A 72,089-nucleotide genomic window follows, 5' to 3' on the forward strand; every position below is an offset into this window, starting at 1 on the left:
TGTGCTGCGGTCGTAGCATCTTTCTCCCTGCTCCACGACAAAGAAGAAAAGTGAATAAGCAAGCATACGTGGACCATTGCATTGGTCAAATCACGGTCATCAATCCAAATGTGGCGAGCACGCAATGCCGGGAGATTAGCCTGCTGCCTTTCCCCGGCAGTCACTGGCGCTGTGGGCCCAGCAAGATCTCCGTATAATTTGGCACGGCTTTTAAAATGTCCGTATCGTGCCCGGGCAAACGACAAGAATAGAGGAGATTCTGAAGTGCCACCAGTCACCAGCATTACCCGACGAACAACTCAATCTGAAACTGTAATACTACTAGGACACCTCTTAAGACTTGACAGCATTATTAGCCCCAACGCCCCAATGATTTTAGTATGTACTCGTACTCTGCATTGCTACATGGAGCATATTAACCGGACGACTTTTCCGAAGGCACGGTCAACTAGCTCAGTGCCTGTGCCTCTGCTCTGTCTGGTACATTGTTCCGAACCGACACGACCAACTGTGCATGACTCCATGAGTGACCACGACCTGTTCCGTGGATCAGGACTTGATCCGGTACAAGTCGTCCGTGGCCTCGTGATTACACGATCACGTAGTCCTGAACTTTCACTTGTACTTTTTCCCAGCCCGTGTTATTTCGATTATTAGGTGATTATTTGTGTTGCGCGTGGATGAATCATCGTTCATGCGTACTTGATGATTCAGAGGATGATCACTTACTCTGGAGACGCGAGAGGCTGAAAGACGGCGAGCACGCGCCGGCGACATCCCTCTCCCCGTCCTCATCGCCGTCTTCGCCCTCGTCATCGTCGAAGGGGAAGTCCATGACGGCCACCGGGCTGAGCTGTTCCTCCTTGTCGTCCGCCTCCGCCCCCGAGCTGGACCCCCTCTTCATCGCCTGCATTACCATCGCACGGTCACCAACCATACGCGCACCGAACATTAGCTCACCATCAATCAAAGCCATTTTGCAAACGAAGCAAAGCTACGAATAGCTTGCCGAGGCAAACGACGACGATTATTTACTCGCTATGCGATGGTCCGAGCCGGAGGAGTACGGAGCTGCGGCGGCAGGTGGAGCGGCCGCGCGCACGCCCTCCCAGTCGGTCGTTTCGTGCCGTGAACTTTTTCGTAGAGGACAAAGCACGGCTAGCTGCACGGGGGTGACAGCGGAACGTGCGGCGCCGGCTTAGCGCGCGATGTTAAATATCTTGTAGATATATCTCCTAGAAGTAGTTTGAACCGTGTCTATCTGCAATATCTGCTGTATCGTATGAGGGGTCCACCAGATCCTTGCGTGTAGTTGATACGCATGTAACAAACTCCTTGTAATCCCAGCCGATTGATGGCCCTATATATACATGACGCTGCCCTGAGCAAGGGTGGCAACGCTTACACAAAGTTTTACACGCGAGAGGCTTCGTTTGACCAACCGTAGCCGGCGTGTTATTGATCGTATATCGGGGGGCATTAATCCATGTGGGCGTCGCCGCGTTCGTGCCCGCACATGCGATGGTTGCAGTGCAGACAAAGATACGACACAGCGGTAGCACGTACCAGTGGGAGCCTGGAGAGGTTGGTACTACGCGTGTGGATGGGATGGCCACTAGCGCGAGCAGCGTGCCAAATTGGCAGTGGCGGTGGCCGGACGGAACGGCACAGGGCACACCATCACTCGCCGGACAAGACAACAGGGTCGAAGGCTCGAAGCTCCTATGCATGGTGCTCGGGGACCTGGGAGCAAGAACACTCGATACTGTAGTCGAGTGGCGCGTGCAGGCTGCAGTGCACGCTGCTGACGGGAAGGGCCTTTTTACCCTGCTCGCCCAGTCACTCACGGCCACTGGTCACTCGCTCCCCGACAAGCCGCGCTCGCTGACTGTGCGTAGGCCTACCGCATTCATGCGCGCAGCTACCTTTTTCTTTTGGTTTTGGTCCACAGACCACAGCCCACGCCGGAGGGACGCTGGACCGGGCGGGCATCATCGACGTGCCGTGCAGTACGGTGCAATGTGCGAACAGGGTGGTTTGGGTGGCCGGACGGACGGCGAGCTCTACTGCTCTAGGCAGCGGAAAGCGGCATCTGATCGGCTAATGAACAGAGATTCATTTTATTCACCGAACACCTAAGCTCTAGCAGTACTTGACGGCCAGACAGCCGGTACCGCGTACTTAAGACTGTCTCGAGAAGATAGTTCTCGATCGCACCAACTTACGTATAAGCAAACCTCGAGGTCAGGGTATTTAGTACTAAGGTCTCCTCCAACGACGCTCAACTCAGCTAGCTCATGAGTATGTCACATCAGATTTTTACCCATATCATGTCTTGTTCAAGAGATAGTCAAACTATACGGGACTACTAAGAGATAGTGGTTGACTCTAACCGTTGGAGGAGGCCTAAACACATTTGCTAGGCACAAATCTCACTTGACTTGGGTAAGCGGTTTTGACCTGGGTGTTGCAATCTCGGCTCGGCCGGTCGTCTCCATCAATCGATCACCACGAATAGACTGGTGCTTGCGACTGAGGATCGAGCAAGTAACTCTGGCCGTAGTACCGTCAGTCCGTCACGTCTCACGAGCCACGCAAATTACTCTTCAACAGTGGACTAGACTACAAAGACTCAAAGAGGGTGGTGTAGCTTATGCTCGCCGTGCGTCAATGCAGTCGATTCCTTGGATACTCCCCGCACTTGTATCGGCACAGTGCGATGGATCAGCATCAATGAGCAAGCCAGGCCGTGTGTAGTTGGTTGTGGCATGAATATGTGGGGCTAATCCGCGCACGTTGATCCGGAGCATTACGCATGCAAAAATAATGGAACTAACCGAAGAAGCCAGTGGAAGGAGATGGGCCAACTGAATTAACGCCCAGTTATTGGTTGAAGCATGATGAACGCAATGACGACAAGGCAGTAGTAATTACCTGGTGCTCATCTCCGGTGGTGTCGTTCACCGCGTCGGCGGCGTCGGCGTCCATGCTGTCCGAAGCGGAGCTCGTCGTTGCCGTCGAGAAGTCGGAATCCGACTCGCAGCGCGAGCCCCTGCTCCCGGACGAGTTGTCGCTCGTCGTAGTCCCCGACGACGACGCCCCCGACTCCGAGCCGCTGCCGCTCGGCGCGGCCACGGCGCAGGCGTCGTCCTCGTCGCCTTCGTCGCGGCGCCGCCAGAACAAGCCGCCCCTGCCCAGCCGGCGCGAGAGGCTCCTGGAGAGGTGGGACAGCTTGCTCGGGCGGCGGCGTAGGGACGGCAGCGAATCGAAGTGGTGCCGCATTGTTGGCGCCGACTCGCCCAGCAGGCGGCGTGGGTAGCAGCGGAAGCCCGCGGCGCTGCACGACTCGCAGTCCAGCTCCAGGAGGTCTTTGAGCCTCAGCGGCGTCGTCCCGCCCGCACCCGCCATCGCCCGCCGCTGCTGTCACGCCGCTCGCTCGCTCACTCACTCACTGCACAACACTCCCTAGTCAGCTAAGTGTCTGATCTGAGGTTTGCTAGCCAGTGTGCGCCTCGCCACGCCCACGCCCACGCGTGCGTTGTGCCAACTGATCAGCGTGCTCTCGAATTCGCGTGATTTAAGAGCCAGCAACTGGAATGCCGGGAAGCGCGCGCGGCTGCTGGGCAGCTTCGGCCGTGCCCGTGCGGGCATAAAAAAACCGGGCGAGTTGAAGCTTGTTTTGATGCGGGGGCAGCCGGGCAGGTGCTCGTTTCGGGCGGAGCCGAGGAGAGCGGGGAGCGGCGGCGACCACCAGGGGACAGGGCGTGGGCGTGGCTCGCCGCGCGCGGTGGGTGGGACAACTTGGGAGAGTGGGGATTCGTCGCGGTGCGGCTGGCATTGGGTTATATACGCGAGAGCGAGACGCACGGGGGGATCACGACGAAACCGGCCGGCGTTTGTTTCCGTGATTGGTTCATTTGCCCCTGCCCCGCCGCACTGCACCTCCCGCAGGGTTGCTGCGCGCTGCCGATCCCGGACCCCATCCTCCGAGCATGGGCATCACGCTAGTATCAGTCTATCACAATTCACACCCACCCCGGGGTGGCTCTGTCGAATGAGGCTACCGAGCTGCGTAGGATCGGAGTACGTGAAATTGATGAGCCTTTGGACCAAGGCATCAAGTACCGCTGCACGATCGCGGTGGCTGGTGTGGTGTCTGCCTTGTACTCGACGGAACTGGCATGGGCATGGGCGCGCGCGGCGGATTCGAGAGATTCGGCGGTAGCGGTAACGCGCCGATGCGTACGTGCGGCAGCATCGCAATTCGCAACAAACAGCTCGCGTGCTGATTGGTACTTGACCCCCCAGTTAACACGTTCCAACCCATAAACTCGGCCGCGCGTTTGATCAGGAGGTTCAGGGAAACACATCTGCTGTCAAAAGAGACGAGAGCGGGTGCTGTGGTCCGTCCATGACTCATGACTGCATCAAGTTGTGTACTGGTCACGTAGCAGTGCCGTACTCCGCACCAGCAGCGATGAAAAAGCTGGTCTGGTCCGTGGGTGTGGCCTGGGTGGGGCAGCAACTAGCACAGGACGCCGTGGAGCCTCGCAGCGACACGGTCCTCGCCCGTTGACCCAGTTTAATGCGGTAACTAGCATTGTACTCTGCTATGCTGGTTTTGTTTACGTTTGCCAGGGCATTGCTACTCACATCAGTCATCACCAATTCACCATCGAAGGAGACGCACAATTAACGCATTGACCGCACGAACCTTCGGCGCGGTTTCCACGGCCGCTCCGGCGCCGTCGCGAATCCATCCGATTCGATTCGCCCAGCCCGATTCCACTCGTGTACCAGTACCACCTTGAGCTGCGCTAGCTACGGGTCAAGCGCCGCTGACTGGCACACGTAGGGGGAATCAAAACGTACTACAACTACGTCCTGCGGTCGGTTTTGTTTAGCCTTAAGATTCGAGTTCCAGCTGTGCCGTTTTTTATAATCCCGGCCTGTGTTGGCTGCTAGTCCAGCATGGCTTACCGCCTGTCTCCCCGGTGGTTTCGTCCATTCTCATTCATCATCTATCTCCTCCCAACTTCTAGATGCTGAACACGGTTAGTCTAATTCACTGGACGAATATAAGACACTTTTATTTGAAAAAAACGTGCTCGGCTCTCCGTCCATATTTCGATTTTGAATGCGCGTGTGCTTGCAGCAGGCGACCGGCCAGCTCAAACCGGACCGGCGGCACCAGGGGGACATGAGCGTTGTGGCCGTGGCGTGTGTGCACGGGCACCGGCAACAGCGACAGCGACAGCGCCGGCATGGAACCAGGGCGCTTTAAGGTCGCCACTACGCGCTGCCTCCCCGCGCGGTCCATGGCAGAAGATGGCCACGGCGGGCAAAGGGAGACGAGCAATGATCAGGCCAAGTGCTCATGCAGCACGTTTCACTGACTAGTACCTTAGCCATGCTACGTTCTAGTGCTTCTAAAGTGGAAGCGAAGATAAACCGGAAGGGAACGGGCAACGTCAATGCCAAAATTAGGGGGTGTTTGGATACCCCAAGCTAAAGTTTAGCACATGTCACATCGGATGTTTGTATATTAATTAGAAGTATTAAACATAGGCTAATTACAAAACTAATTGCACAAATGGAGCCTAATTCGCGAGACGAATCTATTAAACCTAATTAGTCCATGATTTGACAATGTAGTGCTACAGTAACCATTTGCTAATGATGGATTAATTAGGCTTAATAGATTCGTCTCGCGAAATAGCATAGGGGTTCTGCAATTAGTTTTATAATTAGCTCATGTTTAGTCCTCCTAATTAGCATCCGAACATTCGATGTAACACTGCTAAGTTTAGCACCTAGTATCCAAACACCCCTTAGAGGTACGTATTGGCATTGCGATCTTTTACGTGGTGGTTTACACTGAAGGTCTCGCTGATCATCTGTATTAGTCCTTGAATCAGTAGGCTAATATAGTCATCATCACAGTTCAATATATTAAGTAATAAAAGACGCATAAATTAATAAGAAAATCACCTATGCAGCGAAGAGAAGTGTAGGTGCCCATCCACTAACAAGTTGGTTGAAACAGCTGGAGACCTATACCTAAGTAAGGCTGAGTACACTTATAAATGGTACTCAGCAAATCATAGCGTTGAAATTACATTAAATGTAGGGTTGATCAAGGAAAGGGTATGGTTTGATTATATAAACCTCTTTGTAAGGTGAGGTGAGTTTTGAAAAGGAGGAGAAGTATGAATCACTTTTATTGAGTTGTTGGCCTTAGAGGGGGAATCTTACCTCCTCTACCAGTTCCTAAGTTTTAAGGAGCATCAGGGACCGTCAGGGTCCTTCTGGGCCAGCTTATGCCTCGTTCTAAATTAACCCTCTTAGGCCACAGCCCAGTCTCACCAAACACACCTGTAAACACACGGAACACACCTATAAACACACGATTAGTAATCAATGGGAGCTTTGACTATGTAGGCTCATGACCGTGAGCCTCGGCTATTCAGATAGATTTATGACTCTGCGCAGAGGTGTACACTTTACCCATACGTTCGATTAGTCCATACCTCAGCTTCAGGCGGTACTGACCTACGAGACCCGTACCCACTGATGTCTATCTCTATACAACATTTCCTAGCTCCATCCACAGGTACGGCTGGGGTCTAAACAGGGGCCATACTACGTCCACATTTGGACACTATCTTGGGAAATAGATGCATCATAACGTGGCATATAATCCCACAAGGTCCTCTGGATCTCAACTTTTGACCCATGTCGATCGGACCTAGGACTATATGAAAGTCCTGCTCCAATCTACATGTTGCCCACTGTGGCCCCTTGGGATGGTTTACTAGGTTCCACTGGGCGAATCAAGGCCTCACATGGATAGGCACTCCGAAGGCTGTACCTTTTTAGTTGCATGTATCACTCGAAAGACTTTCCCGTGAACCGATCCCTATATGATCGGAGTAAGCATTGGGACAGAACCCTCCATCCAGGCTGCCCCCTTGCTCCCCTGTCCTATCCTTTGGGGTTTCTAACTCTTTAATTGATTCATTTTATTTACTAAACTCACACATTTGGGGTTTTCGTAAACACACTGTATATGAAATATTCCTAAGGAATTCTATTTCTAGAATGACGCTCTACAATCGATCAAGTCGTGACCGGGGTCATTCATAGGATTTCTGGGTTAGAGCAGCTTCAAGACAAGGCAAGAAGAAAAATAGAAGTGGGTTGTTCCTATGATCTTGAAGAATATGCAAGTCAAGTTATTATCTTGGTGAATTTTAATATTTAAGAAAAATATAGAATAAAAATATGCTCAAGGGGTGGATGCTAGGACTTACCTTCATTGACATTTCCTAGGTTGACCAAGGGCTCTGCTTCTTGCCTTCTGAATCCTCAGCTTCTCATCGGAGCTTGGTCAGGCTAGCGTATCTACGTGTCTTTTGGAAGGCCGGAGCTTCTTCGGGATGCTTGGTCTCCGTCGGGTCTTGGTCGCGTTCTCGGATCACACAAGCATATAAATAAACAAACAAACAAACATTTCTAACAATCAACATCTAGCTTAAGGGAAATGAAAGAGAATAGATTACGGAGGTTTTGGGAATTATTCGATGTCTAATGAATAATCGCTGGAATTAGAGGAATAGTTCATCAATTATTTAGAAATGTATTTCTAAATAAATAATGGATTGGATGGTTGGATTCTAAAAGAATTTCTAGGAAATTACTAATGGATTTCCTATGGTTCTGGACGTGCAGTATGACAGCTAGGTTTTGTTGATATCTAGGGTTTGAATTAGGCGGCATATCGGCTAGGTTGGGTCAATATGTGTGGTTTGAATTGGGAAGCACAACGGCTAGGTTTTAGAATAGATTCTAGGAATAATTTGGGTGCTAGGTGTTAGGATATGAGGTAGACTACACTAGCGCAAAACGAAAATTTCCACCCCGTAAACCAGGAAAAATTATCGTTATAGATCACGGGATTACCACTCGACACATAGTGCGGAAGTTGTAGATACGCGTCGGGGTAGCAAAGTCGATCACACGTCGACGTAGTGCAGTCGAACACATCAACATCGAGCAGCTCCTTAGCAGCTCGTCCACGTGCAGCGACTCCCTCCTCATGCCGCAGCTCGTCAGGCTCGTCGTCGGCTCGTTGTCGGCTCGTCAGGTTCCTCGTCGGAGCTCTCGTGCGGCGGCTCATCCAAGTGCTGCAAATACAACACCTCCAAGGTATCCACATGTGGGGGGAGGAAGCATCGCAAGCCGGACTGCTAGGTCCACGAGTTGCAACAAGGCGAGGGCGTGGGAGGCGCGGCTGCTGCTGGTACGAAAAGGGATTAAACCCTAAGGCGTCCCCACCCCTCAATATATAGGGGTTCCTAACAGGCCTCTGGATCCAAGGCCCATTAGTACTCCTAAACCTGGTCCAATTCAGATCACATCCAAACTGGGCTTCTAGCCCTTTAAGTGTGTGACCCTATAGATTCATATACGTATAGACATGGCTCGAGTACTTCTACTCGACCAATAGTTAGTAGCGGCCTCTAGCAAGACATACTAACTCCTATACGCACACGAAGATCATATCAGATGAACCATCATAACATCACGTACATGCTATTCCCTTTGCCTCACGATATTAGGTCTAGATCCAAGCCGACCACTCTTTCTAGGTTAACTCTTAACCTCACGTAGCATGGTCATGCATTTCCAGATCCAATCACTCGAGGGGCCCAGAGATATCTCTCTCAAATAGAGAGGGGAGAATTCCATCTTGACTGACCATGCCTCACAGCATGCTTCTTGACAAACCTGAAAGCTACCTTTATGACTACCCAGTTACGGTGTAGCATTTGATAGCCCCTAAGTAAGTCGATCCACATCTTGAGTACATGCGACATTCTCAGGTCTAAGGACAAAGTGTACACGTTGTGTAAAGAGAGAACTACATAACTCGTGTTGGATCAGTCCTAGCACATGTCTCTACACGTGCCCACATTATTAGTTTGACATCTCCATGTCCATGACCTGTGAAACATAGTCATCAACTAATACATGTGTTAGTCTAATATTCATGTGTGTCCTCACATGAACTCCAACTAGGGACAACTTTTAGAATAACCATACAAGTAAAGAGTTTCACACACAATTCACATAATTGCAAATCAATTCAAGTAGCCTTTAATGGATATTTAAGTAACACAATATAAAACATGGATACAATGGAATATCATCATGTCTATGATTGCCTCTAGGGCATACCTCCAACACTAGGTGGTGTGAGTGGATTTCAAGGCTAGGAAACTTGCACGATGAGCTCGGCTTCAACCCGGGGCCTAGCCCTTCAGCGAGTGGAGTTTTGAAAAGTTTCTAGGGGCTTAGGTTCATGTGGGCATTGCTTGATTGCTAGGGTTAAGGGCTTGATAGCTTGAACGGCGAGCATCACTTCAACCTGACCTGGTGCTAGAGGTTAGCTATCCAGTGACAAGTGGAGCCTGGCAAGATCAAGTGGAATCCAGAGAGCTTGCACGACGAACTCACTTCGACCACTAGGGTGGAGCTCGAGCAAGATCAAGCGGATGGAAAATTGAGGCTAGAGCTTGCTCGACAGATTCACTTCGGCCACTAAGGTGGAGTGTCACACCCTGAAATTCTTGAATTTCAGGATGTGATTAAAATGAATAAATAAACAAGAATTTTCTCATAATGTTAAAATTTTCCCAACATTTATTTTTTTCTTCAAAGGAAATTTAGTATACTAAAAAATTTGGTTATTTTTCTGAATTAAATAAGGTGTTCTTTGTGTGTGCATTCATGCTGATGCATTTTGGTGTTTCATGAGTGCAAATGTTCAAAAAAATGCTTCTAGATAATGATTAGGTTCTTCTGAGAATTTTCCAAAATTTCCTGGAATTTATTCTCAATTTTCCTAGAGCTAAATCCAATTTTTGGAAGGCTCTACAATCCTTTTCATGAGCTCCAGGTATTTTATTTGGATTGATCATGTCCCAATCTATCTCTAGGAATTTTCCTAGAATTTTTTAGATTTTTAGAGTATTTTTTCGTGAGTTAAATGGTTTATCTAGAATTTTCTAGATCTATCTTTATATACGGAATAATTTTTGAAAATAATCTTTTCTTTATCATAACGGGCTGAGCCCATGGGCCCGTCCGTGTCGGCTGCTCTGGCCTATCCTAGCCAACCCGCTCCGCTAGTGGAGCCCATCTGGGCTGATGCCGCCGCTCCCCCGGCCTGCACGGCCGCGCCGCAGTCAGGCCCTCGGCGAGCGCGCTTAGGGCGGGCGCAGCCCCGCGCCCAAGCATCACTGAGCCTCTTGTGTCGCCCCTGTTGCACTGCTGCCGCCTTCGCCCTTCCTCACGCAGCGCCATGGTCCTTCGTCTGCCGGCCGAGCCGGGCGTCGCCATCGGCTAACCTTATTCGCTGGCTCCGTTGCCCGCCGGAGCAAACCGCCAGTGCCACAAGCTCCACCGAGCTACTGTGCATCCTCGCCACCCCTCATCGTCGCTGGTCCACTTCTGAAGGAGCACCTCTGCGTGAAGGCATGAGCCACCCCCTTTTTGTTCCGCTGGCAAAACTCCGACCACGTCAAGTCTCCGTCCATCCCGCCGCCGGTGAGTGTACCCTAAGCATCCCCTCGATCCCCTCCACCTCCTGTGCCGCCCGCCAGAGTCCTAGCCGCCCGCAGTGCCGGCGAGGACCGCCGATCAGAGCGTCACAAGCCAGAGGAAGAAGAAGCCCCGCCGGTTTTGCGTTTCATCCCCTAGAAGATTTGGTTATGTTTGGTCTTCTTCCTTGTGTCTTGCGTGTTTTACTGATAAGCCCCTGAATAGTTTAAATGCCTGCAGCCGAGTCCAACCTGAGCCTAAAAATTTTAAAGAGTCTGTATTTTTAAATGCTCTAAAAAGCGGGATGTTACAGATCTACCCCACTTAAGGGAATCTCATCCTCGAGATTCAAGGCCTAGAAAGAAAGGCTAGGGTTATCTTGATCCCTTCTTGACTGTTGCAACATATTTCTTGTTCTTTGGTGCTCTTTAGGAGGTCATTGTTCCATTCCTGTGCCTATTCATGTATCCAGGGTTGCATGGTGGATATCTTCCTTCTTTTATCCATTTTAATCATCAAGTTCTTGAGTTCCTTTTATCCTTTTGCATCTACCAAACGAAGGCAGTTGTGAGTGGGCCAAGAGGGGGTCGGCCGAACCGCCTCTGCCTCCTCTCATCCCCAACTGATGCGTGCGGTGGTAACGGTGTCCCTACGTCGGTTAGAGGAGATTTCCTTGAATATTCCTCCTGTAAACCGCCTCTATGGACCTATAAATAGAGGGGGTGTCCTCTCCATTCCAACACACACCATAAGTTGAATCACACTCTCCCTCTTTAGTTTCCAAGTTAGTGGAGTTAGGCTAGAGTATCTCTACTCAAGGTTCCAATTCCACTTGGAGTTAAGGGTATGGCTCTTGTATCCTCAATGCCTAGGTTGACTTTATGCTATTCAAGTTATTTATCTTCTTCATATAGTGTTATGCTTGGTTCTAATATGCATGAGTTTGTCTCATACCCTTGCTATGTTGATATGCTTGGATTATATGCTCGTATGCTAGTCATCTATCCTTACTATCGTAGTATAGGCTTATATGCTCTCATGTGCACCTTTAGACCTTGCTAGAGTATATACTTGTTGTGCATACACATCATGTATAGGCTAGTCGATCTATGCCACGACATTGGTTCAATGGCCATGTCTTTGGTGGCTTTAGCCCTGGTCACAATAGCTCGGGACAACCGTAGTGTTGTTAACAATGCAAGTGTGGTGCTTGGGTTGCTTAGCATCATTGGATATGGGTTTGTCCCACGGGTTGCTAGAGGTAGGCGGCAGGTGGTGACAGCCCTGTCCATCCTATGTAATTCCCAACGTTTAGGTACGTAGTAGAAGTTCGTAAATTAGCAGTAACTACACCGGCAGACTGGTAGGGTACTGTCTCCCCATAGTGCCTGGGTGCATAGAACTAAGCCTTGTACAATGTGTGTGTATGTTTACGCTTGTATGATCTGTGCAGTATATAGGAAGTACATATGAACCTAGAGCTAACACCTAGACCTTTCTTCCTAGCGTAGTTTTCTTGAGATGATTCTTTTGTGTGTGTCACACGACCCATCTTATCACTATCCTTACCCCTGTCTTGTGTAATATCTCTACTCATCCTATGATATACTCATATGCATACTAAACTCTTTTGACCTACCTGCCTTCCTTTTGGAAATACGATACCCTGGAATACTCTTGGGTGAAATGCTACAACGGTTTATCCGTGAGCTTGCGGATTTATTCGTGATCGTTAATTATACCAAGACTCCCGCATAGGCTAATGTTTTTTCAAGCTATTGAATTTAAAAATTATTTAGAAATTAAACTCATAGGTAATAATCAAAATTGTTTACCTACTCCTCTCTTATTTTTTCAATACTTCAACATAATACTCATATAGATGTGTACTTATCTTTATCCTACTGTAATTGATTTTTAAATATTAATTACTCTATACACTTCTTTATCCACATTCACACTTTTTTTCATTTTGTATCGCACCTCCATACATTGTGTTTAGCATAAATTAATATTTTTCATCACTTCCTCACATACAGATATAAACGGTCTATATGGTGACACTCATCACGCGTGTATACCTTAACTTAGTACATATACATTAACAATGACATAAATAGGTAGACTAGAATCATATATTAGTTTACATTTGGATATTTTTGTATGACGCATATGAAGATAATTAGATTAAGATTAAGATGATTAATTTGAGTTATTTTCAATAATGACATGCATGGGTAACTTAGATACAAATTTAGAATGGCATTTTAAGTTATGCTTCATAATGATATGCATGAGTAAATTGGATGAAGGTTATGGGGTTACTTTAGATTATTTTTTATAATGGCAGAGCTAGGTAATTTAGATATAGGTTTAGGGTTTATTTTAGAATATTTCTATAATGATAGTGGTGGGTAACTTTTTGGAAAATATAATAGACCAATGACTATGATTATTAGAGTTTATATGATTGATGTTTGTAGAATTTTTTTTAGTGTGTTTTCTGAGAACTAATGCGGAGTCTCCAATGAAAAAAAATGAGGCCACATTGCTACAAAACTATTACCTTGACCTACCTCTCATTTGTTAAATATTTGAACACAAGACTTATATAGGTACATACTTATTATCTTCATCCGATTGTGATAGATTTTAGTTAGTAATTAGTCCATAACGTTTTCATCCATATTTATAATCTTTAATTTTCACTTTGCTTCGAAGGTATGCACTTGAATTTGTTTAATTGATCCTAAGTTTGAGCTATAATTTTAACATTGAAATCTATATTCTCATCGCTTCCTCTATATCTTTATAAATGATGACACACATCATGTGTAGATACCTTAATTATTATATCATATACCAATAGTGTAAGAAATAGACAACTTAGAATCATATATTGGTATATTTTAAATTAAGGTAATTTGGATTAAAATTTAGAGTTACCTCATGTTATTTTTAATAATAGCATATGTGGGTAATTTAGATGCAAATTTAAGTAGTTATTTTAAGTTATTTTTTTAAGTATTAGTGGTAGGCAATTTAGTTGCAAATTTAGGGAGTTATTTTAAATTTTTTTTATAATGGCATAAGTGGGTAATGTTGATGAAGATTCGGAGGTTACTTTAGTTTATTTTATATAGGTAGAGGTGGGTAATTTAGATATAGATAGGGGTTAATTTAGGCTATTTTAATAATAGCATAGGTGGGTAGTTTTTTAGAAAATATAATCGATCCAATGGCTATGATGATTTGAGTCACCGATTGATGGCTAGATGTTTTGCTTTTTTTGAGAATTTCTAGGATTTCTCTCTTTTTCTAGAGTGCCCACCTAGGATTCTAGGTGGCTTCACGTGGAGGCTTCAAAAGGAGCCTCCAATTAATAATAGTAAGATCCTTTGCTACTTCCACCACATGAGCGATATAGACGACCACCGAGTTGCAAGGATGACGGTGACAGGGCTCCCTTTCTTCAAATCGAGTGACATCGACATGTTGTTTGCAAGGGTCATTGTCGATCGGTGCTACACTTCACATACTAGTAAACTGAGTTTTTTTTTTCGCAATATTGCTTGTAGGAAGGTTTATCCTCTTTGTTAGCATTTTCCACTCATAAACTTTGCTTAAAGAGTTTTAGTTGATATTGTGTGTTTTCTAACCCTCCATTTGGGAGGATTCGACTCTCTTTTGTAGGTTTGATTTCTAGCCTTTGCTCATAGTAACCAACTTTTTTTCATCAAAGTAAATTATTTCCTCATTTAGTTACTCTATGTGTTATTTAAAATTAAAGTCACACATGAAATTTGGCAGATAAATTACCACTTAGGATTAATATTTTCATGTGTTATTTAAAAAGGGGTGTCGTCTTTAGCAAAATACAACCTTGCTAAGAGAAATTGGAATGGTAGCAAATACTACAATTTTTTAGTTCATGGACTCAAACCATTAACCATCCTTTCTTCGAACATTGTTATGCCAAGTTTTTATAGTGTGCTTTACATTTGTGTTTGATATTGTTTCTCCTTCAAATACAACAACTTATTTAACTAATGAGTGAAACAGGGAGGAAAAAAACCAAATCTTAACTTGTTGACGGGTAGAAACCTTTATTTTTGAGCAATTTGGCTCACAAGGAATGATGTTGTTTTTGATAAATGCCAACCAAAAAGCTTTTTTGCAGGTGCTGTTCAGGAGAACATATTGGCTCCATGTTTTGGTTTAGTTGTTGCAAAGACGACCGAGACTTGCTAATCAAGGCATGTTTGTACACCGAAGACAGCGACACTACATATTTTTGCTTCATATGGATGGTTGTTTAGTTTGCGGATTTGCTTTTGAGACGATTATTTAGTTTCATGAACTTCTCTTTAAGAGTGTGTAGTAGTGAGCTACTACATGTAATGAGTGTGGATTTATTCCTTCTCTTTTAGAGGAGGTTGAAGCTAGAATATTCTTCCATTACTAAAAAATGTTACTCTATGCATTTTCATTATAAATGCATGTTGCTTTATATAGTTCCCTAGTACAACCAAGATCTTGTTCTCTCATGTTTACTTTTTTTTTGAACTACAGTTCCCAGTATGAGACCTTCATTGGAGGCTAGGGTGTGGATGGGGGTTCGAGCCCCCACCGGCTCTACCCCACTCTTGGGACTTTACCACCAGGCCACGTGCCTGCCCGCCTCATGTTTACATTGTGCTCACGTTGTGGCATCACTCTTGGGAATTTTTATATCATCGAATGTTTCGCATCATCGCATGAGTTATCTAGTTTGCAAAGTCTGAATCGTTTCATACTTTCATTTCTACACCTTCATTTAATAAAGTACTTAACTTTGTCACTCTCGCACATGAGTTTGAATGGCTTATACTTTGTATGGAACCATGGAATATCTATTTCAGCTTTGACTTCAATTGTGCTTGCTTCAATTATATTTTAAATTTGAGGGACTCGCCATCTACTTTAGCTTTGACTTCAACTTTTCTATGTTGACTATATTGGCCTTGAGGGGCTCACCATCTACTTTGGCTTTGACTTCAACTTTGCTTCCATTGACTATGTTTGACTCGAGGAGATCACCTTTTGTAGGCCCCACTCCAGGAATCCTTATTTTTTTTATTTATTCGCAGAAAAGAAGTTTGATGGATACCATCTTGGAGGGCTGAGGACCGTGCAATTATCTAGGGCTTAGAATAGGCTAGCCTTTAGCTGATATGGCCATTCTACAAGAATGAACCACGTTAGAGTTTTGGAGCCTGGCATCACAAGATTGAAGTTATGATCTCGACAGTCATCTAGGTGTAATGTACAATAATGCATAGTAATGTGATTAATGAGTTTGATTCATTAACGATCTATATGCCTCTTTTATAATATCCGATGTTACGATCATGCTTATTCCCACTCATATGAATCAATGTAGATTGCTTAGAATGTTCTTGTAGTCATGTTGACTAAATTGTATACCTGATCTATCATAGCAGTTAGATGTGTACCTTGTATGCATGCTCTTAGAATCTCTCGCATAGAACGATAGGTTCGTGACAGAATTTGAACCTAGTAGGGCAGTCAATACTCGAGTTTTAGACCGAGGTGGAGATTTGAAGATACTTTAAATGGGAACCATGCTTAGCTTGCTATCTTCTTACAGAACTAAAACATATGTATAGTTTAGGCTTGCTTAACTTTTGCTAATATATGTTATCAGTTTATATTTATATATGTTTATAGTAATCTTGCAGCTCGAATCATGCTTACCAAGGAAGAATACTCGTAGGAAAAAAGTTACATTGATCCATGCACTTCCAGTGTAGCATTTGGTCTTGGTCTTGTTAAGCGGCATCAAAAAGCTTTCCTGACAATGTTGTTGAGGAACTACTTGTATATTTTTCATCTATCATGTATAGTTCTTGTATTTGTTGCTTCCACTAACAAAGGATGGACTTTCTCTCTCCAATAACAAAAAAATTCTCCTTTTGTGATTATTAAAAAAGAGAAAAGAATAACTTCAAAAATAAAGCAAGTTGACCAAGTTGTTGACAACAATAACATCAATGGTGAAAGCTGAGGACCCGCTAATCAACACTTCATCAAACAACCTTTTTCAAGTTGACTTTTAGTATCTTTATCCCAGTCTACTTGTTGGTGAGGTTTTGTCTGAGGTGATACATTGGAAAGCTTCTATAGGTCATTTCACACCTTTATATTCAAGCAAAATCAGCTACAAACTTGAAGCTGTTAAATTTGTGCATTTTCCTTTATCAACTTGCTGTGTACTTTGACCCTACCTGTATCGAGAATCCAACATGATACCAGATTATCTAAAACATTAATTCCATCGCAAGTCTGTTTTTTCATAAAATGCCTAGTCACCCCATCTAAGCCGCATAAAGATCTTTTCAATTGATATAAGAGCCTAATCTTCATATTAGAGCTTAGTCTCATGGAGAATTGAGATGTTGACCTCCTGGGGATTAAGAAGAGATGAGGATCAAAGAAGAGAAAAGAAGCAAGAAGAGAGGAAGAAATAGGGGGGGGGGAGGAAGGAGGAAGAGTATAATAACAACTTTTTTTTTATTATGATTGTCTACACTTCTTCCACCTCCCACTTCATCCAAGTGCCTATAGGATGAAAAGAACCATACTTTGATGATACCCACTATTTCAAGTGGCGATACTCGATGGGGATGCATTTAATTGGGCTCAATTTGGCCCTTTGGAAGATTGTTTGTGTAGGTGTGGATCTTCCTGGTGATGATATGCCACTTATATGATATCAAGAGCAAATCATTTTTCAATATGCTCAAGCTATGCATGGGAGGGCACTTACATGAATAAAAAATGTTATGACCCATGCATGGGAGGCAACCTTCTGAAGGAATCCAAACACATTTTCAATCTCTGTGTACAATCTCTCCCATTCAATTCTAAGTTGAGATTGGTATATGGGTTCTTCTTTTGAGGCACACCTACATACCATTGTATGTTATGGGAACCATCTCTAAACTAACCCACAGAAGAATGAAAACTACAAATTTTAGTCCAAACCTTCAACAAAGAGAAGTTAGCGTGGTACTCATTGACTTTTCCCTTGCCTACCGTCATGCCAGCCATTGCCCCATGCACTAGGAATATGTCAGCCTACCCCACCAGCGTATGGGTGTTTTGAAGCCAAAGTCAAATTGATGTCATATTTGGATCCATTATCTCTAATAGTTTGCTGGCTATTGGATAATAGCTTCTTTATTAGCTGACTAACTATTAGTTGGAGGCTAGTTGTCCACCAACTAATAGGTGGTTAGAATGTTGGTTGTGGGTGGTAGTTGTGTATTATCTAAAATTAGCTCAATTGAGGCATCTAATGAGATTAACCATTAGCTCATTGGCTGGCTAATAATTAATTAGCTATGCTTTTAGCTAGCCCATTTGCATTATTCACTCCCACAAATTTTGGCAACTAACCGCTAGATATGGATCCAAATATGTCCCAAGTGAATTCCTTGCCATCACCTCTCTTCTCTTTAGACTCACCGACCAATGATTATTGTACAATCCTAAAGGCCTTTCTACACTCTAAAAGGCAGCCAATGAGGCAAGGGGCTTCTCACTTTTAAGTTTTGTTTGGTTCTCTTCTATATACATTGTCAAACTATTATCACAATATCCCTAATTCACATGAGAACTCTTGGGCACAACTCTCGCAAGAACACATGTAGAACATACTTATATGTATGCAATAAAATGAAGTTTCTAGTTTTATTCATTTTCAACTCATGAAGTTTCTAGTTAAAACATTTTTTGTATATTAGTTGAATACTCGTGCTTTGCAACCCGCGTCGATATTATTACGAGATAAAATAGTAGCATGTCCTGGTATGTTCTAGGGATTACAATATATATCAAAAAGTTATATACCATAGTGACATTGCCATATTAATTGCAACTTTAATTTTTATTTTACATATTAAAATAACTATTGTATGACACAAAGACATAGAAATAACACCTTTTAAATGTAATAATCACAACGAATAATCCTTTTTTGCTTTATGTGCCTAAAATTTTAAAATTATAAAACAAAGAAAATTTTAATCCAATCAATAGAAGATTTAGCGCGGCCTTGGAAATCCTCAATGTATAAGGTATTGGAGCTGCGGCCCGCCAGAGGATCTTGAGCAGGCAATACAAACGATTGATTTGCCCCAAGATAGACAAAGAACATGCTGATGTTCACCGCAGATAGCAAGGCATAAATGCATGAATTTATGTACCCTGAACAAGCAAGCGACCACACCAAATACTTGTGTGAAATGTAATTTTCCCTCACAAATGAAAAGATGTTGTTCATTCAACTCCCAAGGAAATACAATTAAACCATCCGATGTGAGTATTGAAGGTGGGTGGAGCTCAACCAACTCAACTGGAGAGTCTAGGCACCTTCCGGACTTATCAATAATGATGATGAAATACATGCTTGCCCCTACCTGGAAGACACCAAGCAATAGGACCATCGACGTCAGAGTAGTATCACCAAATCCTAGTGTTGGCAACCAGCATGGCTCAGCATCTGTTCTCCAAAGGTAATAATTACCATCTACTCGGAGTATTGTCTCCTCACTCTCAACCATACTCATAAAGAAAAATATTTGCGATGTAAGTGGTTCTAATAATATATCCTTTGGCATCGCTCCTGGTGGGTGGGTGGTGACATATGTTTGAGTCATGGATAAATTAGCCATGGTCTTCTCTTTATCTTTCTCGCGAAACAGTACAAGACTTCTATAACCGTGGGATGATGGTTAATTACCTATCAACTCTACGAGGTTCAAAAAATAAATTTCTGAAGTATCTCTTGAAGAGTTCAACCAAATTAATGAATTTGACCTTAGATTTGTAAATTTTTATGGATATGGAGTTGATGGAATTTGGCTGTTTGGCAAGGAGTTAGTGGACTGAAGACCTATCAAACATACCCTCAACGATGACTTGAATAGTTAGTGCACTAGTACGATTAGCCAGAGCCTCCTCAACTGTTTTTTATTCACATATATGGGGACCGACAACCTGATACAAGTAAGGGTCGAATTCCCATTAGGGGTGAAAGTGGAGAAGGCTTTGTTGAAAGCCCGCTGGATGGCAAAAATTGAGCCCGCATAGCAAATTGATGTTATGTGGGCCAACCAATGGGGCCTAGTGGCATGCAAGCTCGAAAAAAGAAAGAATGAAGGGGATCGGGAAATCTACGCCTGATTTCGCACTCAACCATTTGTTAGACAAAAAATAGACGCTTCTGCGCAGCTTCCATGATCACTGAAGTCTCAAACAGCAATTACCATTGCTTCGGTTCGATTGGCTAGAGCTTGCCATGACCGTTGAGGATCTATCAAACGGAGTCATTCCATCTAAGATGCACAGCATAACAAACCACTCTGTATTAGTGATTTCTAATGCACCCATCTCTAAAGGATGGCACACTTTTGGCCAAGCCAAGAAGCAATGACCACCGAAAACCTTATCTGCTCCTTACCAGAGAAAAACTCTACATCCTTTATCAATGCAGTCAATTGGAGATAGCACAACCACAATAATGATTGTATGAATGGAAATTACAAACTCATGGCTTAATCTTCCAAAGTACAAACTCATGTCTTCTTCTCATGTTATAATTACAAACTCATGGCTTAATCTTCAAAAATACATCTAAATTAGCTTCACGCTAACTGCTTACTGCTCCTTAAGAAAAGAGGCCTTCTGGGGAAAACTACTAAATTGAACACCATCTATATACGTTATCCAATGGACTTTCTTTTCCTAGTTGTAGAGAAACAGAAGGTGTAATATGGCTCCAGTGCAATAGCCAACAATTTTTTATGAGAAGCAACATCAAAAATTAATTTATCCAAGTTTAATCAACGAAGAATTCATGAAAAATTGGATAAAATAGCCAGCAACTCTTTCCGCGCGAACCAAGATATATCAGCTAAGGTAAGACACTCTAGTCCCAAAAGCCCCAACGTTTATTAGCTTTGTAATGATTAACAACGTCCTTGTTATGGGGCAGAGCAACCCGCACAACGGAGAGAAATTCTTACATTGTTGTGGCAGCCTCATCTGGAAATGGCATCACAAAAATCTCGAGGCTCTTAGTTTATGATATGCAAACAGGGCTGGCCGAAGTGGCCCCTAAAATCTTCAATATCATCAGCAAGCAATATGGAGGACTGATTGGCCCCAAGATATAGAGAGCACTTGCCAATGCTCGACATCATGGATTTCTGCACCACAAACAATGAACATGTGAGCACCAACACCCTCTGGTGCATCTCGTGAGTCAAATATTTCTTTGAAATACAGCTTCTTATCACAAACAAAAAGGTGCTGCCCGTTCAGCTCCCAAGAGCAGACCAATGAACCATCTGATAGGCAAATTGGAGGGGCTGGAGCTCTGTTAGCTCGTTCGGAGAGTGTAAGCATCTTCCGGACTCATCAATAATGATGATAGAGCCCTGCTCGAAAGACACTAGCTAATATTGCCATCAATCTCATAGGAATGCCGCACAATACTGAGGTTGGCGACCACCATGGACCACCATCCATCCTCCAAGGATAATCATCGCAATCCACTTAGAGCAGACTCGCCATCAGTCATACTTATCAGAACAGCGATGGATAAGGGGCTCTAAGAATATAGCTTTGAGCTGATGCTTCTAAGAATGTCTAAAAACACTTCAACATGGTATACATGTTCTTCCATATTTTTGCTGTACAAGATGAGTATACCATCAAAGAATACCAGGATAAATACTCTTGAAAATGCAGCAACTGCATTTGTCAATCCAAAAGTTATGAAGAAGGTAATAAAGATGCCCAAGATGAGTTCTAAAGGCAGTCTTCAACGTATTAGTGACCTTGATTTCATATCAATCTTGGTATTTTTTTTGCTCCAAATAACTCGTTAAGCAAGTCTTCAATCACCAGAATTGAAAATTTATTTTTTATGGTGAGGTAGTTCAGCTCTCTGTAATCTACTCATATGCGCCAGCTACCATCTTTCTTTCCGACCAACAGTGCAGGAGAAGAGAATGGACTACAGCTGGGTCTCATCATGTGGTGATCCAATTTTTTTTACCAGTTTTCCAAGGCAGTCTTCTTATAATGAGGACTACAGTATGGTCGGATACTTGGTGGTAGCTTTAGATATCTTATCACATTTCCTTGCAGGAGGAAGGGAGGCTACTTCCTCAAAAACATTCTCATACTACTGCATTAAGGGTACTAGTTCAGGAAGTACACTGAAAATCTCAGAAGATATTGAAGAAGAATATGATTGTTGACAGAACAAAATAAATCCCAGAACTAGCTTTAGGGAATGTTTGGATCCCATGGCTAATAGGTGAAAGTGCTAAAGTTTAGCATTCTCTTGCATTAGCCCATCCAAATAGGAGGGCTAATGGGAGGGTTAAATTTTAGCACACCTCAAAAAAGGGTGCAAAAGCATTAGCTGGTGGCAGTAGCGGACAAAGGATTTCCAAATTGGGTGTACATAATAAACTGAACAATTACACGCCATAGAAAAAATTTAAACATGAAAGCAAAACGGTAGAGAGCAAATAGCCCCTTAATCCATACAGCATCACATACTATTCCTTCTCGACAAATGTAATCAGATAATCATTCAAGTATTGATCTTCATACTATTTCTAAGCTTATTCTTCACAAAGTTTATTGCTGAAAATTCTCTTTGAACGTTTGCAGTTGCAACCGGCAGCAGTAGCATAGTTCGAGAAGCTTGTAGACATGAGTGTATGACATCCCTCTTTGTTTCAACAAACAATAACAAAAGCTCGGAAATGTTCTTAACTTTGCTAAACCTCTCATCCCTACACACATCAGTGATGAAGTTATCAAGTTAGCCAGATAAGACGCTTCAACTCCCATAACTGAATGACTGAGATGTGTTTGACAAACATCAACTGGAGCAAATTAATCCATTGCTAATTTGCACTTCACGAACTTTCTGTTGTGGTGAATTTCCTACAACTATCGCTAGCACACACAGCTTAGCCTGCCCAGTGCACGCTATGGCCTCCCCAGTAGTCGGCACCTGCGGTAGTCGCACGCACACCTCATGGTGCAACTGCGCAAGACAACCCCACGCCCAATGTGGGCTCTGCGCATTTGTGCTTGCCTTGGCTGGCTCGTGGAGCCGCCGCAAAATTGCCAATAGCTGAACTTATCTCAGACTGAGGAATGGAGGAAAAGAACGCTAGGGATGACCAACGTGGCGATGAAGGCAGACGGCTTCGTGCAAATTGCACGTGCGACCATGCGTGTGCTTAGTTGGAGCAGGTAGGCGGCACCTAGCACTCTAGCAGGCTGGCCCAACATGAGAGTGAGATCGAGAGAGGTGGTGAGAGCGTTTGGAGTGGACTGTTCTGTTTATTTTGGCTCAAATGTACACAGATTGACTGAATATGAGTATATGTATATGCATACTCACTATAATTTTTTTGTCAAAATTATTGGGTGTACATCTGTACACCCATGTCCACATACTGGGTTCGCCCCTAGCTGGTGGGGAGGAGCTAATGGGTGCTAATGGCTTGCGAAAAGATTAAGATGGGAGGCGAGTGATAATGGGTAAAATTGGCATTTCATGAACTTTTCATGAACTTTAGTTCTTTCCATTAGCCATGTCTCCAAACTGGAGTGCTAACTTTAGCTAGTCTAAACTTTAACACTTGCTAAACTTTAGCTATAGTCCATCCAAACGTAATCTTAGCACTATTGTAATGGCTGTGTCATGGCACAAACTTGCTTGGGAATAGTGTAATCTGAAAATGTGGCTACTTTTCCATCCTTCGTAATGCCAAGTGTTCGAAATAAACAAGTTAGGATATGATCAAACTTACCAAGATGCTTTCAGAAACAAGTTAAATGTTCTAGGGAAAAGGTGGGAGGCTGCCTCAGCCACCAGCAACATAGGCAGGTGCACACTTGTACTCAGCCACCTGAGCAATTGTGGTCACCTTTGACCGGCAGTGAGGCGCATGGAGGTCTGACAGGAATGGGTATATATGGTGATTCATTCTATGCTTCCAAAAAATGAAGGATTATACCTGAAGAGATTCATGCTCTGAAAATGTATATACAGTACTTTACAATAAAATTTCACAAATACTAATACCCTAAGTATTAGAAATTAAGAAAATACAAATACGAGGCATGTGGGACTTCTACGTCTACTTTTCTAGAGTCTATATTACATTTTGGTAGAAAATATCATCCGCGTAGCTAAAGGGTAGTCATGATTTATTGCAATTACTAGATGTAGTATAACTAATTACTAAATTAAAACTACCATCTGTACAAATAGAAAGAAAGATGACCAAGCAACTACAAACATGAAGGCAGTCAGGAGAAAGCACTTTCTATTCTGGCATGGAAATTCATATCCAATTCCTACAAGAGACAATATTGACAGCAGTTGGAGCTGAAGCCAGAGGGAAAGAGTTGGGAACTAATACATAAGAATATGAGGTGAGCAAATGAAATAATAACTAATATGAGGGATTATTCTTAAAATTTAAAATGATCCTTTTCAAGACTAACTTCAGAGAAGAAAAGAATTAGCATTACATTTAGCACCTACCTCTTTAGTGAGACAAGTTAGTATGCTTTATCGGATTACTACTTTATTTTCACCACGATTGGCATTACAAGTAGCTGCAGAAGTACAATAAGCTACTTCATAAGCAACACCATTTTTGGTAAAGCCTCGAGAAATTAAAACAGCACAAGACTTAAGTTGGCTGACCTCTTTCTTGAGGAGGTATGTGCTTCCCTCCCAGGCTGCATTTCCTAAATCCGATCCTAATCGGTATATTTTGCAGCTTCTACACCTTCCTGGAAAGGATAAAAAATGAAACACAAATTACACAAAAATAATCACTGTGCAGTACAATATTAATGTTGCACAGAGGGGAAAAAAATTAACCGACTAAGGAAATTTGCAGAAGTGACTAACATCACCAGGAACTTTTACAGAAGTAAGCCTACAGACACCAACCTCATGGATTGTTTCTGACTTTCAGAAAAATAATAAAAGTAAATGGTTTACAGTAACATAAAGGAAATCCACTTTTCATTTCTCACAATTTGGGGGATCTTTTCTATGTACATGTACTTCCAAGCCAACTCGTTTACCAGGAATGAAACATGCCACGAAAGAAAATTCCTGTACTCTACAAGGTTACAATAGGATTTTCAAAAGGAAATTCCTTACACTGAGCAGTAGTTTATTGTAATACTAGCTACAAACTGACACCCAAATCATCGAATTATTGCATCTAAATTAGCTTCAGCCTTAACTGCCGCTTCTAAAAATTGGCCTTTTGGGGCAAAACCAGGAAACCGGCCACCATGTATTTGCAGGGTCCTCCTTATGCTCTGTAGGAAACGGGAATTCCTCTAAAACATCCGACTCCAAATTGAACACAAATACCCAGTCCTTTATTTGGACATTAAGAAAGTGCACTGCATAGTATATGCAGTTTCGCTTGATTGCAGGGAACTCCTGTGGAGAGAGGGCAAATGCATCACCCCGCCCCAGGAAGAGCGAGTAACCACCAAGGTCCTCCAGTCTCTCACCAAATTCCAGGGGCGGCTGACCCGGGTCAAAGTTGGCTTGTAGACTTCAGCAAACGATGGGTGACCATTGTTGAACAGCACGACGAGCAGGAGCTCGTCGTTGCAGCTCACAAAATGTGCCGCACGCGTGCCATGCAGCTTCTTGCCGCACCTGCGGTTGCACAGCATGTTAAGCAGAGAGACAGCGTGCATGCTTTGGAGGAGCATCGGCGGAGAATTCGTCCCGAGGTTGAGGCCGTAGATGGCCAACCTCTTCGAGTAGTCCATGCAGTACATTTTGCCTCCGAGAAAAGCAACGCTGTGGAGTCTCTCACTGGTGTATACCCCTGTCGGCCGCCGCGCTCCACGCGCGGTCCCCGGGCCGCCAGAACAAGATGTCACGGTGAAACTCGCTCCTGACCTGAGTCGCGACGGCCAGCCAGCTTGACGACGACGAGGCGAGCGGTTCAGCGGAGATGAAGACCTGGACGACGCAGGCCAGGGGCGGGAGCGGGATCTCGGCGCCGGAGCGGGGCTCCCACAGCACGAGCCGCGTGGGGGACCGCTCGTCGTCGGCCAGGGCTAGCCAACCGCGCGGCGTGCCGCAGCAGTACGGGAGGCCCGGCGGGGTGGCGAGTTGGACGCGCTTCAGGCCGGCGGGAAGCCAGAGGGAGCAGTCGCCGAGCGGGCCAACCCTTATCGGCTTCGCGCGGGTGGCCACGACCCATGGGCGAAAGGGCGCGACGGGGACGGAGGTGCAGGCGCGCGCCAGTGGTGACACACCTGGCGGACGTGGAGAACGTCGTCTGCTGAGGTTAGGCGGCTAGAAACTAGCCGGAGGAAATCAGCGGGGAGGGAGGACCAGCCGCCGCCGGCCATCGCAAAGGGGAAAGGACGGCCTTTTTCCTTGTAGAGCTCGGGAAAGTGATTTGCCCCCACCGCCCGACCCTCCTACTTTTTTTAAAAAAAAAAACCCTCCTATTTTAAGACCCATTAATGCGCTTCAGTTTTTTCTTTGGACACTAATCCGAGTCTGTCAGCGCCTCAGCGGCGTTTAATGTGCTACGAAATTGCAGTAGAGTACTAGGAGAAGAGACGTCAAAGAACAAGGTCTTTTTCTGAATTGTTGCCATGGAAGTGGAACTCATGGCTTACTACGTGACACGTGTGTATCGGTGTGCCTGTGCCGTGTCAGCATCACCCATTTCACGTCCATGCTACGCAACGTACGTACAAGCACGTCGCAGAACGTACATGTTTTGCCCTCTGTCCACATCAGGTGTGATCCAACACGCACGCTCCCATTCGCCAACACAACGTCGTGGCGCGCGTCGTTTCCTCCATCTAACACCACCTTCCACTACGGCAAGCAGCGTCACTGCTAGCCAGCGCATCAGGAGTGATCCCACAGGCTGACGCCTTCCTCGTCGGCTTCCATCATCGGCGCCGCCGCAGGGCCGAGCGCGGGCGGGCTCATCATCAGCCCCTCCGCCATGCTCATCATCAGCCGCGGCATCTCGAACAGGTCGTCCTCGTCCACGACGCCGCCCGCCGCCATGGCGTCGCCGCTGTCGCCGCGGAGCTCGTGATGATGATGACGACGGCCGTCCATCGCCGCCGCGGCCGCGGCAGCCGCGGCCCGGACGTCCTCGGCGGAGGCGGATGCCGGCGCCGGGCGTGAGCGCGCGGCGTCGGGGAAGTTGAGCGCCGTGCCGGCGCCCCGCAGCGCCAATGCGGCGGCGTCGTAGGCCGCGGCGGCCATCTCGGGCGTCGGGTACGTGCCCAGCCAGATCCTGCTGGGCTTCCGCAGCTCGCGGATCTCCGACACCCACTTCCCCGCCCGGAGCCGCACCCCGCGGTACACCGGGTGCCGCGTCTCCGCCCGCGCGCGCCGCCCGCAGGCCCTCTGCTCCTCCAGCCTCCGCTGCTCCATCCAAGATCACCAACCACTCAACCAGCACGAACACTCCCGGTCAGACAACACCCGCTCTGCATTGCACCCAGCACACGCCCGAGACAACCGTGGCTAGAACAACACTGCAACCACAGCTAGTAGCCGCATGCACGACACGACGAAGCCCAAGCTGAGCAGTGACGGCAGATTGGCAAGGCTTGCGATGATGTGATCAACCAGAGCCCAGAGGATAGTCTAGCTATCTAGCCAGCAGACTACTATTTACTGCTATCCCCTAGCAGCTAGCGTACGTCCAAATGATCGATCTCGGGAGGGTTTAAAAAAACCGGGGAGGCGGCCGGAGTTGGTGAAAACATTCTCGACGCGAGCACGAGGTGACGGAACGCGTTTATTTCCTGCCCGCTCAACGCTCAACTAGAGATTAGCTGTGAAGCACAGCTCGAACAAAAAGCGTGGGCCTCACCGAGCTTTCCGTCGGCCCGGCCAACCGGAGCTCGCCACCTCGCCGCGCCGGGGTTGCCATCTCAGGCCTCGGAAAAGCCGCTTTTTCTGCTAGTGCGCGACGAGGTTAGCAGTACGATCCCCTCGCCTGGGGGTCATCCAGGTGGCTTCGTCCCAGCTCCGGTTCTGATTCGACGGGCGCTGGACGGGTGATAACGTGACATGAACCCACTGATCTGGGGTTTGGTTTTGACCCGTTCAAGGACAGTATAATAAGGGGGTTCATCACGTAAAGGTGAATCGAGTAGACAATGATGATGCGCGGTTCTTTTGTTTTCTTCTGCCACCTACCATATCCAGTACTAGATTACGCGGGCGGTGCTGCGGCTTTGCATGGCCAGATATTTCTGCCTGCGATTGGCGAGGAGGAAATCTGTGAAACCTCTGTAGCTCTCCATGCTCGTGCGTGTGTTCATATGCTTGAGCTGGAAAGCACGTGCTGTCGATTTCAGCTCTTTTCAAACGCGGTAGCCCGACGGTCACAACTCGTAAGCCGCTAGCCGCCTGAATAAGCTCTGAGAGAGAGTTCACTGAAACTGAATCACGACATCAAACTATGCATGACAAACTTATATCTAGATATATAACAAAAGTTGTGTATCAAGAAAAACTAAAACGAATTGTAGTTTAGAACGGAGGGAGTGCATGGTTGGGTGCATGCCTGTTCAAAAGAAGGTCTCTCTGTGTGTTTGTCTCTCGATCCATCGATCGCGGAGAGAGGTCTAAATTCAACTGCAAGTAACCAGCTTCGGCGATCACGTTTATCTCTGATCCGCGAATAGCCAGGCAACACGCGCGGCTCAATCTAGGCCATATATGGTTCCCCAAGTGGTGGGTGTGCGTTGTTTGTGGGTGTTGGGACCGGAAGAATTTAGCAGATGGGTGCCCGCAGGCCCACATTGTGATGACGCTGCAATCCATATTAGCATGCATAGAGTAAAGTTTAATCCAACCATTTCTGCTTGCATTATTGCTCCCCTCTTGTTCTTATCCTCCAAATAGTATTGTCAACATCCGGAAGGGAAGGCTTTTGTTTCTTGTTTTTCTTCTTCGCAGTTTTGGCAGCCTCATGCATGTTCTGCAAGCTTCCTGAAGCTGACCAGGTCTAAAGAACGCTACCACCCAAGGTGCAGGGACGACAATGCCTGAACTTATGTGCCTCTATCCAACGCACGCACATAGACGTTGTGCAAAAGTTTAGCGAAAATATCTAAATTACATTCACACATCCACAAAAAGAGTGATGGTTTAGTATTGAGTGTTTGAATATTTCTAGGGCAACGATAAGGTACTCCGATTACCTCCTAAGAGGTACTAAGAGTTAAAATAAATCTAAGCGAGAAATAAAATAATTATTTCCTTTTAATTGCACGTTTTTGTTGAGTATACACATTTTTTAAAGTTGTAACGGGACCTCAAAATTGCCTTTATTCGAGTGGAGAAAGGTATACAAGTCACGTCAGGGATTGTATTGATTTTTTGTCACGTTAAAAAAACAGTTACAATATAATCACGTTAGTGATCGGATCACCTTTTCCTTTTGGACGTTGCGAAAGAAATGAGCGCGTTCGTTTATGCCACGTTCCAACAAAAGAAGTTAGAAGAATCACGTGGCAAGTTAGATCTAATATATATGAAGGTAATTTCCATGTTTATCCTGTTTAAAATAAAAAAATATAAATATATATTTCTCCTAAGATGTATGGTCCACAGTAATTTCGGAGTACCTCAGCAAAACCCTCCTAAGTAAGAGTTCAACTTAGTAATGAAGTTGTATGCCTGTATCTTAATGTTCTGCCGATTACATCTCATCTCCCAATGTGCTTGACCCTGAAGTGAATGTGCAATAACAACATCACTCTATCTGTCTGAGCTTTATCCAAAAAAAAAATCTGAGCTCCAAAAAAAGTCATCAATTACAGTTGGAGTAGCACATGTTTTTTATGAGCTCCAACACAGAAATTCATTCCTGCTACATGTAATATTTTTTCCTTACTTTTGCAAAGAGGAAGGTGCAATAAGTAAGTGTGCTTCATATGTATTTACTTGTTAATATCTGGTGTATTGAATATGAGAAGGTTGTAGACAGGAAACACATGTTTGCCGTGTTTTAATCATATTGCCTGCTACAGCTTCTTGAATATGTTAGACTTGTGATGCAAAGGTCTATGATTCGTTGTACTAGAATATGATGACATGATGTTTGCCACTTGCCTTAAAGTAAAATATAGATCCAATCTGAATATTACTTGCAATTAATGTGCTTAATTAGTACTTTGATCACCTTAATTTCAGCCAAGTCAAAAGGACTTGTGCACTAATTAAAAACTTTGTGTTCAACATGCGATGTTTGCTCATGGACTAATTATGTCCTCATTATATCGTAAACAATTAAAAAATTTTATCACCTAAATTGGAACCACCGTATTGCTCACGCGTGGACCCACCTATCATGTATTTGAGAAAGAGGATAGGGTGCAAATTCATGAAAATTGAGAATTAGAAAATGTTTCTGCCCGAAAACCAAATTTTTTTCTTACCGCGACTCCCTTTACCCGTTGATCGTAGGGGTTTTTTTATTTTTAACCCTTTTTTTTCTTTATTTTTAAAAATAACCTCAGCGGGGTTTTATTTGCGCGGGGTAACCCTTTTGGCCGCGCCAGACCGCCTGGCGCGGCAGGAACACGCTGCCGCGCCGCATGCACTGGCGCGGCCGCCCCCTGCCACACTGGCGCGGCGAGTCGCGGCGCCAGGTGGGCGCTGACGTGGGCGGGCGTTCGCCGCGCTAGCCCGCCTGGCGCGGCAGCTGCCGCGCCATCCTGCCTGGCACGGTAGGGCCAACACTAGAACCACGCGCCGGCTCCCTTCCTCCTCCCTCCCTCCTTTCTTCCTCCTCCAGACTCGCCCGAGCCCGAAGCTGCTGCGCCGCCCCCCGCCGCCCCACCCCCAAATCCACCCAAAATCCGGCGTTTTCGGTGGGGGAAAGTAGTGGAAATCGATCCCTGCTTCGTGTGGAAGGTATTCCCCTACTTATTCTCGTGTTTTACCGTTGCATTTGGTAGATCGGAGGATGTTTAGGTGACTTAGGGTTAGGTTAGTGATTTGAAATTTCAATGAAATGCAATGGTGTTTTGTGTTAGATGATACGTAGTTCATACGCAATTGAGTCTCTGCCCGCGATATTGACATGTAGAACTTATCGATTTAAGGATATATTCATTGAATCGTATAGTGCAATGTATATGTGTATTTTTTGTTTGCAATTTGTCCAATATATGTAATGTGTGTAGTTGATATGTCGAATATGTGCAATGTGTAGTGTATATGACATGGTGAAATGTTTGTATTTTGTAGATGGATCGTTTAGTTCGATTTTTTCATGGTGGTGTTGTGAAACAAAATGGGGAGTTAGAGAATATGAATGAGTCAATTGAAATATTCGATGGTCCTCCAAGTTTTAGTGATTTAGTTGACCGTGTAATGACGAAGTATGGATGTAGAGTGGATGAGATCAGTTTGAGAGGTCGTTTTGATTGTGGGAAAGCTAGAGCTCATTATGTTCTCATGAAGTTAGCATCCGATGCGAATTGGAAGCACTATAAGGATGTTGTGCACGAAGCTAATGTTGCATGTTTGGAGGTTATAGTCGAAATTGTTCGTATGCCTGGCCCAAATGTTGTCATGAGGGAGGAAGTGACGGTAGTGAACCATAATGGTACCCAGGAGTCAGAAATGTTGCATCACGTGTTAGGTGAAACAGAACGTGATTTTGACTTGGCTATTGCCAATGATGATTTTCCCAATAACATTTTTGAGAGGGATGAAGCAAATATATATGTTGATAATGTCTCTATGGGTTCCGAAGATTGTGAATTGGAGGAAGATGGGGTAGTAGGTGTGGAGGTAGAGGAGGAATCACTATTTGAGAGTGGTGGGCATGAATATGAGAACGTCGGGGTAGAAAATGAAGAGGATGGACTGTAATTTGACACCGCAACCGTACATGATGTAGAAGGCATTCGTCGTATGGACGATTGTTTTTCTTACACCCAGTATGAGTTGCGGATGTTAAAAGAACGTGATGTCGAACTGCCATCCGTTCCCAATGATAAGGACATAAGTATGGTTCACAAAGCAATATGTGAATCTAGTATGGTGAATGCCGAAGGGACGTCCATTGGTGAGAGTCCAGTGATTAAGAAGGGGATGAAGTTCAATAGTCTTGAGGAGCTGAAGTTTTTCTTGGCTGACTACGCGGTGAGGTTACATAGACCTTTTAGCGTAGTTCACTCTGACAAGAACTTAAGATAAAATGTGATGTGCAAGCAAGGATACCATTGGCGTGTATGGTCTCGGCTAATATCAAGCATCGGACAATGGAGAATTTCAAATGTTGTGCAACCGCATACTTGTCGGTCGTCACAGCCGAAGCGAGAGCATGTACAGTGCACAGCAAAGTACCTTGGACGGCGTATCCTAGGCATTATCCGTAAAGACAGCGAGACATCGGTGCCATCACTCGTGGAGTCCATCTTCATCTTTAGTGGGTACCGTGTGAAGTATTCGAAGGCTTGGCGGGCGAAGCAACACGCTGTTGCCCTGCTTTGGGGCGACTGGAAGGAGTCGTACGGCATGGTTCCTAGGGTACTCTCAGCTATAACCTACTACAATCTCGGAGTTAAATGGTGGATCGACTCATGTGGCATGATGGTTCCTGACAATGGAGTGTTGAAGCATATACTGCAAAGGGTATTTTGGTGCTTCCCTCAATGTAGTGAGGCATTTCAACATTGTCGTCCTGTGATACTTGTGGACGGTACATTCTTGACTGGCAAGTACAAGGGTACATTAATGATGGCAGTTGCTGTAGATCCAGAACAACAGCTTGTGCCTCTTGCTTTTGCCTTGGTCGAGAGTGAGAATAATGAGAGTTGGTCATGGTTTATGAAACTTGTTCGGGTACATGTTCTTGGACCTTCACGGATAGTGTGTATGATATCAGATAGGCATCATAGGCTTCTAAATTGTGCGAAGGACCACATTGATGGTTTTCCACCGCTTGTGCATAGGTGGTGCATGAGGCACTTTGCTGCCAACATGTCGCGTCGGCAGAAGAGCAATCGTGTGATTGGAAAATTGAAATTATTATGCAAGGTTCATACAGAGAGAGAATTTCGTGAGAAGTTAGAAGATTTAGTGAAGGACTTGAACGACGACGCAAAAGAATGGTTGAAGGGTGAAATGGAGGACAAGGATAAATGGGCGCAGGCTTTCGATGAGGGAGGGATGCGCTGGGGTATTATGACCACGAACTTCTCGGAATCACTCAACGGAGTTTTCAAAGGCATCCGAAGTAGGCCCGTCGCTGGAATTATTGAATACACATTCGAAAAATGCAACGCCTACTTTGTGAACCGATGGGGAAAGGCACGTGAAATGTTAGATCAAGGCTATAGAATTGGGCAAGTTGCAGATAATTATTTATCAGAGGCTGAGCTTAGATCCGTGCACCACTTAGCAGAACCGTACGGGCCAGAAAGGATGGTGTATTCTATAAGAAGTTACGGTACGACTAACATTGGGGGTGAGAGTCATGGAGGCCGACACTATAGAGTGGATCTGCACGAAGTTTCGTGCACCTGCAATGTTCCTCAATTGTTGCACCTTCCATGTTCACACTTCATTACAGCTTGCAAGGCAAGAGGTCTTAACTATGAAAGCCCCATGTACATGTCACCGTTGGACTCTAGGGAGCACACCATCAAAATTTGGGAATCAAGCTTTCAACCTTACCTAGATCCGTCACAATGGCCGGCATATGAAGGGGTAGGGTACGTGCCTAACCCCAGTTTAATGAGAAATACAGTAGGAAGGAGGCAGAAGAAGCGTTTCACAGGCGACATGGATGTGTCGGAAGGGAGGCTTTCTGCAGATTATGATACTGGTGATTTTGATATTGACAAGTCGGAAAATCGTTGCTCCAAGTGCCACAAGATCATTAGGAATTGCACATGCCGCAGTAGAAAATCAAAAGGCACTAAATCTAGACCGAGCAGTAATAGGCCGCGTACTTCGAACAATTGGGTATGCGCGTTGCTTGTATTATGCGTGGCTATTATTTTATCTTTTTTATAGTAGTACATTATCATATTTTCCGTACTTATCATATAATGAAGCTTTTTACTAACGATCATTTTTGTTGTTTCTTTAGGATGGCGGCCCCGGGACCCTCTTCTTGAGGCTGCTTACGACTTGCACCACCGTGCCCACCACCTCGCGGACCTAAATGAGGTATAACAATGGTTGCTAATTTTTGCTGATGAATGCATACCTTAGGATGAGAATTGCAAGATTTTTGTATGAAATGTTCTTATAAATTAAGGATGTGCCTATCGTTACTATTCGCTTGTGTACAGTGTAAACAATTTCATACTGCAAATGTCATTTGTATCATATTTGTGTTACTTACCACTTTAGAAGCCCGTTATTCACAATTGGATTGACTTCTCATTTTGTAATAATCTTATAATGTTTTGCAGAATTTGACACCACTCAGGGCTAGGGTGCACTCACCACTTAGGTGGGATGAGCGGTACGCCCAGTACCTGCAGAGAGCAGGTTTCTTGGATATCGCTGTTCAGGTCGTGGGGGGTCTCCCTCCAATGAACGGACCACTATTGACCGCTATGGTCGACAGGTGGCGTCCGGAGACTCACACGTTCCACATGCCCTTCGGAGAAATGACCATCACAATGCAGGATGCGGCTATGATACTCGGCCTTCCACTGCATGGGCAGCTAGTGACAGGTATTATACAGAATGAGAATTGGCGTGATATGGTCGAGATGCATATTGGGATTAGGCCGCCAGAGCCAGAGGGCGGAGATAGCTCAAAGAAGACGTCCGGTGTTAGCTCGGCATGGTTGAGGGAGCACTTCGAGGTGTGTCCTCCGGGAGCAAATGACGAGGTCGTGCAGCGCTATGCTCGAGTGTGGCTATGGCACTTTGTCAGTACATTCCTCCTTCCAGATGCAGTTGGGAACACAGTATCGTGGATGGTTCTCCCCATTCTAGGTCAAGTTTGGGAAAACATAGCCACTTACAGTTGGGGCTCAGCGGCTCTTGCCTGGCTGTACAGACAGTTATGTGAGGCTTGCCGGCGCACAGCGAGAGATTCCAATGTTGGAGGGTGCACTTATATGCTCCAGATTTGGATTTGGGAGCGAATGCCCGTGGGTCGACCTTCCCGCCTCCGTGTCGATGTAAGTCACAACGGCTAATTCCTTTTTCTACGTTAATGTTCGAAAAAATATTGTATCATGTGACCAATTGGACTTAATTGCAATTTTAGCCATGGCATCGAGACGATGCTCTTCCCACGTTCTATCACGTGTGGAAGCATGTGCGGCCCGTTCGTGGCAATTCGGATAGGCGCTACAGGGCCTACACGAACGAGTTTGATGTTCTCACGCAGCACCAGGTAATTTGGTAACCATAGTTTTTTAAGCTAACTTGCGTATAATGGTAGATGAAATAAGTATAGCTTGAAAAATTTTGAAGGTGGAATGGAAACCGTATGACCGTGACCAGCTTAGCCATATCGTCTTTTCACCGATGTGCTACAGAGACAGAGAGTTGTGGAGGTGCACGACCCCAATGATACTGTACTACGTGGTAGAGTTTCATATGCCGCATAGGGTGATGCGGCAGTTTGGGAGGATGCAACCGTGCCCTCCTTTGGAATTATCGACTTCGCAGCAGCTGCACAGGTACGCAGGAATAAATAACTATTGGAGGCTATTCAATTAACGCAATTAACATGTTATACTAATACTTCACTAATTTCTGATGCAGTATCGACCGCAGAAAGCGGTACAAGGAGAATGATTGGAGGGTGAAGCATGACCGGTACCTCGTCCTGTGGCAGAACAAGCAAGGATGCGATCCTAAAAGTGGACCGTACTGGCGACCAAACAATGAGTACATAAGATGGTACTGTACTTCGACGAGAACCAAAGTGAAACCATCTTGGACTAATGTGCCCATTGAGGATGCACCGTCTGATGATGACGCTGACATAGCTGACGCGTACGACACCATGACACACCATGGGACACAGCCTGAGCGTGCACCTCTCCACGACTACATGGTAAGATTTCGGTTTGTAATTATAGTATCGTCACATTGATCACTTATGGAATGAAAACTCCTGCGTGCAGGGACAGCAGCTTGCAAGGCTCTCAAACGAGGCGGGCGTGGTTATGGAGCACGCTGTTGGGGAAGGTGATAGTCTGTTTCGTGCTTTTGCAGAGGTAGAAGCCCAAACTAATTTTCACTTATACTCGTACTATCTTTGTAACCATCAATAACATAGTCGTGAATATATGGCAGAGGGTTCGTAAAAGTTGCAGGCGAATGGCTATGAGGATGAACTGCATGACATCCTCAGATGCGCACGACGGGGGCAATGTCCAGGGTACTTCTTCAGGATCACGTCGGACTGCATTGGTGACTACCCCCAGGGCTGCAACACCGTCCACTGCGGCAGGTCCTAGCAGGAGATCGCGAGGTAAGGAACCCGCATCCCCTCAGGAAAGCGAGGACTCGGAAGGTGAGCAGTCTGAGGATGATGACCCTACGTATGGTGAGGAACTCGATATTTCTCACGATGCTCCACCTGTGACTCAGACGCAGGGAGAGTCCAGCCAGGTATATTCACAAGTTCCTCCAAATTCAATTATACATTTTAATGTTCGCTCCCGAAGTGTCATACAAATTTTATGATTTGTGCCCAATTATTCAATAGGAACCTGCAACTCATACCCGGTTGCCACGCCGGCGTCGTCATTCCCGGGACCACACCGATGTTGGCAGCGCCAATGTGCTGCCCACGCATCCAAGGAGGGAGCGTCGCCCAAGAGATCCTTTTAGCCTTCCGGATGAGCGGCGGTCACGCCACTGAACCTAGCATGTGCCCAATTATTCCATAGGTTGGTTGTTAGGTTTATTCATGTCACGTTTGTAAAAGACTAAGTTGGTTGTTACGTTTTTTTATTTCCGTACAATGTTATATGTTTGCTCCATGATGTACTTGTAGTTCGTGTATTTTTTCGTAAATGTTCAGAACAAAAATACGTTTCGGATTGTGCAGCACGCTCCTGACGCCCCACCCCCCTGGCCCGAAACCTACTAAAAGTTTACTAAAATTGGCGCGGCAGCGCACCCCTGCCGCGCCAGGCGGCCTGGCGCGGCAAGGCCCGCCACCACCCCCCGGGCGAAACCTACTGGAAGCGTGTTTAACTTGGCGCGGCAGCGCACCCCTGCCGCGCCAGGCCGCCTGGCGCGGCAAGACCGGCCACCCCCCCGGCGAAACCTACTGAAAGTGTATTGCAATTGGCGCGGCAGCTCACTCCTGCCGCGCCAGGCCGCCTGGCGCGGCAAGACCGGCCACCCCCCGACGAAACCTACTGAAAGTGTATTGCAATTGGCGCGGCAACTGCCTCCTGCCGCGCCAGGCGGCGTGGCGCGACAAGCCCCCCCCCCCCCCCCCCCCCCCCGCCCGAAACCTACTGAAAGTTTGGTGCGAGGGGCGCGGCACCTCAGTCCTGCCGCGCCAGGCCGCCTGGCGCGGCAAGACCCCACCCCAACCGGCAGCATGCAAATTAACTCAAAAAATTTATCACGCGGGACGGCCCCCACCAACCGAACTTTCAGCGGCAAGCCCCCTCCCCTACCACCAGCGCATTTCTGCTTCGCCAGGCAGAGTGGCGCAGCAAGCCCGTGGTTAGGATAGAGAATAATATTTATTAGTAGGCCCGGTAATTCTGCCTACATTTAACACAAGGCACATGGTACTGACAAGACGCCCACAAAGTGTTCTGCAATAGGATTAGATCAGACTGGTGCGCAATCATGGATAAGAATAACAGACACGTGCATTAAATGTTAGGGGTACGTATTTCCCCATTCGTACTTCGTCTTCTACTATTATTGCATCACAAATACCTTCAAGTACACCCGCTCTACCAGCGCTATGCCTTCCTCCTCTTCCACCGCCCACTCCTCCTCGTCCTCCATCCAAATCATCGATCTCATCGAAGCTACTACTATTTTTTTCACACTTTAGCGCTGACTACTAGCTCGGAGAGCAAACTTTGATGCGTTTGAACATAGTTCTCTCGGAAATGAAAATAGTTTTTGACAACTAATTGTAGTTCCCAGAATAAACATAAACATAATTTTCTACATAGTTTTCACAGCTACAGAGAAACATGATCCAGGTACATCAACACGTTCATCTAGTCCGAGTCACCTTCATATAGTAACTCGTCGTCATCATCATCATCATCATCATCTCCGGCAACAACAACTCCCTTGCCTTTCTTATCGACATTAACCTTACCAACAGGTAAATCGGCAACAAGAGCCTTCATCGTCTCCATCTGTGCCTCTTCCGCTTTTTGTTGTAACTCTTCCATTTCAAGCCTTCTTTTTCTTGCCCTAACTTGCTGCAAATATTGTTCCCATGAACCCTCAGGGTATTTCACATTCGGATCAACCACATAACCTAAGCGATCTCTTTCCTTCCTCAACCTTTGTTTCTCCAATTCCCTCTCCTCCTGCAACTTCCTCCTATTTTCTCTCTTCTCATTTTCAGTTAGAGGTCGTGGATACTTGGATCTATTTTGCCTCCAATACTTAATAATAGTTTCCCTTGCATAAAGTCCTTTAGGTTTCACTCCAGTCTCATGCACCATATCTTGATATATTTTTCCCCAAAGCAAGTCGTCGTCAGAAATAGGCACATCATACTTCTTCCTAATCTTTTCTTTAATTTCTTGTTGTTTCCTTGACTTCCATGGTTCCGATGTATTTCCCAACTTTAATAACAAATCATATCGACCACAAAAATCTTCCCAATCACATGTCCTTCCCTCCTACAACAACAATTAAATATTCTTACAAATTTGAATCAAGTTACAACCTTCATAAAACATAAGAGACGAGTAGTTACTAACCCAGTAATCGCCATGTGCATTTTCACAGAACGAACCATATCCAAGTTCAGAAGGCACCACACCTTCTGTTGCCAATATACCACACTTGCATCTATCACTAGGAGAGGACACACATGGCCACGGTGCATTTTCACTTTCAAACTCCCGCACTTCCTCCTCTGTTGGCCATATTGCCATTGGGCCGTATATATACTCATTGAAATCACACAACGGCCACCCATCCTGCAAAAAACCCATGACGTGAACTACTCATATGTAAAGTAACTACAAAACGTTGCTCCAACTTCCAAGCAATAACATCAAGTTAAAGTATGAACAATATACTGCAAAATTATAACTGCTAGCTAAATGACATACTAATATTCTCGTAATATACTTACATGAGTCTTTAGGGAGCATCGAAAGAATGGAGTAAACTTAGGTGGATCACCTAAGTTAGGACACATAAGCTTAGCAGGAACACCACACTTGCACATGGGAGGATCCCTCACACGCCTACAAGCAGCCTCCTGCTTCTCCTCATCGGTCATCCTAGGTGGGTTTGGTGGAGGAGGAACCCAACGCCTAAACTGATGGTATGGTTTAAGCTCTGTGCTATGATATGGGAATAGGCGGATCCTAGGATCATATTTGTCGGGTCCATCGATCCACTGAAAGAAATCACAAGGTGCGGCAGGCAATGGATCAAAAGTCCATTTGCATACATAGAAGGCTCTTCCGGCTGTCTTTGGATGCCTTGATTGTTTCACCTCTGCTTGCGCGCCACATCTACAAAGTGGTACCGGAAGAGCAGGAGGTACGGGACCAGCAACATTGGACTCGCCCACATAACGCACATACCACCTACGCCGTTTGTATTCACAACCAAACGACGCCATCTCACCTGGAAATCAAGTGCAACAAATTTAATACACTAATAAACTTTACACACGTAATCCATACTAGCTATATACATCATTTTGATAAAATGTAAACACTCGATCTACAAAATACAAACACTGAAACAAAAATGAGACTAATTAATTGAAGATATAAAAAAAATGCATGTCATGTAAACCACACAATTGGATGAATATATACCTAAATCGAAGCATTCAACAAGTTCTACACGTCAATATCGCGGGCAGAGACTCAATTGCGTATGAACTACGTATCATCTAACACAAAACACCATTGCATTTCATTGAAATTTCAAATCACTAACCTAACCCTAAGTCACCTAAACATCCTCCGATCTACCAAATGCAACAGTAAAACACGAGAATAAGTAGGGGAATACCTTCCACACGAAGCAGGGATCGATTTCCACTACTTTCCCCCACCAAAAACGCCGGATTTTTGGTGGATTTGGGGGTGGGGTGGCGGGGGTTGGCGCTGCAAGGTGCTGCTGTGTGGTGAGTCTGGAGGAGGAAGAAAGGAGGGAGGGAGGAGGAAGGGAGCCGGCGCGTGGTTCTAGTGCAGGCCCTGCCGCGCCAGGCGGGCTGGCGCGGCGAACGCCCGCCCACGTCAGCGCCCACCTGGCGCCGCGACTCGCCGCGCCAGCATGGCAGGGGGCGGCCGCGCCAGTACATGCGGCGCGGCAGCGTGTTCCTGCCGCGCCAGGCGGTCTGGCGCGGCCAAAAGGGTCACACCGCGCAAATAAGACCCGGGTGAGGTTATTTTTAAAAATAAAGAAAAAAGGGTTAAAAATAAAAAAAAGTTCCTGATCGTACCCGCGTCTTGTCCGCGTCGATCACGAACAAATTCACGCCCGCCGCACGTGGCCCATCCATCTGACTTCCGACCATCCCCATTCGCACTACCCCTTCAACCCTCCTCATACGAGGTACCCGCTCCGTCGCTGGATCCGGATCGGGTGCGGGTGCGGGTTCGTCTTCCATGAGCGTCGTCGCCGTGTCCCGTGTGCGGGCTTTGACCTCCATGCAAAGAATGCCCAGGCACGCACCAATCTCCCGTTCCATAACACCGTACGTCCATCTACTGCACCAAGCGCACTGTCAGTCTTACGTTCTCGTGGATCCACCTCGATCCGCGGGTCCGCCTAGGTCTGCACCAGTGCAGATGGCACACTTTACAATTTGACATACTCCTCCGTGCCTGTGCGTTGAGTGCTGCTAGCAGCCTGCAGTTGCAAGGAGCAACATGCCGTCCAAGAAATTGGGCGGGCAGCTCGCAGGAGATTTCAATCATGGGGTAAGATTTCGATGTAATATATTCACTACGACTGATTGATTAATTTGCAGTGGTAAGATTATTCTTCTACCCTGCGGATCCCATCTAAATTCAAACGTCGGTGTGATTGTAAAACGTTGATTAATTCATCTGCTTGCTTGTTCCCTTTTGCCTCTGTTTATTAATCAAGCAATGTATTGCTCTTCAGTATTCATGAGTGACACAAACAAAGCTCATGAGAGCAAAAACTGAAACACTGGAAATACTCCATGTATTAAATGGCAAGTACGTACAGAATCATTCTTTTTATGTGTTGAGGTGCTGCCAATTGAGCCGACGTCAATGTACATACGTTTTGTTGACATAGCAGGTTCCAGGTTGGCAAGCTGAGAACGGCGTTGGCCGGAGGTCAAGCACCTGCGGGCTGCGGCAGCATGACCACCTGCTGGTTGTTTTCCTTGGAGCGCGGGAGGCCCTGGTGGTGAATCTACGGGGGTGTTTGGAAGCACTCCACTTCAGAAAAAATTGCTTCACTCCATCAACTCCAAAATTTTTGAAGCCAAACGCGTCTAGATCCAGCAACTCCGGCTCCAGGAAAAAGGTGGAGCAGGGGGTAGATCCACGTTTTCTATGGAGTACCTCAAGAGGTGCTCCAAAAACCTCCTTTTCAGACCTCCTTATGGAGTTGGGGTTATTTACCCACCATTGCCACTTGTTACACAAGTTACCGGTTCGTTTCTGATTTTTCTATCTCCTCCGTCGTCTCCGTTTCCTTCTCCCACGGGGCGCAGGCCGGCCGGGGGCGAGCTCCCCCGCGGCGGCGCGGCCAGCGCGCAGGCCGGCCGGAGCGAGCTCCCGTGGGAAGCGGGCGTCATGCGCGGCGACACGGGCGGCAACGAAACAACCCGTTTGATCGATCGATTCCGCGAGCGGCCGACAGGCGGGCATGGCGGTCGTGGTGTCGGCAGCGACGGCAAGCTGGGAGATGCGAGTGCTGGCAGTGCTGGGGCGGTGCGCGCGCGCCGTTCCGCGTGCTTGTCCGCGCGTGGGATCTGTACGTGAGCCGGATGGCGGCGTGCGCGGGCGGCTGCGGCCAGTAGGAGGCCCGGTGGGGCTGGTGGCGATGCCGCGGTCCCAGAGCCACGAGTTCTACCGGTCGGTAGCGGGGCCAATGATGACGTACAGGAGCTCATCAGGGCAGCCTCCCGCGCCGGCCTGCTCAGGGCACCCAGCGGCGTCGGGTCGTGGAGCCAGAGCGTGGCCATCGGGCGGATCGACGAGGACCCGGGCGTGCGAGTTCGGGCTGGAGGACGGCTCGCTTGGCCTCAACGCCGCCGCCGGTGCAAACGCACTTGAAGCTGGAACGTGGATGGCAGGACAAATCTGATGTTCGTCCTGATAAAAAAAAGAAGCGCAAAAATACGACTCCTATAGCATACTGTATACGTGAAGTACAAGTCCGTCTCTATGTCTCGCTGCCGATTGTTATTTCTTTTCTGTCGAAAGACCTGCCGATAGCAACTGAAAGTGTATGTAGTTCGAAAACGTAAAGCAAAATTATTCTGTTGCTCCAGGGAGGAAGAGAAAGGGTGGAGAGAGGAGAGACAGATATGTGGGTCCGTTGATAAGGGGTAAAATAGGCTATTCACAACAAGTGCTCATATTTTTGGAACTGGAGCACTACCACCAGCCAAACACGTGCAGCAGCTTCATATTTTTCTGGAGTTGCTGGAGTGGAGCTAGAAAAGTGTGGAGCTGGTGGAATGGAGCTGATTTTTTTGAGTGGAGTGCTCCCAAACAGGCCCTATATATGGAAGGCGCCTTTGCCGCGAGGTTCTGTTTGCGGTGATGAGATTTTTTAAGGGTACATACCACACAACCACGCACACCACACTCATACCAGACGCACACACACGTGCGTATCTATACACACGTTATAGAAGAGATTGGTGAGACTACTGTTCTCGTTATGGAAGTGAGTTGTAATAGAAAGTGTGGCTCATATGAAGGTTAAATATTTGGAGCGCTAGAGCAACAAAAGTATAAGCGTGAGGCACCAGGAGGACGGTTGTGTCCTGGTCGATTTTGGGAGTTGCCTGGCGAGGAGTAGAGTTGCAATGCTATTGATGTAGCATGCTTTAGTATTGTCTGAATTTTATTAACCCACAAATTCACATATTTCTTTACTTTACCATTGCAGGAAGGACTACGGGTAGTGAGAAGATATGATAGTGTTATGCATCATGTATGAATATAATGTTTCTTCTAGGTTCAATCTCCACCCTTTCTTATTTGCATTTTATTAACTATTTATAAAGGAATATCTAGCTTTTCTGCGAAAAGGAATATATAGCTTGTGGTAATATTTTCTCTTGCAAAGTTTTGGATTTCCTATGAATCTAGATTTTCTATTTATAAGAATTTTTAAAGGCACTACCTTAGAAATCGGAGTATTTAAGGAGAAATAAATAATTAAAAAGGCAAAAAAGTTATAATGTGCAGAGGCTGGATGTTTGTAAATGATACAAAGCAGTTTCAGTGTTATGACTTTTTTTAAATGAGTTTTGTGTGTGTACTGTTGGCTATTGGTGACTGTTAGAATAGGTCAGAATCCCGTGTCTTTTTTTTAATGCTCTAGAGTCTTGGTTTGTAAAAGGAAGGCTAATAGGTCCGACAATTACTGCAAATATGTATACGTAATTAATTCTACTTGGTAATTCATCCAATTAAAAGAGTTATTAGAGGTATTTTGAACTTTTAGTATTGGTACTATCTTGTCTATAATTTTTTAAATGAATAATGAGGACGGAGGGAGTAATCATTAATATATCTCTATCCTTGGGTGAAAATAGAGTTACAATTTTAGTACATATCGTAGACAACAAGATTGTGATGGGCCTAAATTAAAAAGAACGGGCCAACTGAAGTTTGGGTTTCTTCAAGTAAGCAGGCCAAAATTTGATGAGCCCGAGCCACTTATCACACATAGGCACATAGCCCATGGAAGACTTTTGTGCAACTTCAGCCCATTTTCTTAGATGAAGAAAAATACATACCCAAATTGGGCGGGTTTCGTTTGTTTGCTGGCTGGGCTAGACTATCCATGCTCGCATCGGCGGGCCAATTTAGCTCACTCTAAGTGGTGAGAAAAAAAAAAGCTGAAAACCACAAGCTCTTTATGAGCTTGCAGCACATCCAATGATCCAAACGACTTGTCAATGCCAATTTCTTGCTTAGTTAGAGGATGTTTGGTTCCACGGACTAAAGTTTAGTGGCTGTCATATTGATTAGGAGAACTAAACATGAGCTAATTATAAAATCAATTGCACAGATGGAGACTAATTCGCGAGACGAATCTATTAAGCCTAATTAGTCCATGATTTGACAATGTGATGCTACAGTAAATATGTGCTAATCATGAATTAATTAGTCTTAATAGATTCATCTCGTGAATTAGCCTCCACCTATACAATTGGTTTTGTAATTAGTCTATGTTTAATACTCTTAATTAGTATCTAAACATTCGATGTGACAGGAACTAAACGTTAGTCCGTGGAACAAACACCCCCTTAGATAACATAGTACTAGCAAAAGATCCAAACATGCCTTTTATTTCAGTCTCTCTATGGGACATGTAGCCAACCATTCGTTAGCCGAAGGCCACGAAGGAAAAGCTTGCCAATAGATTATGCCAACAAATAACTCAAGTTCATGTGACTTACTTTCTCCGTTCAAAATTACAATACGTTCTCCTACATCAAATTGTTTGATCTTAACCAAATTTATTGAAAAATACACAAACATCTACAATTTTAAACTACTTTCATTATGGATACTCCACGTAACTATTTGATATTGTAGATGTAAATATAATTTTTTAGTTAAAGTTAGATAAATTTATCGGGTGATGAAAAAATGACTTATAATTTGAAAAATAAGAGTAATAACGAGAGGAAAAACCTAAATACGCAACCTATTAAAAACACCCACCTTTGGAAATAAATAAGAAAGAAACGTGTCATTATCTCTGAACCATGATGATAGTGCACCTGATTTTTCAAATGACTCAAAAGTGAAAAGAGAAAAGTGCATGACTATTTTCTCCTCGACAAAAGGGACACAGACACACAGCAGGGACCCTGACCTGACCTGATCCGTGACCGCTTGCAATTTGCAAAGTGGCCATATATCTCTTAGGGCAACCAAAGGTATTTGGACTAACCAAATAGATGGTACCATGTCAGTTGGGCTTAGTGGATACACCAGCACATGTCACATCGGATGTTTGATACTAATTAGGCTAATTACAAAACTAATTGCACAAATGGAGTCTAATTCGCGAGATGAATCTATTAAGCCTAATTAGTCCATGATTTGACATTGTGGTGCTACAGTAACCATTTGCTAATGATGGATTAATTAGGCTTAATAGATTCGTCTCGCAACACAGGGTTCTACAATAGTTTTATAATTAGCTCATATTTAGTCCTTCTAATTAGCATCGAACATCCGACGTGACAATGCTAAAGTTTAGCACCGAGTATCCAAACACCCTGAACCACAATGCTTAAGGTCTGATGGGCTAGAAAATATGACCCACCAGCAAGTGTTTGTTTCTTTAGTCCCTCCTAAAATTTCTATCACATCGAATGTTTGATACTAATTAGGAGTATTAAATATAGACTAATTACAAAACCAATTGCACAGATGGAGACTAATTGGCGAGACGAATCTATTAAGCCTAATTAGTTCATGATTTGACAATGTGATGCTACAGTAAACATGTGCTAATGATGGATTAATTAGGCTTAATAGATTCGTCTCGTGAATTAGCCTCCATCTGTGTAATTAGTTTTATAATTAGCTCATATTTAGTCCTCCTAATTAACCTCCGAATATTCGATGTGATATGAATTTTAGGAGCTCCTAAAGATCCAAACACCCCCGAAATCACTAAAACAGCCTAACCGCCCCTACCTCCCCTCTCGCGGTTCCTCTTCCTCCCGAGGACCTCTTCCCACCGCGACAGGATCCGGGCGACAACCACCTTCCCTGGTGGCGCCCTCCCATGAGCCAGGCCAAGATCCTCATCAGCAAATCGATCTCGAACCTCCTCATCTTCCCCAAGCTCCGGTCCGGGCTCCTCTTCCCCCAAGCTCCGGTCTGGGCTCCTCATCCCCAAGCTCCGGTCCGAATACACATATTTAAATTAAAGATCCAAACAACATGATACAATACAACAAGACATCCACTGGTTATTATCTAGGAGGACTTTAAGCATCCTTGGACTGTGAAGACGAAGGTTCCGCTGACCCAGCCTCATCCTTAGGTTTATTTGTGCCGCCTGAAACGGTAGTACTAAGTGGACGTGAAACACCCGGGACTGAGGTTTGAGCATAACGACCAATCAAAAGGAGGTTCCTGACCCGCGGCAACCGCTTCTTCATGACGTTGCTGCAAATAACGAAGCATTGCTTTTTCCAACGTGCTCATTTTCTTCGGCTTATGCTGAGGGCCAACTATGATTTTCCCCTTGCCGAAAGAGGAACCACGATCGCCCCCACCATCGCCACTTCCTCCAGTAGCAGAAGCCATCTATGTACAAAAATTCTTTCCTTAGCATTGCAGAAGTTGTTGAACTTGAAGACCGTGATCATCTCGCGAGCATGTTCTCAACTGGGCGGCACCGCACTTTGTCATGAAAGAGGTTAGATGCTACGGAAAAGGGAACACGGTCATGATGTTCGTATCCACTCTTTCTCGTAGAATCGAACCTTCTTCTTGACATACGTTGCTGCTCAGCGGAAAACATCCTCGCAGAGATGAATACGGTATGCAAGTTCAACAAGTATGGATTTGAAAAACTTTATTGAATTTGATAAGATAAACCGTCTAGACAAGGTAGCATCATTCTTAAACCACTGCAAGAATACATACTATATATCACACATCAATCTCACTCACATTCTAGCTCAAAATACCTCTCCATTTTCTACTTCATCACATTCTAGCAATTAATCTTTCCATCTCCAAAGCATAAATCAAAGCATAACACGAGGATGAAGTAGCAAACCTTCACAACACTTATGTTGGCTGAGTGAAATTCCCACGAAAATGAGGGAAAAAACTTCGGTCAGCACCTCCCTTGCTTCGGCACCACCGGAGAGTAGGTGAAGCTCAACTCTCTGTCTATGTGCTGGACTGGCTCGGACTAGAGGAGGAAGAAAGGCCTCTGTCGTGATATATAATGGGGATGAGTTTTTATCCCGGTTAAAAACTCCAACCGAGACAAAAAGGAACACCTTTTGTCCCGGTTGAAAGTTTAGTCCCGGTTGGAGCCTCCAAACGGGACAAAAGGGTGCCGCCACCAATGCCCCGGAACTAGCCTTTAGTCCCGTTGCAATTACCAACCGGGACTAACCCTCCCCTCCATTTTTACCTACCGTGGTGCACCCCCTTTTATTCCGGGCCAACTTTAAACCGGGACAAAAGGGGGCGCATCAAAAGCCAATTCTCTACTAGTGAATGGCAGCCGCTAGACCCGATGAGAATAGCCCCATCGAGCTTTTTCACTTCGAATCCAGGTTCTTTCGGCCGAATCGAGCTCGTTCTTGGCGCTAATCAAGCTAGCCAGGATTTGGCGCTAATCAGACTTCCTTCCACGAATTTGGCTCTGGTGGCAGGAGCCAAGGCGGCCCTCCCCGAGCTCGTGGTGGCCGGCCCTCGTCCAAATTCGCGCTGACGGCGGGAGCAGCACCAGCAGTGGCATCGCCCTGGGAGGGAGTAGAGGTCAGGGAAGAGAAATGATATTTTATTCCATATGGCCGGTTCATGCATATTTGGACCACTTGCGCAATGCTTTTGGGCAACATTAGACACTTATTGATCCTGGTTCACCGAGAATGACGCGACCCCTGCACCCCACAAACGTGCCACACGATAAGCTAAGGCCTTGTTTGAATCCTTGTTAAAATTTAGCGTTTGTCATATCAAATATTCGGATACTAATTAGGAGAATTAAATATGAGCTAATTATAAAACTAGTTGTCGAAGTTCTGGACTAATTTGCAAGAATTAATCCATCATTAGCAATCGTTTCGTGAATTAGCCTCCATCTGTGCAATTAGTTTTATAATTAATCTATATTTAATACTTCTAATTAGTATTAACATTCAATATGATAAGAACTAAAGTTCAGCGGTCAGGAAACAAGCATCCCGGACAAACAGCCTAGCAACGAAAAAGTTGCATGGCGTGGCTCCCACCCGACATGACAAAATAAATGCATGCAATATTCTTGCCGATGCAGAAGAATAAAGGAAAAGCTAGTAAAGCCTAGAAAGGCAATCATTCTAGCGGTGGTGGAACGCGAAGAGGAAATGTTGCTTCTTGCTCTGGACTCTTGGAGTGGAGTCCTGTGGCCTGAGCAAAAGTTGGCTGATCCTTTTCGTTTTTCTCCACGGCAAGCGAGGATCAGAACACCAGAATAGGCCGGTCCGCCAGTAGGTCGCTCACTCGCTTGCGCTGCAGGTCGATCGGTCTCCTTCACCAATTAGATTTGGGATAGAGATCTTGATTTTTTTTTGCAAATGGAGCCAAATAAAGGTGATGTTTTTTTTTTACGACCGTGCCTTAGCACGTATTTCATTAAGAAGGAAGCAGATTACAGGCACAAACCTTGAGGTAGCCAAACAGAACTTGGCAAACACAAGAGCACAAATAACTAAAAATAGAGAAACACTGAAGAAAAGACACAGCCAGCAAGCGTCCGAAGCAACAACCACAACAAACTGACAGTAAAAGAAGCACGGGGGGCGGGGGAGGACACCCCCAATCCCGCCACCCTAACAATGCTACCCTAAGAGTTGAACCTACAAAAGGGATACACCGTCGCCAAAGATGCCTAGGGAGAGCAAGCTCGAACTACAAAACGGTGGCGAAAACATCCATCAAACAACACGACCACTGCGGCAAAGCATCCGCCAGAGTAGATGAACGGCGGCAAAGCATCCGCCTGGACCAACTAGTGGTGGCGAAGTATCCACCCAAACAGCATCATGGCGGCAAAGCATCCGCCCAAGCACACGGTGGCAAAGCATCCACCTCAACTAAGAACGGTGGCAAAACATCCACCCAACGACCACAACCTGAGCGGCGAAGCATCCACCCATAGGAAGCACCAACAGCACGACAGGGCGGCAAAGAGTTTGCCAGAAGATAGCAATCCAGGCAACCAAGGTGATAATGGACAATTCAAAACGAAGGCAGGCACAGAAGAAAATTTTCCCCGTGGAGAGTTGACGATGACCACCACCACGACAACTGCAAACTGGCGTGAACTTCCAAGATGACACCTCCAGGGAGAGATACGACGCCACTATCGCCGCCGTCGCCCGACCTACACAGTCAGGGTTTACCCCCAGGAAGCTTGCAGGTGCAGGAGGAGGGAGAGGCAGAAGAATGATGCTTCCAAGGAGGTAAACAGCGTCTGAGGGCATCGCCGTCATCTGCTGCAAGCAAGCAGAGATTTTCTCCTTGCCCCCACCCCCCGAGCACGCCACCAACCTTCCAGAGCCACCGCCACACACCAAGGAGGAATAGTGGTGGCCTACAGCAGTGGCAGCAGCCGAGCTCGCCAGACGCCACCACCGAGGCCCCAAAGCGCGGATCTGGGCACGGCGATGACCGGCAGCCCTTGCGACTCCCGAGTCTCGACTGGCGACTGGTGGCATGCGGATCCGACGGCCGGCGACAACCGGTGGGGGTGCGACAACGACCTCGGTGGGGGCCAGTAGGGAAGAGGGAGATGTGGGGAAGGGCCCTCCCCCGGTAGTATGTGCATCTTCTGCTCCTCCTCCGACTGGTGGCGCGCAGTGGAAGGCGGCAGCCAAACGAGCGAACCCTTGGCGAGGCGCAGGTCGCCCTGTCCCATCCCACACCGAGACGAGACGACATGGCAGCGGAGCAAGACAAGGAGGAGCCATTGCGTCAGGGGCCCAAGCTAGGAGGCACGAATCCGAGTCGTAGGGAGGCGGATCCAGTCACCGGTGCCGGCACCCAAGGCTGCCCCGGTGACCAAGGAGGAGGATGACTGACGGTGGAAGCAGGCCCTCCTAGCTTGGGATGCGCGGATCTGAGCCCCGGGACGGTGTATCCAGCGACACCCAAGCCCTCCAGTGGAAGACAGCTAGCGGTCAACTACGGGCGCAAGGCGACCCGAGGAGGGCAGATCCGCGCCGGTGGCAGCGATGCCGGACCCGTCAGCGACACACGCCGGTGGCAACGACGGCAGCAAAAGCAACCAAGCGACCGAGGTTAGGTACGGTGAGAGAGGGAGAGAAGAAGAGGAGGGGAGAGGGTGGCGACACGGACACCAACTTCGGTGTCGCCGCGGGCCGCCACTATCACTGTCGGCGGCAGCCCCCCGACTAGGGTTTGAGGGAGCTCGGCGGCGAGGCTCGGGTCGCCCCCGAGTCGTCCAGGAGAGCGACGCGGGCGTTCGTGAAGCCTAGAATGTCCTTCCTCCACAATAAACGTTACGTTACGGCTTACATAACAGAGATATGCACATGTGCATGTCGCTGAGCTTTACAAGTTTCGGCTCGTTGCCACCGAGCTTCTTCTTCCTCGAGGACCACGGTGCTCTAATGAGATCTCGGGCAGTCTGCAGGCGTCCGCGTTCCTGCCGGCTTGAGGCTTCAGCTGATGGCTGATGCTGATGCCTGCCGACTGCCGTGACCTGCATCTAGTCTATTCCCGCTAGGGGCAGCCATCCCATTATTAGAGCCGTGCAGCGTCCGTGCGGTGCGAAATTTCCACCTGCTTTACTGTTTTTTTACCGGAAATTTACACTTGCTGATGACGCCGACCTCGTCTTATCATCGCCCACCATTGCTGACTTGATAGTACTAGTTGCTACGCTGTTTTTCTTGTGGGGGTGGGGGCAACGCCAAGTCGCCAATGGCGATATAATAGATTTGACTTCAGTTGACTGCCGTAGGTTTGGGTTATCCAGTGTGAAAGCACCTGGCTTATTATACTGTGTCATGCCTGAGATTAGTACTGAAAAAAATTCTGATTTGAATGTGTGCCGGACTGACGGTGTTAACTTTAACAAATTGTTGTTTGGTCGGACCACGTGCCACCCAGTAGTCCAACACATCGGTAGTAGATCGAGCGTGGCCGTTGCCTTAGGGGGCACCTAATTGCCTTTCAAGAGTAATCATTCGCCGAAGAGTGGCAATCACTTGTGACGTTTTGGTGCACCTTATTTTCGATATAAGAGTTTTTATAGGAGCATATATGTCCACTTGCAGTATACTTGTAAACACTATACTTCCCACAACCATGTGCGTACAAACACGTATACATGTAGTCAAAGTAATTAGGGTCTGTTTGGGAAAAGGGTGTTAAAGTTTAACAGAACTTTAACACCCTCAAATGAGGTGTTAAACTTTAGCATCTTAAGGTGTTTGGATAATTTGTTAAACTTTAACACGTTATATGAGAAATGACAATATTGTCCTTCCTCTTGCACACTACCCTTTCCCATGCTGTTCCTCATCTCCTCGCTCATCTCGACCGTGGGGCTCCTTGTCGAGCCGCCCGCGGAGGTGCTGCAGCTCGGCGACTTCAACGACGGCGGCCGCCTCAACATCGATGCCTCCGGCATCCAGGAGACTTGCGGCGTCATTTTCAAGGTCTACATCGTCAGCGGCCACGTCACCTGCGTCAAGCGCCGCAGCCTGCTCGATGTGTCCCCCGAGGACGACGCATCCGCCGAGGGATTCGTCTCCTTCTCCCAGGTCTCCAACCTCCCTAGGCGGAGATCTTGCGCGGGCCTTGACGGCGGAGGAGAGGACCGGGGACGGAGGAGCCGCACTTAGGGGCCGACGGTGGTGAAGGAGAAGCCGCTCGCTGGCTCTCCCGCGCGGCCGCTCGGAGCCGCTCTCCGCGCCCGCGCCTACTCCCGCCGAAGCCGCCTCCCGCACCCGTCGCCGAGGAGGGGGATCCGTGGCGGCGCGGCGGAGGAAGGGGGAGGGCGGCGCGGCAGAGGAGGGGGAGGGCGGCGCGGTGGATCCGGCCAGGCGGAGAGGATGAGGCGGAGGAGGAGGCCGGCGTTGGTGGCGGGGAGGAGAGAGAGAGGGGTAACCTGGGAAAAAGTGGACTAGGGGACCACTTTTAACACCTTTAGCAAGTTTTAACACCCCTTCCATGTGTTTATGAAAAATGGGGTGTTAAACTTTAACACCTCACTTTTAACACAAGTGTTTGGATAGGAAAGTGTTAAAAAGTGTTAAAAAGGGGTGTTAAATTTTAATACGAAGGACCTTAATACACCCATCACGAGAGTTGAGACGGGACATACAATCCCTGATAAGGAAGTGTAATGCAGATATTGTTGTGATGTTGGTTTTTCCGTGGGTGACTTTACTTTCTCGCTCTGTCATGGATCTCAAACCACAAGCGACTAGTAACAATTGTTCATTCAATTGGCTCAAAGCCGATAATCACAAGCCGCAAAGTGTGTGAGAGAGATGCCAAAAGATACTATGAGAATTTAGAGGGTGTTTGATACTAGGTGCTAAACTTTAGCAGTATCACATTGGATGTTCGGATACTAATTAAAAGGACTAAATATGAGCTAATTATAAAACTAATTGTATAACCCTGTGCTAATTCGCGAGACGAATCTATTAAACCTAATTAATCCATCATTAGCAAATGGTTACTGTAGCATCACATTGTCAAATCATGGACTAATTAGACTTAATAGATTCGTCTCGCGAATTAGACTCCATCTGTGCAATTAGTTTTTTAATTAGCCTATGTTTAATACTTCTAATGAGCATCCAAACATCCGATGTGACATGTGCTAAACTTTAGCACGAGGTATTCAAACGGGGCCTTATCAAACTTATTTGATAGTGTCGCCTAGTAGTAATCTTTCGCAAAAGAGCGACATATTACCTATCAACCACGTGCTACCTAGTAGTCCAACAAATTGGTAGTATAGTGTGGCCATTGCCTCGGTAGTCCCCTATTGCCTATCGATAGTGATCTTTCGCAAAAGTCACAATCACTTGTCATCTTTTGGTATTACACTTTAGGTCTGTTAGAGAAGTTCTTACACGTGTATATGTGCCCACTTGCACTATATTTGTGAATAGCAACCAATGCATAGTAGTAGTTGGGATGGATTCATCAGATATTTCCCGCAACCACGTGTGCATACACACCTTATCCTTTTTTTTCAATTTTTAGTTCGTTAAAGATGATTTCAATCAATTAGCACAAGCTGTTGGTAAATCACTGGGGAGGAGAAGAAAAAAAAAGGAAGGTATTTGTCAAAAGATACTCTGAGAATTTATTGTGATAAGGATATAGGTTCCGTTTGTTTCTTTGGTAGCTCATAAAATTCCTGTCATCGAATGTTTAGTAATTAATTAGAAGTATTAAATATAGACTAATTACACAACTAATTGCACAGATGGAGGCTAATTTGCGAGATGAATCTATTAAGTCTAATTAGTCCATGATTTGACAATGTGGTGCTACAGTAAACATGTGCTAATGATGGATTAATTAGGCTTAATAGATTCGTCTCGAAAATTAACCTTCATCTGTATAATTAGTTTTATAATTAGCTCATGTTTAATCTTCCTAATTAGCTTCCGAATACTCGATGTGATATAAATTTTACTTTACACTAAAGATCCAACCACCCCATACTCAAATAATTGAGGAAGATCCAGTCTACTAGAGCATTTTATTGTCACTCAGCCTGGCACGAGGGTCACAACAGCGGGGCCAGCGGGACGTTAACCCGCAGCGTTCTTATCTGGCCGACGGGCCGAGCACGCTGTGATCCTCTCACTCCACAGAGCTTATCAGCACCTTCAGCTGGCCTGGGCGCCTGGCCCTGCTCGCTTACCCCTAATAGCCAATACGGACCCGAAAAGCACTTGTCAAATCATGCTTAGCCCTCACCTCGCCATCACACAGCACCGACAGGGTGTAGATGACCATAAGGCACGAGGCCCGTGGACCAGCCCACGGCCCGATTGGCCCGGTACCAGCCCAGCCTGGTACGATCTTAGTCGTGCTCGGGCTGACCCAGCCCGTCCTTAGTGCCGGGCTTGATCGTTGCGTCAGCCTGTGGGCCAGCCGGCTTGGCACGATTAACAGCCGGCCCGCCAGAGCACGATGGAGGCACGTTTAGTGACGTTTAAGTACGTTTAGTTGTAATTTGTATATGTGTTTGTATTTGCATTACCTCTAAATATATATATGTATAAATGTTTGCATGTACAATACCTTTAAATTTTTATCTTCGAAAATTTAATTTTATGAATGATTTTTTTTAAGCTGAGCCAGACTAGAATGGGCACGATGGGCCTTCATGGCCCGACGGGCCACCGAGTCGGGTCGGCACGGCTAATAGCCCTTAGTGCCGAGCTTGGATCGCTGCTTCAGCCCATGGGTCGGCACGGCATAGCACGGTTATTATCTGGACTGAATCGTGCCGGTCAATCCGTGCTCGGGCCGGACTGGACCAGACAGCCTGTTTGGCCATCTGTACCAACATGTCGCCCCGGCGCCTGGAAGGTGGGGATTTTATTCGCGTGGAGCTCCTGTTCACATAAAGGGCACGCATCCAAATCACGCGGAACCAGCGCGCATCCGCCGGCCGGGACTACGGATTTACGAGCGTCTGAACGCCGGGACGCCGCCCGGTTCGCTCGCCTGTGGATTTGAAGAGCCTGTACTGACTGATTGGAGCTGTTGGTTGGGAAATGACGCTGCTGTCCGTGTTCTGCCCACAGTTAAGCACAGGGTTCCGGCATGTTTTAGCTTGTACTAATCCTTTGTGTTGGTCGTTGAAAAAGAAAAAAAAAATCTTTGTGTTGGTTTATGTATCCAAGGCAAAATGGTATCCCACATTTAACACGAGCTGATGGTTTTTAAAAGGTTCGGATAGAAAATATTCCAAATGCAATCTGCCCATGAAAAAACATGAATTTTTGTGGGCTTTGTTGCACGAGCTCCTGTCTTGACATGTCCTAGAGATTTTGAATCAGTCTTACGTTTGGCCAAGGAAAGGACCATATATATAGATTTGATTTTTGTAACTGGGATTGGTGATGAGGGGTCGATGTTGTATCCTCCTATCCTTGGCTTGAAACGGTGAATTGCAAATGACAAATTAGCTTTCGTGGCTGCGGCGGTCAGTGGAGGCTATGAACATGGGTAACGAAACTACGGAAGGCATAGCCAACAGGTTCGGATTTTTAGTGATGACAAAAGGGGTTTAGTGTAGTACTCCTAACAAAATTAAAGATTTACGAGTGATAGCGACAGGTCCATTTGTCCTCGTCGACAATCTGCAATCAAGCCGTTTGTGGAATGGCAAGTAATCTAAACACGACGCAAACCTTCTAGAAGCAAAAGCACTCCCAATCATCCATAGTAAACACGAACCAGACGGCGGCCAAGGCGAAGGCAGCGAGGAGCCAAGGAACCAAAGGTCCGAGTAACGGCCCGTACTCGGGTTGCCGGACAATTATAGGCTGCAAAGCCACCGGATCGGAGCACCGTCGCCCTGCTCACTTGGCCGCTCGGCATTAATCTGGCTGCAGAGTGGAGACGCCAGCCACCGCCGGGGGTGGGGTTATAAAAGTCAACAGCCTCCGCCCACCACCCCTCTTCTTTGCTAAAGCTACCTCCGCCCGCGGCCCGCCGACCTCACCAGTCACCACCCAATCCCCACCTCCCACCTTCGCGGCGGCGTTCTATGGCCTACACCTCCTCCCTCCACCTCCCCAAGCTCTTGCTCCTCCCCAACCCCCGCCGGACCAGGCACAGGCCCTCCTTCGTCCCCGCCGCCGCGGCCAAGGCCAGCGGCGTGAACGGGCACGCGCCGCCCGAGAAGCCGGCGCCCAACGGCAAGGCGCGCATCAACGGCGTGAACGGCAAGAAGGGCGTGAACGGCGTCAACGGCAAGAAGGGCGTGAACGGCCATGCGGACCGGATCCACCTCACGGTGAGCACGGGCGGCGGGGGCCAGGACGGCACCGGGCTCCGCGTGGCGTTCCAGGGCGCGCCGGGCGCGTACAGCGAGTTCGCGGCCAAGACGGCGCTGCCAGGGTGCGACACGGTCCCGTGCCGAGCGTTCGCGGACGCGCTGGCGGCCGTGGAGCGCGGCGGCGCCGACCGCGCCATTCTCCCCGTGGAGTCCACCATGGAGGGCACCGCGCTGCGGAACTACGACCTGCTGCTGCGGCACGACCTGGTGGTGGCGCAGGAGATCAACCTCTTCGTGCACTACTGCCTCCTCGCCATGCCGGGCGTCCGCGCCGCCGAGGTCCGCCGCGTCATCAGCCACCCGATGGCGCTCGCGCACTGCGGCCGCGCGCTGGCGCGCCTCGGGGTGGACCGCGAGCCCGTCGAGGACACCGCGGGCGCCGTCGAGATGCTGCGCTCCAACCGGATGCTCGACACCGCCGCCATCGCCAGCCCGCGCGCCGCCGACCTGTACGGCCTCGACGTGCTCGCGCACGGGCTCCAGGACGAGTCCTGGAACGTCACGCGGTTCCTGCTCCTCTCCAGGCCGCCGCCGCCCGTGGCGCTCCCCGTGGACGCCGACGCCAAGACCAGCATGGTGGTCGCGCACCGGGGCGGCTCCATGATGGTGCTGCTCAAGGTGCTCTCCGCCTTCTCCTCCCGCAACATCAACCTCACCAAGCTGGAGGTCATCAACAACGACGGCGCCGCCGCCCCCGCCGCCGCCGGTGCGGGTGCCCGCCCGCCGGTGATGATCCTGGACACGAGCGCCCGGGGCGCGCCGACGCTGCGCGCGTTCCCGCACGTCCTCTACGTGGACTGCGCGGGCGCCGCCCACGACCCGCGCGTCCGCGAGGCCATCCAGGAGATCGAGAAGTTCGCCGTGTTCGTGCGCGTGCTCGGCTGCTACGCCGCCGATTCCACCGTCTACGACCTGCAATGAGAAGGAGAGGAAGGCAGGATCGTGATGGTGCGAACCAGGACAGTTGGAATCTAGCAAGTCTGCCGCAATTTCGCTGCTATAATTGGGCGAAGCTATCAGGTCTACTAGCATTCAGAAACTAGCTTTAGCGAGATTAAGTTCCTCTGCTTGCTGCTGCTGCTGCGTAATTCTTGTACAGATGCAATAAGAATCTTCCTATTGCTGCTGGATTATGTTAGCTGTGTCTTTGTGTGTGGATAGGTTGAAGCTTGGTGATGATGATGCCAGCTGAAGGGTGTGTTTGTACTAAGATGTCTTGTTGATCATGACCGGATCGTTTGTAATCTTGTTGTCTAGATTTCGGCGCAAGCTTTCAGTTTTGTATGTCGCAGCTTAGGATCTCACAATATCCATCTTGCAATGTTTTCAGCACTGAACTTTGTAACCGAGCAGTGTCTTCATCCTCTGCTTGTTTGGGTATGAGCTCACTGCTAACTCTCCACGAGCTCCACGCGTCAACGCTTAATTGCGTAGCGAGTACTCCAGCCGATCCGGACTGGAGTAGAAGGGATCTCGACTGTAGTACTAGACTAATGATTTTAGGCCCTGTTTGATAAGAGGTGTTAAAATTTAACACCCCACTTTTAACGCATTTTTATCACATTGCCTCCCAAACACATGTGTCCCTAATTTCATAAACACCTCAAGGGGTGTTAAAAGTTGTTAAACTTGTTAAAAGTGGTCCCCTCTTCACTTTTTTCCACCATTGCCACTTTCTCTCTCCTCCCTCTCTCTCCGCCGGCCATAATTGAGGGGGCAATGGAGTCATTTCCCACCAAAGGTGTTAAAGTTTAACACACCATCCAAACACCCCAATGTGTTAAACTTTAGCACTCCATTTGAGAGTGTTAAAAATTTAACACTTGTTAAACTTTAACACGAAGTATCAAACAGGCCCTTGGTAGTTGATCTGGACTGGAGTTAATACTTAATTTGCAGTCTAGCCGGCAATTCTGAATCATTCTCTTCTCCAAATCTACAGGGTCGATGAATCTGAGGGGGGTCCTCCTAAAATTCCTGTCACATCGAATATTCAAATACTAATTAGAAGTATTAAACATAGATTAATTACAAAACCAATTACGCAGATGGAGACTAATTTGCGAGACGAATCTATTAAGCCTAATTAGTCCATGATTTGATAATGTGATGCTACAATAAATATGTGTTAATGATGGAGTACTTAGGCTTAATAGATTCATCTCGTGAATTAGCCTCTAATTAGTTTTATAATTAGCTCATGTTTAGTCCTCCTAATTAGCCTCTGAATATTCGATGTGACATGAATTTTAGTCCGGACTAAAGATCCAAACACCCTTTGAGTTTCGGAATCCCAAGTAGGGCTCCGTGCAGGGATCAGGGAACCAATCTTGTGTGCTTCACGCGAGAATCAGTAAACTATTTTGCGATTGATTGTTGGAGAACTATTTGCCGAGAACTATTTGCCGTAACAGGGCAAGAGGCGGAATATTACACTGTATGCACGCACAAGACCAAACCCTAGCCGTGCTGAGTAGCATCGGGACAAGATGCCCGTGTAGCCGCCCTGCGCCAGGAAAATAGGGTGGAGGAGGGGTCAAGGTGGGGGGAGGGGCGGACCTGGAAGTGGAGCGGTGGAGGAAATCGATCGCCGGCGATGCAGATGCCTGTGCAGCCGCCTGCGCCGTGAAAAAATGGCGGAAAAGAAGGGGGCCAAGGTGAGGGGCGGACCTGGAAGCGAAGTGGCGGATCCGTCGGAGGCTCCCTGGGCGGCGGCGCCGAAGGGAATCGACCGCCGGCGGCGCAGGGTCCCGGTGGTGCACGGAGATCCTGCACGGAACCCGCTCCTGGTTCAGAGGTGCGCACGGTACAGGTTCAGAGAGGCGCCTGAGAAGGGATTAGGATAAGGCATGAGCAGTTTGGTCATTTCACATCCCAATTCCACGCTGGCAGGCTAAGTTGGCGCGCCATGTGTGCAAAAATAGCAAATGCATTGCTTCGTTTATAGAACCGTAAGAATGGCAACCGAAGGAGTGTAAGGATAACCAATAAGGAGACGTGGTATTCGTTCCGCGATAAGCGAGTCCTATGATCTTGGGCACCACGTGATCATCGGATCCCACCGCAGCCACCTCTAGACCGTGCCCACCGGCCACCGAAAGGCGTGGTGAAGGGCAGGCCGCAGAACATGCACGGGCCTCTGCAGCTTTTCAGAAGGAAACAAACAAAGAGAGCAGCAGCACGCAGTGCTGCAAGCCCGCAACCATGGCCCCGGGAGATTCTCGCATTCTTCTCATCTTCTGACTTCTGTGATGCTGGAGGAGGGGGAATCGGGAATCTTTGGAATCTCGATCATGTGACTGCGAGTGCAACCGGCTCCCCGTGATGCTGGAGGAGGGGGAATCGGGGATCTCTCGAATCTCGATCATGTGACTGCGAGTGCAATCGGCTCCCTGTGATGCTGGAGGAGGGGGAATCGGGGATCTCTCGAATCTCGATCATGTGACTGCGAGTGCAACCGGCTCCGTGGCTCCGTGCAAAAAAGCTCATGCAGGGTGCATGATCGTGCCGTATCTCGCCGCCAATCTCGATCTACTACTTGCCTTCAGGCTTCAGCCTTCTTCTCGGATTTAAAGGATAAGTATGACGACGACTTTCCAAGGGTCTACGATGCAAATGCAACATCATTCATGGAAGACACGTTATACTATCTCGTTTTCCCCTCTGGAGAGTGACCCTCTTTCTCTCCGGCAAGTGTGGAACGCAACGCGTGCTGCCGCATTAGCTCGACGTCCTAGAATGATCTGGGGGCTTCCGGAAGGACAATGCGAAGGTGCGAATTATTGGCGCTGGAAAGGCGATGCGGGTCACATGCGAAGCAATGAGCCTGCAGGGACGTATTTTTGCAGGTGGGTTCATTCCTTCCTCTCCTCTGGGTCGCGATCGTGGGATGTTTGCCCTTAATTTGGCTCACGGGCTCAGTTTAATTTGGCTTCTTATTTGGCAAACAAGAATCTTTAATTTCAGCGAGCTAATATAAAAAGGGCAAGGACACCACACGTGCCTGCTGTCTCCTGGGTCGCGAAGATAGTATCGCTGGCAACAAGATCAGCGGAGTATGCTGTGTTCCGCTTGGCTAGCCTGCTATGCTCGCTGTTAGCAGATTATGGCTGAGCTTTAGCATGCCCCGAATTTTAAAAGACTCGCCTAGTCGCCTCCGTCCGACCTTCCGATCCCAGCCCCGTGCACGAGAACGACGCCGACCACTCCACTCCATCCATCGCCTGTTGGCCGGCTCTGCTCAACCTCCAGCGCGCGAACAGGTGCAAATGCAACGCGCCGCGCCCGCGCATATGCTATCAAGCGGGGCGTCGCCCGTGCTGCCGGCCGACGACGGACACTCACGTTTAACATGTCCTGTATTTCGTTGACGTTGAGCTTTAGCCAGTTACGTAATCATCATTATCTTTTTTACCCAAAGTTTCGTTCAGTATTAGTAGTACAGCCAGCTGTACTAGTAGCAAACTGGAGTAGCAAACAAGGTGGTGGAGCGGAGTGGTGGTCCACTGGTCCTGGCAGCACTGCATTGCCATCCGTGGCACATGCTGGGAAGAAAAAAAAGATCTGACCAAACCTATAGTCACAACAAAAATCTGATTGTTGAAGGGTGTTTGTACTTAAATGTTTTGTTGATCATGACCGGATGTCCGGATCGTTTGTGATCTTGTTGTCCCACATTTCGGCGCAAGCTTTCAGTTATGTATGGTCTTGTTTAGTTTCACCAAAACTCCCAATTTTGACACTATGCAAAAAGAAGATTCCCCGTCACATCAAACTTGTGGTACATGCATGAAGTACTAAATGTAGACGAAATTAAAAACTAATTCCACAGTTTTGTTGTACTTTGCGAGACGAATCTTTTGAGCCTAATTAGTCAATATTTGGACAATAATTCACAAATACAAACGAAACGCTACAGTGTGCAACAGTGCTACAACAGTAATTTTGGACACCCAAATTCAGGGCAACTAAACAAGGCCTATATTGCAGCCTATGATCTCACAGTATCCATCTTGCAATGTTTTCAGCACTGAACTTTGTAAACCAGGCGTGTGTCTTGTTGTGCAGATCTACCACCGCTGTGTTCAGAAACATGTGGAGTTCAAGGGATCCCGGAGTTCAACCCGGAAACTACATTACCAGCATACTAGCAGTATATCTTGTTCGCACAAGAACTCACGTCATCTCCTGCTTATTTGGGTATTGAGTCGACTACTAAATTTGTCAGTCAGCAAGAGTCCCTGCAAGATATTTTTCCACGATTTTAGTAGTCAATCTGGACCGGAGGGATTTTAGTAGTCAATCTGGACCGGAGGCTGGAGCTGGTGTTTGGATACGAGGTGCTAAACTTTAGCAGGATCACATCAGATATTCGGATGCTAATTAGGAGGATTAAACATGAGCTAATTACAAAACTAATTGCACAGATAGAGTCTAATTTGCGAGACAAATCTATTAAGGCTAATTAATCCATCATTAGTAAATAGTTACTGTAGCACCACAATGTCAAATCATGGACTAATTAGGCTTAATAGATTCGTCTCACGAATTAGACTCCATCTGTGCAATTAGTTTTGTAATTAGCCTATATTTAATACTCCTAATTAATATCCAAACATCCGATATGACAGGTGCTAAACTTTAGCAGGGGATTCTCTTCTCCAGGCTAAGGGTACCCCTGCTAAACTTTAGCACCTGTCATATCGGATGTTTGGATATTAATTAGGAGTATTAAACATAGTCTAATTACAAAACTAATTGCACAGATGGAGTCTAATTCGTGAGACGAATCTATTAAGCCTAATTAGTCCATGATTTGACAATGTGGTGCTACAGTAACTATTTGCTAATGATGGATTAATTAGGCTTAATAGATTCATCTCGCGAATTAGCACAGGGGTTCTACAATTAGTTTTATAATTAACAGATATTTAGTCCTCCTCATTAGCATCCGAATATCTGATGTGACACAGCTAAAGTTTAGCAACCAGTATCAAACGCACCCTAACTGAATCATTCTCTTCTCCAGGCTCGATGGATCTGAATTTCTGAATCGAATCCAAGGGGGGGCTCTATGCAAGGATCACGGAATCTTTGTAGGCAGAATCTGTGCTTGATTGACTGATTGTTGGAGCCCTCCGTCCGTTTGTTGTTATCAGCTTATCATATTTATCATATAGTCATTCGTTTGGAATTAGCAGTAACATATAAGTCCTGTTTAGATACACTTTTTCTAACCATGCTTAATTATAATCTAAGCGAAGATTTTCTCCCTTATCGTAGTTTAAATCTCTAAAGCGACTTACCACATAAGCTAGACATAAGCGAGAATTGATGAAAATAAACAAAATCGTTTGACATAATTTTTGCTTATTTCCACTGATAAATTGCTTATAAACGGAAATAAATAGGCTCATAGTAGGCCTGTGGTCCTGCCAGCAAGTGCCAAGTGGGATATGCCTCTGTCCACGGCACATGTTACAGACTGGAGGCGAAATTTTTTTGACCCGACGTAGCTGTCGCTGATAAGCGCGTTCTCTGATCCTCTGCACCACGTGATCACCAGATCCAACCCGCAGTCACAAGAAAAAACGAGGGCGATTCCAATTTCACCTGCTCGGAATGAAACCGAAAGGCGTGGTGGAAAGCTGGCCACAAAGAACATGTGGACCGAAGACCGCGCCGTTGCAGCTTGCGGAAGGAAACAAACAAGCGAGCAGCTGCATGCAGCAACCATGGCCAGTTGGCCACCCGGACCGGGAGATTCTCGCGTTCGAGCGAGGTGCGAATTTTCCACGTGTGGCGTAGGAAACGTATCGTGTTTGGCGCAGGAAAACGGACACCCGTCGACCGTCGTCGTGTCAAACGAGCTCACGAGCCCTTTCCAAGATTTTTGCACACCATGCCAAAAGCAGCTGAGGAGGAGAACTTGCTTCTCATAGCCGCCATGCCAAAAGATCAGCAGCAGGCCGTTGCCTGTACCGCTAATTTCCGTAGCGTAGCTGCGTCGTCTGCACTTGTTCTACTCCTAGGCTCCTACCGTGGCTTGGGCCTTCGCTGTAGCTGGATTCAGAGCCATGCAGGGACCAGGGAGTGAGGTGGTGGTGGTGCCGTGGTAGGTGGCGCCCGGACCACATTCCTGCTCCCGTGAAGCTGTAGGGAATCTGGGATCTATCTGGTGGGTCTGAATTGAATCACGCGCAACCACCTCTATGGCAATATGCAAAAGGTCATGCGAGGTGCATGATTGTCCTCATGTCCTGTATCAACAACTATCAACTCGTGGTGGAACACGTTCTGAATGAATGAACTTGCTGCCAATCTCTACGTGCCTTCACTCTCGGATTTGACGGATAGTAAGATGTGTTTCCAAGGATCTACTAGGGTGCAACATCATCACTCATATAAGATAGATACGGTACATCGCCTTCCCCTCATCCGGCTGCGCTATACCGTAATGGAATGGAGATCCTCCTGTAGTTTCATGGATAGCCGGATAGCGAAAAGTTCATCCACCCTTTCACACACGGTCCGTAAGATCATACTCCGGGGGGCACAAGAGCCTGATGACACAGAAAGTGATATTTCTGTCCGGCAAGTGTGGAACGCAACGCATGCTGCCTTCTAGAATGATCTAGGGGCTTCCGGAAGGACAATCGGAGGAGCGAATTATTGGCGCTGGAAAGGTGATGCAGGTCACATGCCTGCGAACCAATTGCGCGCGCGTACTGTACGCACCTATTTGCTTTGCAGGTGGGTTCTTGCATTGGCTCGCGATCGTGGGATGTTTGCTCTTTTATATGCTTGGCTTAATCTGGCTTGCTTTGGCAAGCAAGGATCTCTAATTTCAGCGAGCTAATCGAAAAAGGCAAGGACACCACACGTGGTTGCTGCCTAGCTTGCTGGTTACAAGGAGCTCATTATGCCACCAAGATCAGCATGTTGAACAGAACAGATTAGTGTCGGCTCCATATGCCTAGCTGGTTGGGCTTTAGAGCAACTCCAAAAGCTCCCTTAAATTACCCCTAATACCTTAATTAGGAAGAAAAAGGAAAAAAAACCTCTCAAACAGCTCCCCCAATCCTACCGCAAATATTCACCGAGCCGAATCGAGAACCGTCACCCTACAAATTTGCGCGAGTTTTTTTCTCCCCCAATCGCCCCGAGCTTCCTTTCCACGCGCCTGATCCGCTCTCCCAGCGCAAGTCTCCATCCTCGCAAGTCGCGAGTGCCCGCGCGTGTCAGCACCAAGGGAACAGGGTCCCTCGAGAAGGCACGGGGCCTGCCTGCAAAAAGGGGCTCCCTCTTCATGGAGCCCAACTAAGGAGATGGGCTCCGGAAATCAAAGCCCGAGAAGGACCAAGAAAATATCACCTCGACATGGTGGGGCCTACTGAGGGCCCACATAGTGGGAATGGGGTGCTCCTAAGGAGGCTTTCCGGGAAGCCCCCGAGAAAGCTCGCTTCGGGGTGAAGCAAGTGGTGGCACGACAGTCGAGCTAGGCCGTTAGCAGGCGCTCCGTCCTTGTAAAAACACCATCATTATGGTTGACGGGGCGCGCCTGGGCGCCTTGGGGTCTGACGGCCTCACCCGTCCCATCCAACAGGTGGCAACCGCCGCCCTCATGTCAAGAGCGTCTGCCACGCTCCCGGCCGCCCTATGCCATGAGGTGGGTCCACACCGCGGCCTCGGGAAGAGGCGAAGGTCTCCTGGGAAGAGTCCCAGGAAGCGAATTGAATGCCCCCTATCCCAGGATGATGGGTCCAAACTGAGAAGAGCTCGAATTACCAGGGTAAGATGGTAAAAAGGGATTGAGATGCAAGGGACTTGGTCAAGGTGCTCCGGCACCTTGCGAACCAAGGCAACCAAGGCAAGGAAGCGTCAGGGCAAATGGATGGCATGTCAGAGGAACTGTAGCAAGGAGGGTGGCCATTGGGCCGCTGCATTCATACACACAATGTAAAGGGATGGATTGGGGTGCAAGGCTACCCCCATCAGTCCTCCCATGGGCCTGGTCTATAAAAGGCCAGCTCTTGTACAAACACAGGGAGACAACTCTAAGCAAGATAACACACAGAACGTAGGGTATGACACTTCGAAGCGGTCTGAACCTGTCTAAAAACCCTCTGAGCGCAATCATCCAAAAAACTCCCTTCAACACCTCTTGAATTCCTACGCACAAACTAACTCCCAAACCGGATCTCTAAAAGGGGGTCCCATCGGATCCCCACTCTCAGTGCTTGACCACCGTCAGCTGGCGCGCCAGGTAGGGGGATAGTGGTGTGTTGAGATCTGAGGCTTCCTAGTTGCATAGAGGCAATGGGGAGCCGTTTCCATCATCGTGGAGCCCGACAGTGAGTTGGATGGCAAAGATAATGGTGGACAAGAAACACTCCACCGATGGGCGGCAACGTCGAATCGGTGACACCCGTCCTTGCTTCACGGCGGCCGAACACCGCAGCTTCGGTGCCGCCGCACATCAACACTCTGCACTTAGTCTCCGGCGGAACTGTCTCCACTGTGCGACGAGTGGCTTGCTTCCGCAAGGAGGCAAACAAACGTGTCGAGGCAGCGGCCCGCCGACACAGCTCACGCGCCTGCCGCCGCCTTAACTTCGACAACCTGATGCCCTGATGGCCGCACAAGCCCTCCTTCATCATCCACCGTAGAGGATAGGGTCGAGACCTCGGAGGGGCGATGGTTGGAGGATTTGGCCAAGCTGGTGGGCAAGGCTCAGACTCCCTACGGGCTGGGCGAAAGTTCATGCGGCTAAACCGGCTAGGACGGACACAGGTCCGATTTGGCCCGCCACCCATCCCCTAGCCGATCACGGAAGTCCATCATGTCTCCCCCCGCTCTGGACAGTAGGACTTGCGCACTCTCCTTGAGCAGAACTGCTCGAGGGAGGATGTGTGAGTCACCCTGGAGCGGAGCCAGGAGCGGCATCACGATCTGCCCCAGACGGAAGACCAAGCCTTGTCGGGATCCGCCCCTAGGGGGTATTCTCTACGAGAAGGGAGGACCCACATGAATGGGGACGATGATGCTGGCCCATACGGGGCTGGGTGCCGTGCCTTCACGGCCGACCTCCGTCGGGTCGACTGGCCAAACAAGTTCCGGCCTAAGATCCTGGAGAAATACGATGGCACCATCGACCTGGAGGAGTTCCTCCAAATCTACATGACGTCCATTCAGGCTGCCGGGGGGGGCAAAAGTCATGGCCAACAACTTCCATGTCACCCTCCGAGGGTTGGCACGGTCGTGGCTCATGAATCTCCCTGCAGGATCTGTTCATTCATAGGCAGATCTGAGTGAGCAGTTCGTCGCCAACTTTGCGGGTTCAATTACCCGACCGAGCATGGAGAGCGATCTCCACACCGTTCATCAGCGTGATGACAAAACGCTACGGCAATACATCCAGCGTTTCAACCAAGTCCGCAACACTATCCCTCTCATTCCCCCGACCTCGGTGATACTCACCTTCAAGCAAGGTCTCCCTGACCAGCGGCCGAGGGGAAAGTTGGGGATCCACATCATTGAGACGGTGGCAAAACTGTTTGCCCTGGACGACAAGTACGCCCGGGAGGCTGAAGCTCAAGCCCTGCCTCCCCCACGGGAGACGACTGCCCAGCAGGAAGAGAAGCATCCCCGACCCGGCAAGGGCCAGGGGAAAAAAGAACAAGAGAAAAGTTGTTGCCGCGCTGGGTCTGGAGGGCCGTAACCGGCCTCCGCTACCCAAGGGTCCGCGAGGAGAGGGTCCCTAACCAACTTATATGGTGAAGCTATGCTGCACCTGTTGAGAAGTTGACAGAGGGATAGCAGGATGCCACACGCGCGCGCTCGTCGAGCCGTGCCGTGCCGTGTGCTGCATTAACCTGGGCGTCCAAAGGTCTTCTGCAACCTATAAGAGAGAGGCTGCCTCTCATTCTGGACTTCATCGGAAGAGCATGCCTCCGAAGCTGCACTCTTCACCAGAGACTCTGCACCCGAGGAGTAGAAGGGCGATCAAGTTTTTTGGGAGCGCGTTTGCACGATTGCTCACTGTTCGTTTACGACTACTTCCCGGTGACGCATCTACACTGCCTTAGCTCTACACTGCTTCAACTCTTGAACGGCTACGTTAAATAGGCTCGACTATCAATGTCGGGTAACGGCACATTCGGTTCCTCCGGAACTGGCCCCGCCTCTGGGTATTTCCTTTTGAATTTTCTCATTCAATTCTTATGTTTTATGGTACCTACATGTTCATTGCAAATACAATGGATCATATTTCTGTTTACACTATCTTAACTGTCATGTTTTATTCTATATATTTTGGATTAAAATGAACCGTAAAATGCTTCTAATTCCACAGGCGCCATGAGGTCCCACCAGTCCGAGCGCATCCGCCGGCTCGCGAGCGACGTCATCCGCGTGGCCGTCGAGGAAGATATCGCCAGGACGAAGGAACTCCATGGCGTGCGCCGTGTCAAGGTGGCAGACGAGAGGCCTCTACGCAAGAAGATGCCGCCTTCCGAGGAGGAGGAGAAGATCGTGGCCACCAAGCGCAAGCTCTGGGAGGGGTACCGGGAGGCGGAAGACGCCAAGCACCAGAGGAAGATCCAGGTGATCCAGGAGCCCAAGATGCTGGAGCAGAGGCATCGGAAGATGCACCCGATCCTGCGCGAGCGGAGCCAGGCGAGATGCGGGATGCCCACTGCTGTCAGGCGCTGTTTCGTCTCGTCGTCTAACAGGGTCTAAGGCTCTGTAGCTGTAGGGGATAGGATCAAACACCTCCGTGTAATACTGCACCTGTAATGAGTAGATTGCAGCAAAAGAGCTGTTCTGTATGTTGCTAAGATTTTATTCTTCTGATTTGTCCAAATTTTTCCATGTAGTTCCCAGTGATAAACGCATGGAACATGAAAATCGTAATGTATATTGCGCGCATTGAACTCTACGCTTCCTGGGCACGGTTCAATCAGCTGCCTCGGCGCAGCAATACAGCTTGTCAGTAAGGAGTGTTCAGAGTTACTAGTATTCTTTTCTGAATGTGTTGTCTAAATTGTTGTCCATGTGTTCCTCAAAAAAATAAATTGTTTTCCATGTGATGTTTCCTAAGTTTTCGGTGTGTGATGACTTGATCATGGTCATGGCGACGTTCTGCGATGCGGTAACACGCCTGACATCGGGGGAGATCATGTGATGTTCAGATGCGCGATCCCAACTGATTACTGCATATCTGAACATAACTCGGGTCTTTTGAGCTAGCGAGTTGCTCACTGATGCCATCTGAGTTTGCTGATGGGCCAGTATTGCGTTAGGCCAGTTAGACGAGGTTTGCGAGGCCCATTAGTTTGGGCCTTCGTCTAACGGAACTGGCTGTGGAAAAGGAGCTTTCAAGCTTTTACACTCTACTACATTGTTTTTTTTCTGGAAAGTACTCTACTACTCCTGTGCAGGTTGCTCAAGTCATTTTTTTTTCCCAAAAAAAAAAAAAAACGAAATGCACGGTGCCAGGAGGAAGACAACCAAGGTTAAAATGTAAACAGATAAATAGAGACAAAAGAAGAACACAGAGCTGCCGGCACTACCTATGCCAGGAGCAGGACAATAATAATAATAATAAGAAGAAGAAGCAGATAATGAACGAACAAGCTGGCGATCAAGCTAACACACTTGTCATGGAATGGCCGCTAGCATCTCCTCATCCGTCATGCCCTATCTGCCAGCTGCAAAAGACCTGGTTGCCTCTGCAATGCCCGGCCCAAGCTCTGAAACCGACCCTGCCCCAGTCTCATCCCCTACCTTATCCAACAAATTTTCGAAAGGACAACGGACAGCGCTGACCATAGCCGAAGAGTAAATAAAAAAATTGAAGATAAAGTACATTTTAAAGTACGTTGACATAACTTTGGAGCTTGCAACAGCCATAATTTGTGCTAAGCGTTGTATGGAAGCCATGATTTCAGGAGATCGATGGAGGATAATGTGCGATGCAAGAGTCAAACCCCTATCTGTCTAAGCTAGCTGCGATGTTTGGTGCTTCTTCTTTGTTGCTTTAGATTGCATTGTGTGCATGCAATATGCCCGACAAAACCGACATCAATCTAGCTGCAAGATGCATGCATGCAGTTTGGATTGCTCGTGAGTGACGGCTAACGAAGGCGGCCAAACTAAATGACACGCCGATGTCTCTGCAGAGAAGGCACACCGACCAGCAGCAACCTCTCTACTTCTCATCAACACACAGTAAACAACTTGTTTCCATTCCAATTTGCCAAGTACGGTACATTTATTTTGTCCTGTGAATAATATTGAGTAAATTTCAACAGTGGTCATTAAACTTGTCCCGAGTTCTCACCCGATCCCCGTATTCTCAAAATGCCCATAATGATCCTTAAACTTATCATGAGCTCTCATCCTGATCCTCGAATGTGTCTCGAGCTCTCATCCTGATCCTGGTACTCTCAAAATACACATGACGACCATCCCTAAACTTGTCCCGAGTTCTCATCCTTGTCCTGGGTTCTCATCCACTAAAACTTTGAGTGGGATTTGAACTTAGTTTAAAATCCTCATGAAATTTTGATTAGTTTTGAATGTGATACAAACTTGTTTTGAAATACTTATGAACTTTAGATCAATTTGAGTGGGATTCAAATCCTAAAAGTTCAAATCCCACTCAAATTCATTCCGAAATTCATGAGAAATTGAAACCAAGTTTAAATCCCATTCAAAATTGATAAAAGAATTCATGAGGATTTGAAACCAAGTTCAAATCTAACTCAAAGTTCTAGTGGATGAGAGCTCGGCACAACCTTATAGACCCAGATGAGCGCTCGGAACAAGTTTATGGACCTGAATGAGAGCTCAGGACAAGTTTAGGGACTGTTATGTGTATTTCGAAAGTATCGGGACTAGAATGAGAGTTTGGGATAAGTTTAAGGATTGCAATGTGTATTTTGAGAGTACCGGAATCAGGATGAGAACTTCGGCCACGTTGAAGGACCGCTGGTGAAATTTACTTAAGAATATTTATACACCGAAGTGGATAAGATGTCAATGGACGAAAGAGAGAGTAATAATTTACATTGTGTACAACTGGCCCGGTTTGCAGAATCTGGACAGTGACTTGCATCAAATGGCAAGGTTTCACAGTGCCACAGCGAACCAGTGATCTGCATAGATGCGTATTATGTTTTGTGGCTTAGTTCAGGGAATCTAGAACTATGATGATGAGATCCAAAGTTCCATTGGCCGCCTCGTATCTGCCCTCTCTATGGATCTGATCTCTTGTGCCACTTGTTAGTAGCGTGTTTCATTTCATATAGCAATGCTTGCCATCTTGAGACATGGTACTATTCGTTCTAATGTCAACGAGCTACCCACATGATGACTATCTATCTATATGTTTCCTATAAAAAACATATATATTGTTTCCTGATATTTGTAGTAGAGAGTTTTCTTTTGTGCGACTTGTGTGGATTTCTTTATAATAACTCAAGATGTATTGCACCAACGTCAACTATATATAGGAATGGATTAGCCACATGTACATGTGATTTGAAAGAAATATTACTCTGTTAGAGTTAGGTTTTCACTTGGCTGTGTGCGGTTGCAGAGGCCGGAAACCATTCAATTTTCTAAAAAAAGAGTTAGGCCTTCATAACCCTATTACACATAACACTAAAACAGATGCAATGCCTACCTGCAAACTCAGTCAATAAAACATTGCGCAAACATGTACGGAAAATATATGCACATTTATATATATATCCAGATGTATAAAATTAGGTGGTATTGTGTCTACCCTAGTACAATGTAAAAAGAAAATAAATAGGTGGACGGGGAAGATATTATATATATGATCGTGGTCTGAGCTTATCATTGGTTATCATGCATGCGACCATGCTGGCCGGATTGTGATGTCATCTGTCTGCATCGCTACATAAATGCCTGATTTTTAATCAACCAATTAAAGATTGGAAATGATGTTAAGTGGCATGCTTGGAGTCGTCAGAATATCTCTCATGAACGCCATGCCTAACCTTGCTTATTTTTTCAAGCTCTTGGTCAACAGTAAATTAAAGCACTTCATGCATGATAGGTCTGAGCTTATCTGTACGTATAATAATATAGCAGATTACCCTTTCGAAAAAGAATAGTAGATTAGCCATATAATTGTAGGCTTCTAGTATTTTACAACATTATGAATTTGCACATGTTGGCTTCTTTGATGTGCTTAAGCGCCAATCTAACATATGTTAATCGATTTGCCGCAAATGGCCCTATCGGTTTGTATGGTCTATGTCTCCTTTCTGGGAGCTAGAGGCCAATTTGCAAACCAATAACGGCGACGATCCGTGCATGTTTAATAGTGGCCCGTTGTGCCTTCTTCCCGTCCATATAGCTCTGCAGATAAGAGTAACACAGATGTACACATTCAGTTGCGACATGTTTGCTACTATATAAAGATTCTAAAGGTGATTAAGATCCCATATATGAAAGTTAGTATTTTTTTAATGCGTGTCTATTTGCATAGAATCATGTTGTTCTTTTGCAAGTGTGGCAAATATTACACGCACTTGAAATGCCATGACTGAATGCCAGGGATAAAAACAGGCGGGAAAACAAGAATGCCTAGGAATATTTTCTTCCAAAATAAAGAAACTAGTCAAAATACTGTTAGTGATCAATCTACGTGTGTGGTGAGTTTGTACACCCACACCTCACATGCTTTAAGAGCTGAATGTCTCTAGTTTTAGTTCTCCCATGCATGGTCAAACAGCCATGCATCATCAGAAGGGTCAGCGAGTCCTAATTGGAAGGAACCATCTACACTATAACGGCTTGCGCCTTGGCCGGGGTGTTAGCTGTTCATCCTGCAAACGAACGCGTGTCATGTCAGCGTGCCGGCCTGCAACCTTGCAGATAGGCATTTCCCAGCTTGCCTCCCATATGACATTAAACAACGGCACATCTTGGGATACATCTCCCAAATAGTCAACCGATTAAAAATAGGACTTCTCCATCTACTACTCTACCATGCATTATGCATTAAAATGTCAACGGACTTACCAGATAAGCATACGCAGAAACTATTTCGAAGCTTCTGATATACCCAGCCTGCATCAAGCATTTTCTATTACGCCTGCATTTGCTCGTTGCGCTTCAGAAAGGCCAA

General features: G+C 47.0%; 3 protein-coding genes and 1 pseudogene across 3 annotated transcripts in view; 1 reads left to right on the forward strand and 3 right to left on the reverse strand.

Moving 5' to 3' along the window:
• Positions 1-4,116, reverse strand: part of LOC117836655 (uncharacterized) — a 4,804-nt gene extending 688 nt beyond the window's left edge. Inside the window, exons 1-3 of the mRNA XM_034716122.2 lie at positions 2,935-4,116; positions 730-907; positions 1-27 (exon numbers count right to left, since the gene is read on the reverse strand). The exon at positions 1-27 is cut by the window's left edge and continues 688 nt beyond it. Coding sequence (XP_034572013.1) covers positions 1-27; positions 730-907; positions 2,935-3,408 — 679 coding nt within the window. The 5' untranslated portion in view covers positions 3,409-4,116. The remainder of the gene's footprint in view (positions 28-729; positions 908-2,934) is intronic.
• A 20,699-nt stretch (positions 4,117-24,815) lies between these two features.
• On the reverse strand, positions 24,816-26,212 carry LOC140221329 (uncharacterized; annotated as a pseudogene).
• Positions 26,213-26,331: 119 nt separating this feature from the next.
• LOC117840508 (ethylene-responsive transcription factor ERF026) lies at positions 26,332-28,644 on the reverse strand. The gene has a single exon (XM_034721019.2). The coding sequence runs from the start codon at positions 27,164-27,166 to the stop codon at positions 26,627-26,629; it is 540 nt and encodes a 179-aa protein (XP_034576910.1). The 5' UTR covers positions 27,167-28,644; the 3' UTR covers positions 26,332-26,626.
• A 26,692-nt stretch (positions 28,645-55,336) lies between these two features.
• On the forward strand, positions 55,337-57,256 carry LOC117840710 (arogenate dehydratase 1). Its single transcript, XM_034721233.2, has one exon. It carries the CDS (start codon positions 55,634-55,636, stop codon positions 56,843-56,845), a length of 1,212 nt encoding a protein of 403 aa, XP_034577124.1. The 5' UTR covers positions 55,337-55,633; the 3' UTR covers positions 56,846-57,256.
• The last annotated feature ends 14,833 nt before the right edge of the window (positions 57,257-72,089 follow it).

Source organism: Setaria viridis, chromosome 9 (assembly GCF_005286985.2).
Source record: "Setaria viridis chromosome 9, Setaria_viridis_v4.0, whole genome shotgun sequence".
In the NCBI taxonomy this organism is placed as follows: domain Eukaryota; kingdom Viridiplantae; phylum Streptophyta; class Magnoliopsida; order Poales; family Poaceae; genus Setaria; species Setaria viridis.

Excerpts from the sequence above, each read along its gene's own strand:
- LOC117840508 (XM_034721019.2), bottom strand. The coding sequence starts at position 27,166 with ATGGAGCAGCGGAGGCTGGAGGAGCAGAGGGCCTGCGGGCGGCGCGCG.
- LOC117840710 (XM_034721233.2), top strand. The coding sequence starts at position 55,634 with ATGGCCTACACCTCCTCCCTCCACCTCCCCAAGCTCTTGCTCCTCCCC.